Source organism: Cicer arietinum, chromosome 7 (genome assembly GCF_000331145.2).
Source record: "Cicer arietinum cultivar CDC Frontier isolate Library 1 chromosome 7, Cicar.CDCFrontier_v2.0, whole genome shotgun sequence".
NCBI classification, from domain to species: domain Eukaryota; kingdom Viridiplantae; phylum Streptophyta; class Magnoliopsida; order Fabales; family Fabaceae; genus Cicer; species Cicer arietinum.
This window is the reverse complement of record NC_021166.2, coordinates 23,185,286-23,257,374: the sequence shown is the minus strand read 5'-3', so window position 1 is coordinate 23,257,374 and position 72,089 is coordinate 23,185,286. Positions and strand designations below refer to the sequence as shown.

Below are 72,089 nucleotides of genomic sequence, written 5' to 3'. Positions count from 1 at the left end.
TGTGAATGATTAATTGTGACCTGTGAAATGTGAATTGTGATATACCATGTTTATATATGAGTGATTATTATTTGATGAATGAAGCTAAGATGTTATTTAAGTATTGAATTAGTGAATTGATGAATAAGAATCAATTGTTGAGCATACATTTCCTTGATGAATTAATGAAATGTGTTAAAATTGATAATTTGATGAGTATGTACGCTAAATTGATTATGCGATCAAAATGATATTATGATGATTTGTGATGATGTGAATAAAAGTATCAATGTCAATTATAAGAAATATGAGTTTGAATATTGATCTTTTTAAAATTTTAATTTACGTGTTTAATTTAAATTAACTCAAGATTAATCTTGGTTGAAATAGAATGTTCTGGATATGTTAGAAATAAATAAAATAAATTTGTTTATAGTAAAGTGTAATATGGGTGTGAAAATAATAAAATATAAAGGATAGAAAGATCACACACAAAAAGTATACTAGATTACCTAACTTGGGCTAGTCTAGTCCTCACATCCGTGATATTTTCACTGTGTGCTTCAGAATCAGAATGTTCTCCTTCACAATTTTCTATTAATCACATCTCGATCAATTACGATCGTCACCTTTCAACCTACAAAAGATTTTTACAATCTCCTTGAAAGGATTTTTACAATCGCCTTGAAATGATTTTTACAACCACACTCAATCTAACATAAAAGGTAGACTTGAGTTACAAATGATATGTATGATAAAAATGTCTGGGATTATGAAACTTCTCAACACTTGTTTGAAATAAATAAAGATAAACTTCTCTTGACTTCATGCCATAATCTTTTTGGATTTGTTTTGAATTTTAAAGCAACAAGAAACATAAATCATTTTCATGAAGACCAAACATATATTCTCTTGTTGAAATCCTTCATAAATAAATCATAAACAAGGATATATATTTAAAATATGTTGAAGAAGGATCTTTTTTCATAAGTCACATTATAATCTCAATATATGCAAAATAATTGGAGAACATGATAGAGAATGCTTTTAAGACATAAAGAGGTGAATTTGCACAAAATGATGTTAATTTATTTAACATGATAATTTAAAAGATATTATTGTGCAAAGTGTGACAAAATTATTCGATAAATTATACTTGACAAAACAACCATTTGTTTAATCATTAAATAAATTTATTTTAACTGTCTTTAAAACAAGGATAATAATTTTGAACATCAAACTAGATTTGTACACTTGTTTACACCATCATAAAAAGTGTAACAACAAAGAGTGTAAACATGTTGAATTTAAGATAGAAATTAGGCATATGCATGTACAAGTAATGACAGAGTGATGTAATCACTTTAAACTTTATAGTCATACTTGCATCAAAAATAGTATATATTCTTTATTTTAAGAGCATCCAATCATTCGCATGATATTATTGCAAAAAAAAGATATTCATACTTATCATGATGCAAATATCATAAGAATTGAGATTGAGTGTACCTCTTTTAGTGATCTTTCTCATTTGAGGTTCAAAATTGAGAAATCTTTGTATATTTTGAAGCTTCTCTTCATGCTCATTCATTTATCTTGATTGATGGTCGAAATGAGAAAATTTAGCTTTTGTTATTGAGAGAGTTCCTTCATTAGAATGATAATTTAAGATTGTTTTATTACGATGATATGTTTGAGAAATCGTGGCCATATTATTGTCATATTTTTGGAATATCAATCAAGTTCTTATTCCACCATTGTGTCTTCCAATAATTTGATCTTGATGAGATATTTTGGAGGAAAGGTAAGCAGTGAGGTAGGTGTAGGAGCAAATGGTTCAAGCTCACTTAGGAACTGGTTTTGTTCTTCCACCATATCATCGTGGTAGGTGATATTAGTTTTGATCGGATGAAGCATATCTACTATCAAGAACATTATGCTCTTGTGGAGAACGTTCTAGTTTTGCTTCTAGAATAAAGGCATGAACCTTTTTGCTTAAATTGATCATTCTCTCAATTTTATTTTGTTTTGTCAATCCATGATCAGACTTTGGAATTTTTTAGGATGATATTTAAACATTATCAACTTTGTAATTTATCCAAATTTAATATTGTAGCTATTTTTCTTCATCATCCTATGCTTCATCATGAAAATCAACATATTCATCAAACATAACGTGTATAATTTCAATTACGGTTTAGGTCTTGAGATTTTATAATCTATAATAATTATAGAATGCAGAGTATTCAGAAAACATGCTTTGATGATATTTTAAAACAATTTGAAAGTGTGATATGTTTTGCTTTCTATTTTTCAAAAATTCTTATGAAGATATGTTCAAGATATTTTCTAATAAAACCAAGATTAAAAACATGACTAACAATTTTTATGGCTTCTTCCCAAAATTATTTTTCAACACTTGACTCATTTAAAATTGTTCTAACCATTTCTTGTAATTAATTTATAGATTTTATAATCTATAATAATTATAGAATGCAGAGTATTCAGAAAACATGCTTTGATGATATTTTAAAACAATTTGAAAGTGTGATATGTTTTGCTTTCTATTTTTCAAAAATTCTTATGAAGATATGTTCAAGATATTTTCTAATAAAACCAAGATTAAAAACATGACTAACAATTTTTATGGCTTCTTCCCAAAATTATTTTTCAACACTTGACTCATTTAAAATTGTTCTAACCATTTCTTGTAATTAATTTATAGATTTTATAATCTATAATAATTATAGAATGCAGAGTATTCAGAAAACATGCTTTGATGATATTTTAAAACAATTTGAAAGTGTGATATGTTTTGCTTTCTATTTTTCAAAAATTCTTATGAAGATATGTTCAAGATATTTTCTAATAAAACCAAGATTAAAAACATGACTAACAATTTTTATGGCTTCTTCCCAAAATTATTTTTCAACACTTGACTCATTTAAAATTGTTCTAACCATTTCTTGTAATTAATTTTTTAAAAACAACTTCATATTGTTGGAAAGTTATTTGACAAGAAAATTATGTGAAATATTTATTAAAGAACTATTTAAAGAATGATGTTTCAAATTTCCCTTGATCATTTCTTTTAGAAATGACAATTCTTTTCCAAAAGACTTAAAAATATGATTTGGTTGAGAATTCATCTAAGTATAAAACATAAAAAAATTTCTTTAAAATGAAACATAAGGATGTTTGTTTTACCTCAACCATGTGGAGTTTAAAAAATAACTTTATAACCAATTTTACAAAGTTATCTTTCATATATCAAACATTCTTAATCTATGCAAAATTATTTTAACTAATGATACATGAACCTTTGATTTGTTAACATTTCCAAATGTCATAAACTCTCCAAATTTTTGTAATGAGAAGAGGCACCATACTTTTCCATTCATGTGTATTTAACATGCCTTGTCCATGTATCAATGTTCTTTCTTGATTGTTGGATGATGTTCCTGCATCATAAGTTAGTAATGGTTTTAGTACCCATATTTATTTGGGTCCTTGATGGTTAGTGTATCTTCTTCTAGAAATTTTTTTCTTGTGATAACAATTTGTTTCAGCATGACCAATCTTTGAACAGTAAGAACACTTCTTTTTTGTTGTTAGAGAATGTTCTGATATGAGACCATAACGTTATTCCTTTTTTGGAAATCGTTTTGTTTTGAATTTTTTATCCTTTTTTTTTTGTAAAAACATATAGAATCAAGATGTCTAATTTTGTTACAGTAAGAGCATCTTTTATTACCTTTCTCATCCTTCTTTTTTGACACACAAAATTTTTCATAAAGCTTTTCTTTTTGAGAAGTTTTGAAACGTAAATCATCTTTGTCAAATATCCCTTCTTCAGATATCATGTTCTTTTGAAAAGTTTCAATGGTTTTTACCAAGTTGGTTAAATCATTTTTCAATTCATGAACTTCTATGTTTAAAGAGGTATTTTCTTCCTTAGTTTCATAACATTCTGGAAGATTATTTATTATGGTTATCTCATTGAGAATCTTTAGTTGCTCAAATTTTTTTAAATGAGATTGTTGTAGGCTTTGGATGACCTTTCTGAGTTCGCCATTCATAACATGGGCTTTCTATTTTTCTTCTTATTATTTACAAAGTTGTTCTTTTAATAAACCACATTTTTGAGAAAGAAAGTATGAATCACATAAAAGATTATCAAATTTTTTTTCCATTTGTTCACATAAAGGACAAATTTCATAGATGGTTACCTCATTATTTTCAAAGTTTTTCATTAAGCACATATTGAATTCTAACATTACTTTTTCTTTCTTAATCTTTTCCTCTTACACTATTAAGTGCTCAAATCTGAGAGGTAGAGCTCTGATACCAATTGAAGTAACAATGTCAATTACAAGAAAATGAGATTTGAATTGTGATCTTTTTAAAATTTTGATTTTTGTGCTTAATTTAAATTAACAACAGATCAATCTTGATTGATATAGAATATTATGGATATGTTAGAAGTAAATAAAACATATTAGTTTATAGTGAAGTGTGATTTATGTGTGCAAATAATTAAAGATAATGAATAGAAAGATCACACACAAAAAGTATATTGGTTCGCCCAAGTCGGGCTAGTCCAGTCCTCACAACCATGGGATTTTCACTATATGCTTCAGAACCAAAATGTTTTCCTTCACATCTTTTCTCCTGATCACACCTCGAACAATTACAATCTTCACATTTCAACCTAGAAAAGATTTTTACAACCGCCTTCAAAGGATTTTTACAAACACACTCAATATAATATAAAAGATAGACTTGATTACAAATGATGTGTATGATAAAAGTGTTTGGGATCTTGAAACTTCTCAACACTTGTTTGAAACAATTAAAGACAAACTCAGTAAATGATGATCCATAAATAGAGTGAAGAGAACTGGAGTTTGCTTGAAGAGTTTTTAACTTGTTATTACTTGAACAAGTTTTAGTAGATTTGTAAATTGAACTTTTGCCTTCATCTTCCAATTGATCTTCAATTTATACATTATAAAAGGCTTTGAATATTCAGTTTAAACTGAGTACAACTATTGGACACACTTCTCAAATGTCACATATGTTTTAAAATAATTAAATGTGTGTTTGTATTGTTGTCCATAACGTTCTTAGCAAATGAAGAACGTTCTTACTTTTGAGTCTGATGAAAAACATGAATGAGTGAGTGAATGGACTGTGAAATGTCAGTTGGTACTATTTCAAATTAGAATTATGCAGAGCACTCTGCAGAATAATGTAAGTACAATGTACTTATTCCCTTGTTGACGACTTATTGCTTGTTCACTTATGCAATTCATGTTTCTTAAATAAAACTCAAGTGCAATCATTAGTAGATCACTATTCATAAAATTTAATTATTTATTTCATAAGTGAAGATTTATAATGATGTGATGATAGGATCACCATTCATAAGTGAAAATTTATAATAATGTGATGATAGGACCACCATTCATAATTTTTACCTCAACAGTGAAGATTTATAATGATGTGATGATAAGATGTTTTTTATGATATATGATGTTTTAATGACATGATATTTGTCATAACATGATGCGTTAGATAATTTAATGATATGATGACTAAAATGATTTTGATCATATGATGCTTCTAATGATATGATGATTGTATCGATATGATGACTATGTTGATGAGATGATACATGACCAATGTTGATATAGCCCTCTTGGAGGCATTCAGGTGGAGAATGTCTAATTGGATTAGATAACACTCTAGTATAAAACACACTAGATGTCAATAGTGACATAAGAATATGATGTAGAGCGAGCCTACGAACAACTTGGAAGGACTTGCATGACGATGTAGTGATACGTTTTTCTCAAGTGTTTCAAAAGTTAGTTTCATAAATAAAATATATGAAAGATGATGTGTTAGATTATAGCATTAGAGAGCATAAGTAACGTATTCAAAGTGACACTAAATTTGCATTAGCACATCATGAGACTTGCATTGTGTGGTTTATGTGAATATTGATGATTATGTTGGGATGTTAATTTAATTATTTTGATGAAATGATATCAACGATAATATATGTTCTTTGATGAAAATGCAGTACTTGTTAAATTGATTAGCTGTGAAATTATGATTTGATGTTGGTGAGTATAATTTGTTATCTTGGAGTAAGAAGTGAGAGATGATTAATTGAAATATTTTCATGAGTAGACTTAGGTGACAAATGTGAATAACTATTGGGAAGTAATTCATCTAACCAATCGTTGATTAATTAGTGGACTTAATAATAGTTTTGGCTTGTGTGGACTTAATAATTCATCTAACCAAGTAATAAGGCATGACTTGAGATTATTAGTCTTGTGGTACAGGCTTGTGGATAATGAGTCTTACTTCATGAAGATAAAATCAACTAGTTAATTGGTTACATGAATCTATGACCTTATTATCAATTCAATATTTCTTAATTTAGAGGCCTGTGGATAATGATTAATGAGTCTTAATTTAGTAGTTAATTGTTAATTTTTACTAGAGATTTGAATCCATGACCTTATTTTCAATTCAATATTGACATTCTTCCCTCAAATCACCAAACCACCTTAAATAAATTGATGGATTTAGTAATTGAAATTGATTAATTCATAGAATAATTTTTTTGGATTAGACGTGAATATATTAATTCTTTTTAATGTGTGCCTCAAGTTTGAAAAACCTCCGACTAAAATTTATTATGTTTTTGAAACAACTACAGAGAGAAGGGCACCCTATTGTGGGCGTAAAGCGCCTAATATTATTGGAATAAGAAGCAAAGTGAGAAAATGATATGGTTGTATTTTTATTTTTATTTTTATTTTTTGTATAATAAATCGAAAACAAACTACAAAATTACACGAGGTAGACCGACACCTCTAACATTATCAAAAAGGCAAATATTAAGAGCAGAAAAAAATATGATATAAGATAACTCTTTCAAAGGAAGTGAAATTATCCTTATTAGTAAGCAATTCAACACACTGATTTGCTTCTCCATAGATATGATAGATATGATTAATTGAAACTCGCCAACGACGGAGCTTAAGAAGATAGAAGTTTTACACAAAAGAATTTGAATAAAGACATTAAAAGAATAATTTTTATGAATTAAATCCGCAACAACTTTGGAATCAACCTAAAAATAACCTAAGTCAACGAAAGATTAAAGATTAACTTGATACCCAATCGGAAGGTCTAAAGTTCCGTCCAAATCAAAGCATTTAACTTGATACCCAAATCGGAAGGTCTAGTTATTATAAAAGCCTTTAATAAAACGACCATCTGAATCTCTAAAAATATCTCCACAATCACTTTTATTAAAAGAATGAATATGTGATTCATTCAGATTCACTTTAAAACAACCTGAAGGAGGGGTTCGAACAACATTAATACTAGTCCATATATTCATAATTAGAAAAAAGGTTTTGAACATTGTAATTGTAAATAATGGAAGTTTGTTGCTTGACATTGAAGAAAATATTTTTCCATACAACAGTTTGCTAGGAAAAAATTAAGGCACCCCTAGCTATATAGTGTGTATTTCAATTAATTAAAAATAAAGTGATATATATATATATATATATATATATATATATTTTAACTTTCATTTTTTGATAGGATCATTTCTCAACTTGAGACACTCTAGAATCTGTTAACCACATTAAGGTAGCTAGAGTAGAATGGATTGAAATGAATATCTGTATTAGGAAATGATGGACATAGATTTGGTGACGAATGTAAGCAAACAACACACGAGCTTACATTCCTAACTTGACACCCTATCTAGCTGTACCACTTTAAACTTTACATTATTTTGGTGTATCATTTAATTTATGTATGCTTGCATCTTCGACTTCTCAACCAATCTTTAGTGCTAGGTTCTTTTCCATGCTCTTCCACAAAGGAGTACTCTAGCTATAATTAGTTCATTTCTCAAATTAAATAATTAATACATCATTAAATCCAGGACATAAGAGTTTGTTTCAATTCTTTTTGACAACTGTCATCATGCACAAAAGTTTCTAGAATTTAACTGAAAATTTTGACATGTAAGCTTTTGGTGTTGTATTTTTTACGGAAAAACAAGCTTCCATAAGCCAATACTTAATGATTAAAAAAACAAAAAATACGTTAATGATAAAAATTAAATTAAAATTTTAATCTTAATAATTAAACTAATATTTTTTATAGGCCAATAGTCAAGAATAATGTGAGGTTTACAGTCAGTGGCGGAGCTTCCTTGGGACAGGGGGTGGCCATGGCCACCCTAAAAAAAAAGTTAAATTACGAAAATGTCCTTGTTAAAACTAAAAAATTACAAGAATACCTAAACCTAATTCAGTTTTCTCTTTCTTTCTCTCTCTTTCAGCCTTCCTCTCCCTCTCCCTTTTGCTTGCAAGTTACCGCTTTCCTCTCTCCTTCCTCCAGAATCAAATTCACGGATCACGAAAAACGTGCGGCCGCCTCACTCTGCCTCCAGTCCAGATCGCTCCTCTGCTCGCTGCGGGCCTGCGACCGCCTTTGTGGCTGTTCGTCGCTCTCTGTTCGCCGCAACCTCATCTGTCTCCAGATCACATTGCTGCTTTGTTCAAAAAGTTCAGATTTCTATTTTGTTAGTGCTGATTTTTGTTAGTTAGTTTTGATTTGGAATTCTGATAGTTTGAATGTCGCTCATCTGTTAGTTAGTTTTGATAGTTCGTCACTCCTCTGACTCTGTTAGTTTTGATTTCAATTTTTTTTAGTTCGTCGTTGTGTCAGTTTTGAGTTCTCAATTTTGTTGAGTTTTACCTATCCTAAGAATTTAACTTATATGGCAATACCCGATATTTTTGTAGAATTTTACTTTGTTATATTTTTGTGTAGAGCTTTTGTGTTGCACGTAAGGTGTTTGATTTTATGTCTATAAAGTGTTTGAGTTTTTTTGTTGCACATAAGCTGTTTGATTTTATGTCTGTATTTGAGTTTTTTTTTGTTGCACATAAGCTGTTTGATTTTATGTCCATATAAAGTTTTGAGTTTTTTTATTGCACACAAGGTGTTTGATTTTATATCGTATAAAATGTTTGAGTTTTTTTATTGCATGTAACGTGTTTAAGTTTTGTTGTATTTTTTTAAAATATTTGTTGTTTCATTTTTAGTCGGCCACCCCAAGCTTTTTATTTTTAACCAAGCTCCGCCACTGTTTACAGTTTTCAATATTATGTATCTTCGAGAAAAAAATATTCTCTCAATATTATCTATAATTTAATTACTTTTAAAACTTCTTAATATAAGCAATTCCAATAATAAAATTTCTTTTCGTAATAACAATATTTAAATAAACTTTTGTAAAGTGCAAAATATTAGAATTATTATAATAGATTTAATGATAATTATAGATAGATAGATAACATTTTTTTAGTCAAAAACTCTCTAGTTATAGTTATGAGGGCAAGTATAAAAGTGTTTCCATATGTAGAAAGAGTGTTGCTTATTCTATGTATGAGAACACTTTTTTTAACTGTTGCAAAGAAAAAAGTCCACATTTCTATAAATGTTGCCTATTCTTAGCTTATCAACGGTTTTCAAATTATTGGGAAAAGGAACGGAGCAACAGGTGAAAATTATTGAGGACAGTTTACGAACCATTGCTAGACATAAGGTTGACAAATGTAAAAATGTTGCTTATTCATAATTCTTGGGAAGGTTCTATAACTGTTGGAAAGAGAACTGCCCACAAGGTGAAAAATGTGGCTATACTATGTTCTAACTTCTAAGAACACTTTCGCAGATGTTGCTAATCTCATTGGACACATACTAATAATCCTTGACTATACTATGTTATGGGCGCAATTATTAAATGTTAGCTATAAAAAGTGTTGTCTAAAATCGTAAATGTTGTAAGACTATTTATTTAAATAAAAAGAAAGAATAAAGCAATTTGAATAAAGGTTTTTTGTGTGTAGAGGTAGTGGATGAACTAGATGCGGTATCAAATTTTTGTTGTTGTTGGAATATTGATAGGAGTGGAGTGATAAGTAAGTCTTGAGTTCAATTTCTACCTCTAGCATTTTATAATAAATTAACAACTAATATATTATCATTGTTTAAAAAAAATTAAAATTATATAATTTAGATACCTTCTCCCTCTAGTAATTTGGTTGATGTTATTGAAGAAATTGCTTCTTACAATTCACATGTACTTTTTTTAATATAAAAAAATCTTATATTTTTTTTGAAAATAAATTATTTTTGATAAATTTTTGTAAATACAAAATAAACAAATTCAATTTTGTATTTGATAAACGCTTATGATTTGGACTTGTATTGTTTTTTATGTTAGTTGGACTTATATTGTTAAAGCTTAGGTAATTTGTTGTGATATTCGAGCTAATAAAGTAAGGTGCATCATGATTTGTACTTTTCAATTCTTTTTATTCCAAGCCTTGATAGTGTTAAAATAATGTGTGAAAATTGATTTGAACTCTAATTTTTTGAGTTTTATTGGATCCTAGTTTTTTATAGTGTATTTGAAAAGTAAGGTAAAATAAGGAGAAAGTTGAAAATTTACTAAATAATGTTGCCTATTTGTATTGCACTTTTTTTTACTCATCTATTATATATATTTAAAACAAACTCTGATGCCACTTCATCATATTTCCTCAACGTATGCAAATATTTTTCACATCAGCCAAAAAGTTGAGGTGTACGTCTTAAGAGTTTGCTATACTCTTCCTTCCACAATTTTATTTTCTCCATTCTAAGTTTTTTAATCATATCTTCTGCTTCTCCCCCTCCTTCGACATATTCTTTAATCTCTTTAATCGCTGCTTCTGCTTCTCCTCTTCCTTCGACAATTTCTTTAATCTCTTTAAAACTTAATTTTGTTTTGTCTTCGTTCCACAATTTCTTTTTCTGTATTCTAATTTTTTTTAATAATCTTCTGCTTCTGCTCACAATCCTCATCCCCCTCTCTCCCTGGACCAAATCGGATCTTCCCTCGAAAGTCTCTCTGCATTTTGGGACTAGAGCATGCAAAATCGCGCGACGAATCTTAGAAACATTTCCTCGGGTCTCTAAAAATCTATACAAATGAAAATCTCGACAATTATACTAAATTGTACTGTTATTAATCCAGGTTTGCTTTGGGAATCTAATTCGAAGCTACTTTCTGAAGATATTTTATATAGGCAACGCCGATTACTAAACTTCCCGACCTCCATTTGTCAGATGACCAATTAAAAAACTATGCGCTTTCATAGATACAAAAATATCTTAGAAAGGTCGGCAAGTCTTTGGAAGATTACAAAGGAATGGCCATTCCCAATAGCAATGTAATTTAGGAAGCGAACAACCGACTTATTACAGAGGAGCTAAATTATGATATGTTAAAAATGCATGAAGAATACTCTCAGTTGCTACACGGTCTTAATTCAGATCCAAATGCAATTGATGAGTATGTGCTTCAATCAATTACCTTGAACTTTGGAAAGTTATTATTTGTGTATAATTTTGGTGGAACGGGAAAAACTTACCTATAGCGAACACTACTTGCAAAATTAAGATCAGAAGCTAAGATTGCTCTAGTTGTTGCAACTTCTAGCATTGCTGCTCTATTACTACCAGGTGGCCGAACTGCACATTCTAGATTTCAATTACCTTTGAATCGAAATGAGGCTTCAACTTGTTCAATCAATAAAGGAACACATCTTGCTGAATTAATTATTCAAACGTCTTTAATTATTTGAGATGAGGCACTCATTGCCAACAAATATTGCTTTGAGGCAGTAGATCGATCACTTTGTGATATTATGAAAGGAATCAAAGAAGACTACGGTTTGAAACCATTTGGTGGAATAACTACTGTATTGGGTGGTGACTTTTGTCAGGTTTTACCTGTAGTTCGAAAAGGTGATAGACATCATATGATCCAAGCTTGCATAAAAAATTCATACCTCTGGAAATCATGTGAGGTTCATTTGCTATGTAAAAATATGCGTCTACAATCAAATGAGTTGTATTCAATCTCAAAAGATGCAATGCAAAACTTCACAGATTGGATACTTGATTTAGGTGATAGGAAACAATGCTCGGATATCGGAGAATAATGGATATCAATAGAACAAAATTTGATGCTCCCAAAATCACATGATGGTGTTCAATCTATAGTTGACACTATTTATCCAAATTTAAATAGCCACATTGAGGACACATGTTACCTTGTGTCACGGGCTATCTTGACACCTACAACCAAAATAGTTGACGATTTAAATAACCGCATTTTGAATAATTTCATAGGCGAATAAATGATATATTTATCATCAGACTCAATTTGTAAGGCAAATTTCAATGTTCAAGATCAAGATTTTCTTTACCTTACTGAGTTTTTGAATACACTCAAATTTCCGGGTTTTCCATCACATATTTTAAGGATTAAAAAAGGAGCAGTAGTTATGTTAATGAGAAATTTGAATCAGGGAGCTGAACTATGTAATAGTACAAGAATGAAAATTACACAACTTGGAAAATGGTTTGTGGAAGGAGAAGTGTTGAGTGGATCTATCATTGGAGATAAAGTTATCATTCCAAGAATATCTTTGTCGCCTTCAAAATCAAATTGGCCTTTTATTCTTAATCGAAGACAATATCCTATGTCATTATGTTTTGTCATGATAATAAATAAAAGTCAAGGACAATCGTTGCAATGCGTTGGATTATATTTTCCTAAACAAGTATTTACTCACGGACAATTGTATGTCACCATCTCGAGAGTAACCAATCGAAATGGATTACATATTCTTAGTAACGAAGATGAACATCCTAGTGAAAACAAGGTCTTAAATATTGCGTACAAAGATATTCTTTAGTTGTTTGTTTACATAATTGTGCAGGTAACACAACAACATTTGTATATAATCTTTGTTACCGACTGTTTACTGAACATTTATATATTTTACAAATATTTTAAAAACCAATAATTTTTTTATTATTATAGTTATTTTGATCTTTACATGTCATTTGGTTGTTGGCAGCTACACTTGGATTTCAATTGTACTCAACTCTCTGTCAATATATCATTCAATTTTCATGGATAATTTTCTTTCTTTAATTTATTTGAATTCTATGAGAAAATGGAAATGTTAGGTAGACTGCAGAAACAAGACTTTCCTTAGATGTCAACATGGAGGCATGCTTGCAACCTCCTTCGTTCTTGGTTAGTTTCACTCATGTTTTTCACCGAGTTAATTAAAAATAAAGTTATTCATATAGAAAATTTCAACACACACCTTATGCCTATTAGCGAACATGTAGAGGGTTATTTGAGTGGTCCAATAGAGGATGCATAATTTTATCTTTAACAAATTTGCATATCATTTTAAGTTTTTCTATTTGTCCAACACATTACAAAACAATATTGTAAAATGAATTATCTAATCGATGAATCATGCATTTGAGTATACTTGAATTTGAATCTTAGTTATAATAACTTCTTATACAAATATTTTTAAATGCAGATTGAAGCAAAACAAATCAACAATAACAACATAAACTGACAGAAGGTGAAGGTGTTGGATGTTTGATCCTGTGTTTTTGTTTATTGAATTGAGAAGATGTCGTCAACCCCATTAGAGAGGTACAAAAAACTTGCCCTAGCTGAGTCTTTACCAAAAATCTACAGATACCCAATTCTCTGCAAACAACTAAGCTTTAGTTCTTAGAGAAGCTTTCAATCAATTACCAATGATTTTGCAATCCCTCTTATTCCAAGAGTCTCTCTTCGTCTTCCTTCTCCTCCCACAGTACCTTTATCTTCTCCAATATTTCTTCTTATTCATTTCTTTCGTTAATCAAATTAAGATATCATTTCTTATGTATGTATTTTGTTATCTTCATTTTGTATATTTTGTGTAAATTCTTTTATTTTTGTTTATAATTATGTGATCATTGGATTACAAATGAAACTTGTAAAATTTACTTAATTTTCATGTGCCAATAGAATACTTATGCTTTTATTTAGTATGCTATAGTGTATATAAAACCATGAAATGTGTTTTATCTGTTTTCTTTGGGGAACAAATTTATATCACTATTTTTAATCAATGTTAATTTGATACTAATTGAACATTTTTTGGGGATCAGATTGCCTCATTATTTTTGATGATCCTCTCTAATTCTAGAATGCAGACTCATAGTATTGTTTCAAAACTCCATTTACTCCTTCAAACTGTAGAAGCAACACTGTTGAAACATAAAAGGAATATTGTTGTAACACAATTTAAACAAGCAATGATCGCTCATAAGAGGTGCTCTAAAGCTAACCATGTACAGAAAGGTCAGATTAAAGTTAATAAATATAGCTTTGTATACATGTTTAACAAGTTTATTTTTTTTATGTATATCATGTTCACTCCAACTGCCACAATATATTCTTGTACACATTTTTAGTTTTCTAGACATGCAATCATTGGTCTTAGTGGGGATAGTCTGGTAGTAATACAGTCTTTCTTTTCACCAATAAATTTTTGTATCACTTTCTTTTTTATTTTTTTATTTTTGTATTAATTTTTTACAAATAAATTTAAAACAATTCAAACTTATTTTTTCAGGCTATAACTTACAATAAAACTTATTCATCTCATCACTTTCGTCATGAGTTCAGACTCACTACTACATATTCATTAATGGCTTCCACAATTACTCACAAGGTAACAACTTCTTTGTACCATTTAAAGTGTCCCTAAAATTATATATATATATATAATAAAAAATTATTGAAACATTTATGTTTTGTATTGATACATAACCACATTTTTAATCAAATTAATATTATGTAAATTGGAGCTAATATAAGGTGAAAACAAATTGACAACTCTCATTAGTTGCCTTTGTTCACTTATTTTAGACATAATCCACCAAAATGTAAAATTTTGTATGTCTTCTCTTCCTTGTATGTTCTTCACTTATGCCTTTTGTTTTCTTATTTATGTTCTTTACTTGATTAACTATATATTAAATTAATTAGTACCATAATTATTGACTCATATTAATATCATCAAGCCTAAATAAATTAAAATTATTGTTAATAATTAAATAAAAGTATAACTTTAAGACTAAATATGTGATATTTATAGTGTCCGGTCGTGTTTAATATTTTACATTTTATAATTAAGTAATTAAGATGCATATTATTTTGTCAATTATTTTTATAAACTACATGTATCGTGGAAAATTTTCAAATTTAAAATTAATGACTTTGATCATTTTAATCATCAATTTATAATTTTTTTTAGTTTAAATTGGATATATTACAAGTTTAATTACAAACATTCAAACTATTATTATTATTATTATTAATAGAGTAATCATCATCATAATCATTAATCTTTAACTATTTCATTATTTAATAAAAAAATTCAAAATTTAAATTTTTAGTTTCAAAACCGAAATTCAAAATTTATAACAATTTAGTTACAAAAAGTTAATTGTCAATCAATTATAAATATACATTAAATACAATTAATTACAAATGCCTTTTGTTTTCTTATTTATGTTTTTTTACTTGATTAACTATATATTAAATTATTTTTTAGCATTATTGACTCATTAATACTATCAAGCCTAAATAAATTAAATTATTATTAATAATTAAATAAAAATTTAACTATATTGTCTTATCGTGTTTAATATTTTACATTTTATAATTAACTAAATAAGATAATTTTATGTATCGTGGAAATTTTTTTGTAATTCTGATTTTTTTTTAAATCAAGTATATTACAATTTTAATTTACAAACATTCAAACTATTATTAATATCAATAGAATAATTATAATTATCATCTTTAACTATTTATTTAATTTGTGTCACTTTTAACAAAATAAATGCATCAATACGTGTTGAGTTCCAGTTTCTTTAACAAAAAAATTTAAAATTTTTATTTTTATTTTCAAAACTGAAATAAAAAATTTATAATAATTCGGTTACAACATATTAATTGTCAAACAATTATAACTATACATCAAATACAAATAATTCAAAATGAAAAACTTTAATTTCATGTCATTAACACAATACAACAACAAATTAAATTTAATAAATTTCATAAGAAAAAAAAATTTACCAAAATTCATATACAAATATTTTTATACTATATATATTCACCAATATCCAAATTAGAAAATCAAAAACAAAAAACCTCACATTTCTGAAATACATACTTTGCAAAACAATTTCAGATGGACTATACTTTTCTTGAACATCTTAATGATCAACGAGATAATTGGAGTATCAGTGTTCAAATTGTTCGCATGTGTATTGTCTACACTACACAGAGTGAAGATAAATCAATCTCCTTGGACATGATTTTGCTAAATGAACCTCACATGAAGAGCAAGTTTATCTTGTTGACAAGCCTACAAAAATACTTAGACTAGAAATCAAAATGCATGTGTAATAATTTTTAATATAAAATACAAAACAATTTAATTTCAAAACCTACTAACATTATTATAATTTCATTGCTAAATAACATTTAACACATTCTTTATTTATTTTTTGCTTTAATTTTTAGGGGTGAAATTATGAAAGTCACTTTATGGAGGAATATAGTTGCTGATTTTTTAAAATTATTTGTCCATCACAAGCTTTTAAAAATTATTTGTCCATCACAAGCTATATGATGGTCCTAAGACTTTTGCGGTAACATCAACAACAGTTAAAAAATTCAGAGGTCTCAATATTAATATTAATTTCATTTTTTACAACAAAATTCTAATAAATTTCCTTTTTTTTTATACCGTAATTATTAGTGCACATTCACTTCTTTATTATAATTACAGATGACTACTCAATCAACTCAACTTCAACAACAAGGGTTTATATTAACTTAGAAATACCAGAATTCAATATACTTTCACAAAGGTCTACCATTTATATCTTTATGTCTTCTTTCTTTTCTCTTATTCTCTATTTTCAATATCATTCTATAAGACCACATTAACATCAATAAAAAAAATTACAAAAACAATTTGAAAAACATATTTTGTTTGGTGTGATTTCAGTCAAAGTCAAGAAGATGAAGTTAGAGATATACCACCTCAAGATTTTTCCCACAATGCACCAGAGAAAAGAATGGTCAGGAATCGAACAACATTAAAACATATAATGACCATGAAATGAGAATCTAATGTTCAGGTGCATTTAATTACCTAGCACCACATATATACATGCAATCACGTTATTTTAATCAAATATACTTTTTAGACCAAATTGAGAGATTATATACATAAAAATTTACATTTCTATTGGATTTTCATATAATTTATATAATATCAACAATTTACATAAAAATTTATATTTCTATTGCATTTTCATATAATTTATATAATATTAACAATTTATATATAATTTTTTAAAAATACAGGAAAAGGGTATTCACAATCTGTGCAACTATCAATGACATTGATTACAAATTTGGATGGAATTACATTGGATGTGAAAATTGTCTCACAAAATTAACTCAACAAGGCCAACAATACAATTGGGAAGTGTAATGAAATTGGTCAAACAAAACAAAACCAAAAAAAGTGGAAAAAATTAAAATCGTTAATACTACATGAATGTATTTTCAAATATTTCACTTTAATAGTTTTTAGTTTCAGCAATAAAGTAGTAATTTTTGTAACTCAATTTCAATTATCAAATATATTACTTCTGTTCTACAAATTACATTGGTACAATCTATTATAATATATTCAAAAAAAACTCCAACACCATATGTTGACATGTCATGGATCGAATGCCGCGAAATAGAATTTAGGCCAAGATAGATGATAGACGCTTGGGGAAAAGATGGTCAAAAAAAGGCAAAGTTTCAATATTATGCTCTCTTTTCCAAGTACATTTTGTTTGTTGTTTGTTTAAATCAAAAAAAAAAATTAAAAATAAAATTCAATTAAACATGCAAATGTATAATTAGTAATTAAGTAAATTAATTTAATCACTTACTTTAAAACAATGCAAAAATTGATCAACTTCACTAAATTGTGGTGTCTTATCCTCTTTTATCTCACCCCAAGACAACCATGATTTTTTTTATTTTTTATATTTCTCTTATATGACTTCAGCAATTGCCTTTGCAGATGATTTAAAAGGAAGATATCTTCAAAGTTTACATGCAAATTAAATATAAAAATTAATTAATAAAATAATCAAAAATGCAATAATTAACAAAAATGAAATAATTAACAGGCATAATTTAAAATAGTTTAGATACTTATCTCCTTCTGGAATAATAACTATGTAGTTGTAGCAATCAACACATTCGGGTTCTATTATTTCGTATGTGGTATAAAGCTCTATATGGATTTCAGGATGTAGGGGAATAGCTCTGCCGCTAGTATCAGTCGTCAGCATAGGCATGTAGATGGGTCGTTAACAACAGATCTTGCTGCATTGTCCATAGTTGGTGGTCTTGTCGTCATCAAAAACATGTAGTTTACAATTAATTTAATCACTTATTTTGAAACAATGCAAAAATTGATCAACTTTACAAAATTGTTGTGTCTTATCCTCTTTTATCTCACACCAAGGCAAACATGGTTTTATATTTTGCTTATATGACTTCAGCAATTGCCTTTGTACATGATTTAAAACGAAGATATCTTTAAAGTTTACATGCAAATTAAATATAAAATAATTGAAAATGCAATAATTAACAAAAATGAAATAATTAACAGGCATAATTTTAAATAGTTTACACACTTATCTCCTTCTGGAATAATTATTATGCGGTTGTAACAATCAACACGTCCGAGTTCCATTATTTCGCATGTGCTATAAAGCTCTATATGGACGTCAGGATGTAGGGGAATAGCTCTGCCACTAGTACCAGTCGTCGGGATAGACATGAGAGATGGACCATTAACAACACGTGGTTTAACAATTTTTTTCTTACCACGTGATGTGTTAGATACTTCTCATATTTCTAGCCGTTCTCGATCCCCTTACTCTCGACACAGAGCCCATGTCTATATATATATATATATATGTATGTACAATTCACATAAATTAATAAAGAAATATACATAAATAAATTATAAATATACAAAAATAAAGAAATATATATACACACATTTCACATAATTAATTAATTGTCGTCATCATTCTCTAATTCTTCTATTTCTTATTCATCAACTTCTTCTCCAATGTTTGACTCATGACAAAGTCGATTAATAGTCACATCTCCTATCACATGATCCAAATTTGACATTTCATCCATTTGATATGCAACTTCTTCATCATGATCTGCTTCATCTACTTTGATTCCACTCGTTGGCCTTGTTTTGATTGGAGGACACCAACCTTGCTTGTTTCTGATTGTTGACGGACAAGGAAAATAATACACTTGTCTTACATTATAGGCCATGGCAAATGGATCAAACAGTGGATATCCTTTGCTCAAATGAATGTTGTGTGATTAATCATGTCTATCTTGAGACTAATCGATGTGCAGATAAGCTAGCTAACCTTAATCTCAGTTGAGATTTTAATATTGTTGACCCACATACTCATTTTCCTAGTGTATTACTTCTTATTGATGATGATTATAGAGGGATGTATTTCTGTCGTTTCTTTCGCGTAAGTTTTCTTTGTAATTTTCCCTTTTATCATGGAGAAAAAGGAATGCTACTCAAAGATTAAGATCTTATCAAAACACAACAGGTCTCATTGATTGTGGATGGCTTATTAGAGATCATAAAGGAGTTCATATTCGTGGTTTCTTTTGCAATCTCGGTCAAGCTACATATGTGTTAGCTGAACTTTGGGGCCTGTTTTTTTGTCTTATAATGACATGTAGTTTGGTTTTGACAACTATTTTGGTGGAAATGAACTCTCATATTGTAGTCAGCATGATTCGGTCAAGGAAAATTGATAATATCTATTTTACACCACTTCGTCAAGAAGTCATCTCTATTGTACACCAGGAATGAAGTTGTGTGGTTAATCATGTCTATCTTGAGACTAATCGATGTGCAGATAAGTTAGCTAACCTTAATCTCAGTTGAGATTTTAATATTATTGACCCACTTACTTCTCTTCCTAGTGTGTTACTTCTTATTGATGATGATTATAGATGTATGTATTTCTCTTGTTTCTTTCTTATAAGTTTTCTTTGTAATTTTCCCTTTCATCATGGAAAAAAGAAATGCTACTCAAAGAATAAGACACGGAGTTTCAAATTCTATTCAAACCCCAAAATCAGTGTCCTAAAATTATATCCTTGATAATTGCGCTTCCGGCCCTTTTAATAACTAAAAAATAAAAACAATTTTTTTTAACAACGGTTTTGGAGCTTTTATAGTACATTCATTAATCGAAGAGCTTTGGTACATTTTTTCTCTAAATCAATAAATTAAGGATAATTTTAATGAATCAAATAGTTATTGTTGACTTCTGTATTTTATAAAAGATCATTTCATATGAAAAAATATTCAATATTCACAATTATGATTTATTTCACTTACACTTTTGGTAAATAATATTTAGCTATTATAATTATATAAATAATAGGAATTAATTTTTTCCTAAAAAATTCAATTATCTGTTAATTTAAACATCAAATGTATCGATACATGTCGAATTGATTAATTTACTGAAGAAATGCTCTTTCAAAATACTGTCGTCGCTGAATTAATCCACTTACAATAAAAATATAGATGGGGTACAAGAGAAGATTTCAATAATTAATCCTAAGCTAAATTAGTCTTTTAGTCCCTCAAATTATATTTTGGTTTCACTTTAATCTCCTAATTATTTTCATTATGTTTTAGTCTCTTAAATATACTTTTGTTAGTCAAGTTGGTCATTTCTATTAATTTTTGACAAAAAATAAAAGTTAAGTTTTGTCATGTGAGTCATGTTCAAACTCATAAACCTGGATTTTTATGATATTTTTCAACCTAAAAGTAGTGGTTTTGTTCCTCTTTTCATCTGTACTCTGCAAAACTTGTGACTAATTTTGTTTACAGTGAGAACACTAATAAATACATATGAAGAACAAAATGGATGAATTGAAGTGACATCATTCAAAAAAAATGTCAAGTTAAATTCTCTAAAAAGATCTAGAAAATGTCTATTTATCAGCATGACATTATGGTACACATAAACCATTTAAACATACCGATTGTGTAGTATCAAAGTAGTATCAGAAGATTACAACAATAGTAAGTAATAGTATCATAAGATTCGTTAGAAGAATACCATCTTCCACTACATTTAATTCCTTAAATTGTCCAATTCAAAAAAAATAAATAAATAAACTACCAAAGATCTTTAACCATTTTCAAATGTTGAAATAAGGGTTCCTACAACAAAGAGATGAAAACCTAAAACCCAAACATGGATACAACCAAGACATATATCGCAAATCCTAATAAATTAAACATGAATATTTGTTATAATACTTGTTGGAGATTCTAAGGGTGATAGTTACTCTGCATACCAAAAACCTTAAGGCATATCTCCACCCACCTAAATCCCAATAAAGTTGATGTTGCAATCACTTCCAACTTCGAAGACATACTTGATGTGGAAGATTTTACCACATCCTTGGTCATGTGAGAAGATTGAAAGCAAATAAATAAGGTGTGTACAAATGCTTTTTATGTTGTACGAACCATGTGCTAACACATGCATACTCAATTTTAAAATATATCTATAGTTTTACTCACTTGATTTTCTAGGTAATTCAACTTCAAAATTTGTGCTAAATGATATGGTTTAAAGGTGTGCTATAACAAATTCAATAACAAAACTTGTAGGTACAATGATATAACCATCCATCATCCATTAGTTACATGACTAAAGTAAATTTAACTATTGAATAAAGACCTCTTATATTTTGCCTTTGTTCAGCTATCAGTTTGTTCTCTCATCCATCATCCAAAACTATTTTTACAACACCTCATAAATGGTCCCTAAAATCTAAATGGGAACAACAAAAATGTTGTACTGCATGTAAAACCAAAACAAAGAGCAAAATAAAATTTCATCAAAACAAGACATGATTTTTCTCATATACTTCATAATAAATCTAATATGGGTTTGTTTTTCATTATAGACACAATTTATGTTTCTTCAGGTTTTGTTATTTACTAGTCCATATAAGAAGATGCCTCTTTGTAATTTCTCCTTTTCTATTAGAAGTTAAGTTGATTCTTTTAATTTGTTTTAAAGAAAAAAATAGAAGTAGATTATGATGTACAATGAGTTTTTCTTTAAGCCATATGTGTTTTAACTTGAAGGAAATGCTTCCTAATAAAGGACTTTGCAGCTCCTTTAACATATGCTAAAATGCCCTATTAAACAACTATTTATTTCACAAAATTTTTTTGATAGAATAATTTGTCCAAAGAATAAAAGATGTGGAATCAAAAACATAACGTGTGAAAAGAGTAAAGAACATTGAAACTATATCAATAGAATACCATATATTGAAAAAACATAACCTATCTTGCACACATTATAAAAAATAATTACAGCTTCAAAAATATGAAATCAAATAATAGTGAGCAACAACTGAATGAAGCAGCTGAAGAAGGTAACATAGATCTCCTCTACAAAGTAATTAAGGATGATCCATCCATTTTGGAGAGTATCGATTCGAAACAATTTGTCGAAACTCCTTTACATATCGCTGCATCTATGGGTCGTATCCAGTTCGCCAATGAAATTATGAGGTTGAAACCTTCATTTGCTCGTAAGCTAAATGAACAAGGATTCAACCCTATCCACCTTGCTATGCTAAACAGCCGAAAGTGGATGGTGTTTAATTTTGTTGACATGAAGAAGGAGCTTGTTACAGATCAAGGAAGAGAAGGCTTAACTCCTCTTCATTTAGCAAGTGAAATTGGTGATATTGAATTTTTAGCTAAGTTTATTTCTGCTTGTCCAGAATCAATTGAATGCTTGACTGCGAGGAATGAGACTGCACTACATATTGCTATTAAGAATCAACAGTCTGAGGCTCTTCAATTTCTTGTTGGGTGGCTCGTAAGAAATGAGGAGAGAGGTGCTACAGAGTTGGAAAATAAAATACTTAACCAAAAGGATGTGGATGGAAACACTATTTTGCACATTTCAGCTCAAAGTAGTGATCCACGGGTAACTTTCGTTTGTATATTTATTTTGTTCTCCCCTCAAATTTAAAAGTATATGTAAATGATTGTCATATTTCTTATTATTTTACTTTGTAGCACAGACAGTTGGATTGTTGGTAAAGACTGGGATAAATTTGAAGGCAAAGAACTTGGACAACAAAACAACATTAGACATGGCAACCAATGAAGAGATTAAGAGTATATTGTTAAGAGCTGGAGCAAAAAGGGGGTCACAGGTCACTGACATACGTTCACAAGAACTAATAATACCAATGACGACACTATATGATAAAATATTTATTTTATTTCGTCGCCTTAGTAACGATATATCAGATAATCAACGCGAAACTTGGTTGATAGTTGCGACACTTGTTGCGACTGCCACTTATGAATCAGCAATGAGTCCCCCTGGTGGAATTTATCAGGCTGATGCTGGTGACAATAATGTGAAAATCACTTCCTCCGATTCTACTATTTCTAACCCAGGAAATGTTGGGAAATCGGTTTTGTCAAGACATGATTTCTTAGTGTTTTCATTGATGAATATGTTTTCTTTTTACGATTCAATTAAAGTAATATTGATTTTGATGCCAGGTGGGATAGTTGGTGCTCTACTGTTATCCTTATACGTATGACAAGGGATTTCTGTAAAACAATAGTTGCTACCCATCAGCCTGACAAATCTGCTTTATGAAGCTCTTGAACATAAAATCATAAGGCAAATTGGTAGAGCACAAACATTTATGTAAACAAGGGAAAATTACCTTTCCATGCTGGCTGTTAGTAACGCTTAAATTTTGTGTGATGGATCCCTTTCCATTAGAAGGGAGAGTATTGCCGCTAGCTGGATCTAAAAGCAACTGAAGGAACTGAAAATTAAAATACCAGCATATGTAAGAAATAGATGATGAATAAAACCAGTAAAGATGCCCATGATTCTCAAAATGTACATATTTAGCACCCAATAGTAAAGTAAATACACCAATACAAAGGAAATAATTTCTGCTTTAAGAGAAATAACAGTCTCAAGCTGTGGTTTACTGGTTTCTTTGTGTTCTGAAGTTTACACAATTTAACAATTACATATCAAACAAAGGAATGGGAAGATATTTTCAAATAGCAATTGGAAACCATGGAACTTAAGATAAAAAATATCATGGTAATTTTAAAAGCAGTAGATCAGAATTATATGTTAAATTCTCCTATGGTGATGATCTTAACAGTATATGTACAAAGCACACAGCATACAGGCTGGCATACCTTTGGAACTGCTGCCTGGAAAACAAAATCTGTAAATGCATTGGAGGATAAATTCGTAAAGGTGGCTTGGATATTTGTTGTATGTGGGCTTCCTGGCTGTTTTGAGAGATTAAATGTCAACCTCAAGGAGCTACTCTCAAATGCAGTTATAGATGGATAAACCAGTCCATTGTTTTCTATTAAAGACAAAAAAATAATGGGTAATTAGTAATTAGACTTAATATAAGTCAATTTTCTTTTGTAGTTAAACAAATTTTACCACTTGCTGGTGAGCCAGAGGCAAAACCATCCAAGAAATCTGTCATAGAAGCAGCTCCAGCATTTGTAGATGCTTTTGACGAAAGTGAAACTGATGACAGATCATCTAATGATGAAAGTGGTTCCCTTTTACTTGTACTGGGTGATAATATATATCAATTGTAGATGAGTTGCTTTGTGCAGGAGGTGATTCAATAGGTGAGGAAGGTGATCCAATCGACAAAAGATCCAAAAGAACATCTCTGCCATTTTTTGAAGTATGAGTAGCACCTAAATATAATACATTATAATAAAGGTTAGATTGAGTTGCTAACCATAAATAAGATTACATGTATCTTCGTCAAGAAACTCTTGCCTTCACAAAAATTAAAGATGCATGCATCTTTATGTTCCTTTATTTTGTTGACAGTAAAGCACTTCTTAGATTAGAGAAAAGGAACAACAGGGTACAATGAAGGTTTGACAGGTTTGGGACAGAACTATTGCATTTTTCAAGTTGCACTTCATAATTACTTCTAATTGCATTGTAACTAAACCCACGAAACACAGTAAATTTCATTGAAACATTTGTATAACTGATAGAGCAACCCTATATCTTCTACAGCCATTAATAACAATTGCATTGTATACTTTGTCAAATCTACAACCAATAGTTCCTTTAGATTTTTCTGAAGTGGCAGTGCTCTGTCTTTGATGTTCTTTTAGTGCTTTGAACTGGAAAGGAAAGGAATGCCAGAACTTTCAAGGGAACGTTTTCAGTTTTGGACAACATTTGGGATAGTTTTATGTTTTTTCAAATTTTCCTTCTCTATGGTGCTCTGCCCATCATCCCTATAGAGATGTTTCTCTGTTAGACATGCGAATTGGCATGCCCTATTACATGATTCAGTCATTAAGATTCTACGTGTTTAGGATGTCTTGTTCTCTTTCTTTGTATTCTTCTATTCCTCCATAAATTTTCTTTTTACACACTTGAAAGAAAACTGACACTTCTATATTGATTTAGCCATTGACCAAGTGATTCAAAATATAAACAGGCTACTTCCTAATCTGTTGAATAAACTACGATAGCAATTCTTAGATAAAAGATATTTTTAAACCGCAAACACTAACCTGACTGTTGTGACACCAATGTCGAATCACCACCAAGAAGATCCTGAAAAAGACCACCACCAGAAGAGCTTGGTGCAGGAGTATCATCTGCACTTAGATCAAGCAGATCTACAAGAGGAGCCACAGCTTTGGCTATTCCATTCGGAAGACTAACTGAAGGTCCAGTTGGAATTGAAGCTGCATCTTGCAAAGACCCAGCCCTCCTCCTAGCAATGAAAGTTGCCTCATCCAAAACTGGCATCCTTTCTACAAGTGAAGAACTGCATGTCGATAAAAATCTTCTGATTATGGGATTCCTCTTAAGAGATGGTGGTAGAAATCCATGTTCTCGACAAATGATAAGCAATTTGATTAGCCTCACCTAATATTTTGATGCTTTGCAATAATCGAATTGAACTCTATAGATCTTTGCTGCAATTCTAACACTAGGTTCCCTCGGTACTGAATGATTACTTCCCTGATTCTCCTATACATATAGAATTTTATTTATGTCAAATCTCAAATGTATAAATACAAGATGATATGAGATTATTATAGGTATACATGTATTTGATTTATAAAAGGAATTATGAACATGGATGAAAAAAGATCCATTATTTGTTATAAAGATGAATATATATGCATGGGATTAATCAGGTTGTGTTTTACAGAATTTGAGCAAGATCATCTTGGCTTATACTTCAATATTACATTCCTAGAAAGCAAAGGCAGTAAAGATGAAACATATCCATTTGAAAAAGCATAGCATACTCTGAACAAGAAGGAAACCGTGAAGAGAGCTTCAACAAGGCAACCAAAGCCATTTCTTTTGCGGTAAGATCTGATGCATGGCGTTTCAAAGCAAGCTCTACGACATCCACAGCATCTGACTCAGTCACCTGCTCATATGAAATAGATGAAGAATAAAAGACAATTTTAGAAGACTTAAATTACAGAAAACAAAATGCAATGAAAGATTATTGACTTTGTAGATTTTCCTACATGCTACTATATGGAAACAGACTATGACAAGCATCAGGACAGTAGTCAACAGTCCAACCATTGTTAAGGTGGGCTAGTAATCTGAATCGTTTTTATAAAGGACAAAACACATGAGGAAATTTGGGATTGGCTCATTACTCCTATAAAATTATAAAATTTAGCAGAAAAGTTAAAAAGAAAGGCAGTGACAATTAAATTTTATCATTTTAGTTCCAAGTACTTATCATGACCAAAATTCTGCAAATGAGCAAAACAAATGATAAGCATAACAATAACATGCAAAACACATGTTAGTACTTTCCCATTTCCTTCCTAACAATATATAGAAAAATAACAAAAGAAATAGGAAAAGAACCAATTAATTTATTTTAAAAGTAAGCATGCGGTACTGTGACTGATGGATTTTATTTGTTTTAGGACATCAGTACAGCAAGGTAAAACTGCCTACTATAGTATATAGACCTTGGTACCCGCACATTAGCAACAGAATTGTAGAACTAGTCTGGAATGTGTGTATATGGGTGCATTTGATTCACATTACAGCATAAGACAAGCAGAACAGCACAGGACTCTTAAAATTCAGTTTTAATTATTTTTTGATTGTCCAACATCCTAAGCTAATTGTTAGTAGTCCTAGTCAATCCAACTTCCTAGGCATTGAATGTAATTATTGCAGCATCATTATAAATAGGAAGGTATGTGATCTCATTAGTCACACAAGAAACACATAAATCACTACTGCTGCCGACAAATGCCGCCGGCAGCACCACCTTATTTTTCAGTCTTTCAATTTTGTCACCGTCAACTCCGGCTGTCTTTCTAGCAACCAGCCACAACGCTACAGCTGCCTTAAAAGCGCTGCCTTCACTATGCGTTTTTCAAGTGACTTTTTTTCTTTCAGACACAACTGTGCTTTACACCAGCTGTCACTATTCTGTCTTTTTTTTTTTTTTACTGTTACAGCTGTGTCAACAACAGCTGCCCCCTTTCTAGTGCGCATCCAAAACCAACAAACACCGGCGCGCAGTCCTCCGGCGAACTCAACAGTGCTTTTTCCGTCACCAACCGATGCGCGTCCGTCTTCTCTATGCGTGGGTCCCACACGCCTCCACCAAATCCGCGCATGAGAGCACATGCACATGTCTCCCACCACCTTCTGCGGGTCTTTTCATGATTTGGTGATTTTCAGCAACCTCTCATCTTTCAACTCCCCCTTACACATTGTATTTGCTGCTGTGAGAACTTAATTTCATGGACAAGGTACCATTTGTTCAGACAATCATTTTATTTCCACCGACAGTGGTGATTATTCCCACATACGAATCAAATTAGTGGCGCATTTTATTTCCATCGACGATAAATCCGGTGGTGACTCTATTCCCACATATGAATCATATTAGTGGCGCGTTTTATTTCCACTGATAATCAATCGGACGGTGATTCTTTAATCACACATGAATCATTAATTGCGCCTTCTCTTCTCAAACTAGTCCAACAATTGTCAACTTTAGTTTCATTTGTTTTTTGTGATAAAATATTTTGATGTAACAAGCTTAAAGCATAGTACGCTTTAGCCTGAGGGGGAGTGTTAAAATTCAGTGTATGTTTTAATTATTCCTTGATTGTCCAACATCCTAGGCTAATTGTTAGTAGTCCTAGTCAATACCATTTCCTAGGCATTGAATATAATTATTGCAGCATCATTATAAATAGGAAGGTATGTGATCTCATTAGTCACACAAGAAACACATAAATCACATATTTTTACAAGGACAAACATACAAGTCACTGAAGAACTATTTGTCATATTTATTTTTTGATGAGTAATGGACGAAACAGACAAAATAATATAAATTTACTAATATGTTCTTCATATTATACAATATCATATAGTAATATATACATATATGTATTATATAGCAAACATAACAATAATGTAAAATATATTTCAAAATATAGTGAGTATAACTAGTTATATTGTATTATATTATACTCTATATATTTTGAAATTTGAAGAGAATAATTATACCATAGATATAACAATATGTAAATCTAATCTAACATAATATTGATATGTATATATACAAATGAAATTTTATTATATATGTGAAAGAGAGTATTTATTAAATAGAGGATAAGTCATTCATGGGACAACTTTTTGTTCCTTAGTTTTCCTAGGTACAAGAAAAGGAGTTTATCATATATATATATATATATATATATCATCCAAATAAGATGAGCTATACAAAAAGAGGACTCATTAGGAAGGGTCCTGCTAGAACATTTATTTTATTTTTTAAAAAAACTATTAGAACTCTATACATCGTTGATCTATGTCATGAATATTCAACAAAATGTAACGTTTGGGGTAGCACCTATTGTGAGAAAGGTAGAGTCTTGCTTAGGTGGAGTTGTAGGAGCCACGGGTAGAAAGGTAAATCAGATAGAGGGTAGCCTTGTAGTTAACTGTAGTAGAGAAGAGCTAAGACAATTTTTAGGTCAAACAGCTAATAAAAAATCATATTTAAATGGTCTATCATTAGACATGGTTTACAACAAGACATTATGATGTTGTTTGATCCTTGAGTCGCCTTCACCTCGAGAAAAGGCTTTTGCTGCTATTTAAAAAACAGTTAGAGCATATTTTGCGAGTAGCTTCCAGTACCAATATGAATATCAACTTATTAAATTATTACTTGTGATCAAGTGACTTTATCATTTTCATGGAACCTGAGCAACAGTAGAAGCATCACGAATAAACTATCAATAATCCATTCACTTACAGTTATCGGATCTTCTATGTCAAGCATTTCAACATTATCGATTAATAAGTCACCATACTCTCCAATGCACCACATTGCAACATGAACAAAAGTTTCCTGAAGAAAATATTCATCTATGTTATTACATAAATGACAGCAAGAGGAAATCAACAGTATCGATAGATTTGGTTAAAGAGCACCTGTTCTGTTGATGTCTGAAATATCTTGTATAATGCTCTTACGGTGTATCCGTGAAGCTTTGAAGCGTTACTTATGACAACAATTAACGCATGCCATACTTCATCTTTTAGGAAATTACCAGCCTACTAGCATAGCATAGAGATCAATACTTGCACTTAATTTCTAAATTTATAGAAGGGCTCAATATGGACACCATAAGCATCAAATTAGCGAGAAAAATGAAAAATAGAGTAGCAAATTTGTGTGGTAATGATTAGTGACCAATACATAGAAGCAGCAGTGCAGCTTGGTACTTATGCAAATAAAGTGATAAAGAGACATAAGAACATGAACTGAAATAAAAATTTTTACATGGGAGTTTGGAAAAAATGTAACAAGCTGTCATGGCAATCAATTTTCAATTTACATGAGATGTAGCATGTCAGTGGAAGAGATGAGATACAATTAACTATCTATCATACACGAAAACACATCACTGGTACCCAAAAAACTAACATGGATCAGGATTTTTCATCATGAAGATTTTAGTTCACTACAAAAGCATGTTTCTTAGATTCATACCTTCGACAGAATCTTTAGCATCTGATCAATGTACCAGAGCTTATCAGAGGAACCTGAAGCACAAATAATTAAATGCTAATTAACCAAAACATTTAATAGGGTCAACTGTTGAAGAAACCCCTCAAATTAATAACTCTAAACTGATAAAGGGGAACGTGCTCAGAACATAGTGCTGCCTATATAAAAGTGAGAATAGTCAATTTGATATGATGAAAAGCTATAAATTTGGCATTTTGTACACTGGATGTAGGCAAGTTGTACAAGAACAAGTATGTTTCATGGAATTTTGTTTCTTTGCTGGTGTCAGATCCATACAAGATACAGCAAAGAATCTTTTAAATCCACAAAATAAACACCATAAAATAAATTAAGAAACAGGAGCAAGTAATAAGCCATTATCTTGCAGAATAAAAGCAGTAAAATTTCAAAACTAATTACTTTAAGTGAAGAATAAGTTGTTGTCATAATATGTAGGAGGCATTGTGAAGCTATAAAATAAAATCACACGTGGCCTGTTTTCCTCTCCTAAGCATTCATCAATATATGACTTCAAATATCTAACTTATGCTTCAAGTTTTCTTCCTAAAATGATAACAATGTTACGAAAGTCACCTTTTTCCGAATATTTGGATCCCGAAACTGCAGCAACCTCTCAACCTCTGGTGCAAGATCACGAGCCATTTCTGCCGAACAAATGTTCCCTAAAGCACAAAGAGCAAGTCCCACTATATACTGATTTGTGTGATTAAGATCTCTGAGATTTAATTAAGGTATCTATAACCCACCTTTGATATTTCTCTCTAGACTATTTGGAAAATGGAATCTAAAAAATGCGGAATATAAAACAAGTGAAATATCAACTTGAAACTGGATACTGTTTCAAAGAATTGGTGACCAACATTAGAACTTCTTGTCTTTCGTCAACAAGCAACATAAGTCCAAGGTAACCTATTCTCTTCTCTGGGAATCCTGGAGACGATATCAACTTGAGACATTCCATTTGACCAAAATGTGTGGGGTAGCCAAGCATGTGGATGAACATCAGCTTAGACATATTCCGTTGCCTATAATCTTGATCATTTCCATCAATTGCAGCACGAATGGCAGCACATTCTTTTCTTACAACAGCACGCTCCTCTGCCGCAGTTTTGCAAGCACGTATTGCCCGAATCATGTCCCTAAAAGAGGGGATATGAACAAGGTGGTTAAAAGATACTGATAACAATTAATCTATTGTGCACAAATTATAAATAAACATTAATCATCTTTGCAAAACAAAAAGAAATTAGAAATATGTTAACTGCATTTGACATTGTACACAAAAAGTACTATGAAAAATTCAATCACAATCACAAGATATGTAGAAAGGAAAAAAGAGCTCAATTCAGTGACTATATAGGAGGATAGTAATTTCATATCATGCAAAGTTATCCCAGAAGGGATGGACAAGAGAATCTTATTTTCTGTACAAATAAAACAGCAAACCAGTACAAGAGAGCTTCCTAATCTCTATATATCATCAAGGACAAGCTAATGAAACAAATCACGAGTGGAACACCATAATGACGTCAATGATAAATCCCTATTCTAAAAACTCTGTAGATGCATAGCCTACTGGTTATTACATTTCAACTACAACGAGCCAAAGACAGCATATGCTCTAGCTCTAGCTCCGCATGTCGTCATTCCCCCGCTGGGGATATGCCATTCAGTTCCACCCCGAGGTAGCGCCTCTTAAGGTCACCACTCTGCATTCATTCGGTTCCATAACTCCCTATTTATACAAACAGCTCTATAACAACCTCAACTAACTAACTATAACAACCTCAACTAACTAACTATAACAACCTCAACTAACTAACTATAACAACCTCAACTAACTAACTATAACAACCTCAACTAACTAACTATAACAACCTCAACTAACTAACTATAACAACCTCAACTAACTAACTATAACAACCTCAACTAACTAACTATAACAACCTCAACTAACTAACTATAACAACTCTTAACTACTTGAACTACTCTAATTAAGCATTATTCTATATTCTGACATACACATTATAGGGAGCAAATAAAACCTTATTCTTTTATAATTTGTACTTGAATCCTGAACCTCGTGGCCACTGCTTCACTTACTATTCCACACATTTTATAAGACTCCCAAAAATTAACAAGTTCACCTAAATCCTAACACACCTTACCCATTTACTTTCCATGTTTTCTGTTTCCATTCACTTCAACAGTTCAACTAATAAACATTAGAGAATATAGATCAAATATTTCCCTCACGGTTTTCTATCACAATTTTTGAAAACAGATCTAACATTATCATAAATTTTGAAAACGTCAAAACACAGTTTTGATTGTTTCTAAAAACATATTTTTACTAGCTTGCCTTCCATGTTCTCTCTATCACAAATATTTACTACATGATTCTTTGGATATCCTTGTTAGCAATTTAAAATGAAAACTAAAAATATGTTTAGATAATAAGCATGTCCGAATTTCCTAGAGTAGCAATGAATTCCCTCTGAAGCAACAACCAACATTGCATCAAAATATCATATGAGTAGGATCAACATGATTATCTTTTCAACAAGAAGCTAAAAGTGTTGTAAGTAAGTAAAAACGTGACACGTGTAACAATTTTCAAGTAATAGTGATAGAGGATCTGGCAATTAATAATGCCAGAAAAATTACTAATTAATCAGCTTAATCATTTGCAAGTAGAATTGGTGAAAAAGAATTAAACAAATTTAGAGCTTATTATTATTATCAGTAAGTAATGGTTATTGTTCTTGAATTTTGAGGAATGATAATGAAAGAGCGGGATTTTGATTGCTAACCTGAGACGCGTGCCTGAAGAGAAAGGATTCATGATTGGAAGTTGAATTGGATCCAATTGGATTGAAGGTGAGATCCGAATAGGTGACGACGACGGAGAATTGGATCTGAGAGTGATTTCTATGAATTATTTTAAATTATTCAAAATATTTTAAATTAAAAGATAATTAAATATATTTTCATTTTACAATGAACAGAAACTATTTTCTACATAATTATTTTGTAGAAATTTAAAATTAATTTTATTTAACAAAGATTAAAATTAAAATATTAATATTTAAGGGATTAAAAATATACAGCACTTGGATATCGGAAAAACCAATAGATACTACTACTCATGGTTAACGTAACCTAAAAAGTGGGCCGATACCAACATGGCAAAAAATTGAAAATATATACTCACTACCACACATGATTAATATAACCTAACATATCTTCTCTCACGGCCACTCGCATATCTTCTCTCACGGCCGCCGCATATCTTCTCTCAAGGCCGCCGCATATCTTCTCACCACTCTCTATTCCTCCAAGTCTGCTACAAGTCTTTGTTTTCTTTTCGGCTCCTCTCACAACAGCAGCCAGCAGCAGTAATGGTGAAGCACTACAGACCCCCGGTGAGTAGTTCATATCTCTTTTCTCCCTTTCGAAAAATCCCTTCTAATTATCTTCATTAATGCCTACAGCATCTAATCTTCGAAGCTTTGGGAATTTGTTGGAAAATCTCATTCTGCTTTCACGTTTTTTATACTAGGTTTCTTTTTTGTGCTGCTGTATTCGTTTGTTTCGGTATTTTAATTGGAACCCTAGTTTTTTTTTTTGTTAGGGGTTTCAATGTTTTTAATGATGTGGTTTTTTGTTGTGTGTGAAAATTCGGAATTTCTGACGCTTCAGTGCTTATTCGTGTAACAATACGGAATTTAGATATGATGTGATTTTCTGTTGGGATTGTGAGAATTTGGAATCTTTAATGTTTCAGTGCTTATTGCTTATTCGTTTAACAGTAAGGAACTTAGATATGATGTGATTGTTTATAGGAGTGTGAAAATTTGTAGTTATAATGTTTAAGTGCACAATCGTTTTACAGTAAGGAATTATAATAGAAAAAAAAATTCTACCTGAAAGTTCATGATTTTTTCTAATAATATATGCCTGTGAAGAGTTTTTATTTCCTTTCATTTAACATGTTTTTTTGTTGTACGACAGGGGAAGAAAAAGGAAGGAAATGCTGCTAAATTTGTCACTAGAAATCATGCTCTCAAGCAGCTTCAAATCAGTCTACCCCTTTTCAGGTTCCATATGCTCATATATATATAAACCAACATTAATGCTATATATGATAATTTTCTTGTTCCCGAAATGTCATGAAGCACATTCTGCTTTAAAGAAAATTGCAAAAACTGTCCTACACCTGAATTGGGCGAAAAACATGGCAATGAAAGTGAAATAGCAAATCATAATGATTTGTGCTGTAATTGTGATGGTTACTTTCGAGACATGAAGCATTATCCATAAACCAATTTATGGGGCTTTTGTAGGAGAAGAAGGGTTTCTTTGGGTTAAATTTCTCTTAGCTTGATTACATATACATATTTTTTGTTATCATTATTGATCTAATCTGTTATCATTTTGAATATGCATATATTTAGCGTTACTCTTAAATATTTTGAAAAGTTAATATGGTTAAATGTGAAGTTGACTTTTTGTAAATTTTAGGAAGCTGTGCATTTTGAAAGGTGTAACTCCCCGGGAGCCTAAGAAAAAGTTAGGACGTCAGACTTGCTACCATGTGAAGGATATAAGCTTTCTACATCACGAGCCTTTGCTGGAAATACATAGAGCAATAAGAGTACATGAAAGAAAAATTAAGAAAGCAGAGGCAAAGAAAAACATTGAACGTGCAAAGAGGTTACGTGAGGAAACACCCAAACCCAAGATAGATAGGATTATTCGACAAAGGTTTGTTTGTTTTGGTTTTTTCCTTTCTAAATTTCAATTTATGCCCTGTAGCCGGCGACATATTTCCAATCTTTTTCTTATCATTCTTTGAATTATAGGTACCCAAGATTTGTGGATGCACTTGGAGAATTGGATGACTGCCTTACAATGGTACATCTTTTTGCAGCATTACCTGCAACTGAGAGCAAAAAAATTGATGTGGAGCGTGTCCATAAATGTCGAAGGTATGTACATGGAATTATAATAACTTTAGATTGATTTGTCATAAAGAATTTAGGCCTTTGTGTCTTAATCTTTACTTTGAAAATAACAATTAGGGGATTAGATTTTTATATTAAAATCTTGTCATTTACATTAATTTTCTTTTACCTTATGCTGTAATAATATTTATATTCTTTTGTTTATTGCATGCACGTATTCATGCTGTAATAATTTTTATATTTATCTTCTTTTGTTTATTGCATGCCCGTATTCTAGATTGGCGCATGAATGGCAAGCATACATATCTCGTACTCACAGGTTAAGAAAAACATTTGTATCTGTTAAAGGCATATACTACCAGGTACTGATTGTGGCATTTGTTATGTTAATCAATCATAATTGTACATTTTATTGATTTATTATGTTCTTTGTGCAGGCTGAAGTCGAGGGTCAGACAATAACATGGTTAACTCCTCATTCACTGCAGCAGGTTGTGTCTGATGATGTTGACATCCCCACCATGCTTAACTTTCTGCAATTATATGAGGTCAGTTTAGTTTTATGTTTTTATTAAGTGTCTTCATTTTTTGATAAATAATCAATGTCCATATCATCCGAAGTAATAGGATAATAGATCTAAATATTTTAATCTTGTAAACATTTAATTTCTATATGTTCTGCTGTGTTATGATTATCATGTGGTTCATGTATAAAACAAATTTAGTTAGTCAACTTAAGTTCATGTACTAATTGGTATGGTAAACTTCTACTTTCTAATGAATTGCTGCAGCCTCTTCTTGCTTTTGTCAACTTCCACCTCTATCATTCTATAAATTTGAAGTATCCTCCCATGCTCGATCCTCGCTTGGAGGCGTTGGCAGCAGGTACCAATTTCTCAACTTTTATGGAATTTGGTGAACTTGAATTGCTGCAGAGATTTGATGTATCTGCCGATCAATTTTCTTTTTAAACTTTGTAGATCTATATGCATTGTCAAGATATGCCAATGCCGACAACAGACCCGCAATACTGAGTTCTGAAGCTTCTCAATTAGTTGAATCTGAACAAGTGGGGAACAAGAAAACTGAGGCAGAGACTGAAAATGAAAAATCTGAACTTAGACTTGCTCAACTTCAGAATCAACTTCCTTCTAATGAACCCGGTGCACTAATGCACCTTGTTGAGAAAGCTGCAGGTGATGATGAAGAGGAATATGATCAAGAGACACGAGAATGCAAAAATCTCTTTCGAAATGTCAAAATCTTCTTGAGCAGGGAGGTAGGACCTTAAAGCATTTGCATTTAATTTTGCAATATTAATTATTAGAAAATATAAAAAAGTTGATGTTTGGAATAGTGAAGTTAAAAAAGGGTTAAGTCTCAAAGTATTATACTTGGAAGTATTGACATATATAAAAATCCCAAGATTATTAGTAAGTGAATGGAATCTCCAACACTGTAATTGAAAGGAACACAGTTCCAGGTGACACTCTCACATACCAACCTCGGTTCTACTTTTTTTTTCTCTTTACTCTTTCAAGTTTTCCATCTAAATAAAGTATCCTTGAAAAGGAAGTAAGAGAATGATGAGTGAGTATTTGATATATCTTCAAATATTTAATCCATCATATACCCATACCATATAACTTTCTCTCTCTGACTTTTAATTATTTAATTTTCCTTTAAGGCCTACTTCACTTTTTCTCTGTTGCAGCTTTGAGTCTATAAATAAATAAATAAATAAATAAAATTTGTCCTATTTCTGTTTGATAAGTAATATATTAATTTGCCAATTTAGTGCTGGATCACTCACTGTCTCCAACTTTATGGCCGATTAGAGTGTGAATACGCTATGATTAAACCTTAGATCCCAAGGCTTCAACAAACCAAAGCTCTCTGCTATTTTGAAATCATAGCAACCACGCTATTATACTTTGAAGTATTAACATATATAAAAATCACTTCACGATAAGACAGTTGAGTGGTTTACACATTTTCTATTGGAATGTCCCATAGAGATGCCAATCAGGGTTGGGACAAACACTTCAACTATTATGACTAAACATGGTCACTGCAAGGTCTTGTTTTCATTTTGTATTTGTGGAGTTTCATTGGTCAGCTATATGTAGGTACCAAAAGTAAGCCTTTTCTGAGGCTTATGACATGCTCGTATATTAAAAAGTTGATGAAGCTAACAATGCAACGCCCATTAAAAACTTAGCCTTTATTGTGTATATTTTGACATTGCTTGCATCTGTTGTGGTTTAATTGTTCAGGTACCAAGGGAATCATTGCTTCTTGTTATTCCTGCTTTTGGTGGTAAAGTTTCATGGGAGGGAGAGGGGGCTCCTTTTGGGGAATCAGACCAGAGCATTACTCACCAGGTTTGTGATTTAGGTGACATAACTTTTTTGAACTTTGTTTTAGGTTCACTTAGCTAATTCTTTCATTTCTTTAGATCGTTGATCGGGAATCACAAGGACATAGGTTCCTCTCAAGAGAATATGTTCAACCACAGTGGGTATTTGATTGTGTGAATGCACGCATAATTTTGCCAACAGAAAGTTATATGGTTGGAAGGTAACTTCTAATTCATCTGCGTTATAGTATACTGACTTCTCACCTCTGTTGTACAGTTTATAACCCCATTTAGCGTTGATTGTGGTGGTTTACAATTCCTTTATTTTACAATGTAGACATTGTTAATATATTGCTTCTCACCTAAATTAGTACGTGTGCCTCTGTTCTTTGGTAATTGATGTTGTATTATCTGTGACTATTTTTTAGGTTCATTTTATTTGTGATTATTTGGTCGGCATGTGCTAATTTTGGTCTGAGGAAAATAATTTGTTCTACAAGGGATCATGATATCTTAATTTTTTGAAAAATGGATAATATTTTGCTAATTAAAAATATAATATTTTAAATCTCGAAAAAAATCCACATGTATAATAATATTTTAAGAAATGAAAATAGGAAAGGCTTTCCCAAACTAAACAGGCCCTTAGTTGTCGTTGCCAATTCCAAGTCACCATCAATCATTCATTAACTTGAGAGTCAAGATCAGAAAAAATCTTACATATATTTGTTTGTATTTCCGCGAGAGTACATTTTTATTATATTCAAAGAAAAGTGTCTATATTAAAGAAAAAGCCTATTATATCCGACTTTAACGAAATTTTTCTTGTGAAAATGCTTCTTTTATTAACAGAATTCCTCCACCGCACTTGTCCCCGTTCGTTAACTATGACGAAGAAGGGGCATATGTTCCGGAGTATGCAAAGACCATTAAACACTTGCAAGCTGCTGCCAGAAAGGAAGTCCTTCCACTTCCAGGTGTTGAAAAAGATCTCGAAGATCCTCAAAATCTTCTGGCTGACGGTATCATTGATCGAGCAGAGGCTAACGAAGCGGCTAAGAGAAAGCAGAAGGTATGCATACTGACACACGAACATTGCATATTGATTGGAGGCTATCATTCTATGTTTTACTTTGTTGATAATAATATGTAAGTAATTCCATTTCAATTGTTGTCTTGCAGATGATGATTCTAGAGAAGCAATACCATGAGGATTTGAAGAAAGAACTTCAGGGTGCTACATATACTTCAGCAGGTTCTACTGCTGAAAAAGAAACATCTACTGGAGTGATTCAGACAGCTGAATCAACGAACAATGGTCAAGAAAATGTTGATGATTTGACTAAACTTATGATGTCTCGTAAAAAGAGGAAGCTATTAGAAGCCATGCAGGTACACCTATTTGTATCCTCTTTATACAGATTTGAATTTCTTATCCATATTAGTTCTATTGTTTGTGTACTTCTTTTACTTTTCAAATTATCTATCTGAACTTGCCATTTGACCATTACTATTTATTTAATCCATATTCCTATTTAACCGGTGGGAAAGTGGCAGGTTGTCTTGTAGTTACAATAATGTTGCCTTTTTTAAATTTGTTTTGATGTTCATAACTTTTGTTGTTGAAATGTGTCACTCAGATATCGAATGAGCGCAAGCAAGCTAAAAATGATCTTATCAAACACCGGAAAAAGAAAATCGATGAAGCTCAGAATCAAAGGAGTTGAAAGGAATCTACGTTCTCAAAGGGTTTCAGCTATATGCCATTTCATTTTGTTATATAGGTGCTAGCTGATTTATAAGGCTAGTTTTCTTTTGTTGTTTTCCAGTATAACTTATTTTATTTAGTATCTCTTCTTTCTGTTTTGTAACATGTTTTGGAAGGGCCAAAGAACATTTTGATTTTTTTTATCCGGCAAAATTTAAGTTATACCTTGATCTACTAGGGTGTGTAAGAAACTGAATAAATCCAGTGAACAATGCTAACTAGTTTGGTTTGGAATGCAGACGAAAGGCTTTTATATCTAAGGATGTTAAATGCAGACGAAAGGCTTTTATATTTAGCACTTGCGTAATCAGGTGATTTTCAAATTAGAGCATAAATGGTACACTGCGGAACTAACAAACAGTGCAAAATTTCAAAAAGTATTGTCCGTGATTTGGAATGCTTTATATACTTTGTTCATGTCAGTGCAAATGATTGAATACATGTGTCATTTAAAATTACAATGGCAACCCCTAAATACTTCAGTTAAAAAGTAGACATAATCAAGAATATGAGAGGAAAACTTACTATCAATTGAGAACAAACACAAGCTTACAGACAGAAGGTTCACTGGTTCACATGAGCAGCTTATATTCAAGTAATTTTCATCTATATTTTCCTATTTTTGGCACCTCTAACTTTAATCTGGGATATCTATTAAAATATTGATCAATAGGTAATGCTACTAAACAATATCAACTTGTTTCAATTGGATATGATCTTGATTTCTAAGTCACCCTCCATTCCTAAATTTCCTAACAGCTGCATCCTCAACCAATTATGATGATTTCAAATACATAAATAAGTAATCAACTAGTTCACAACATGAATTTCAAAGTGTGTACCTCATTTGTTCAGCTATCATAATTTCAATCTCTGCCAATTGAGGATTATCCGTGTCATTCATGAAAATATTAACATCACCAACCATAGCTGCAAATAGCATATATATATAAGTCTCCAATGTTAATAAATTGAACAATAATGAATTAAAAGTCACCATGAATTAAAAGTCTCTAAAGTTGATAAATTATGTGATCATGCAATGGCCATCCGCTCATTTTCTATGAACTTTCATATAAGTGATTATATTGTTGAGAATCATTGAAACTAGTCTGATCAACCAGGTCCTTCTTAAGTTTTTCATTATATTCTTATATTGTTGAGAATCATTGAAAAATTAAGTTTTTCAGTCAAAAAATACACTTTCAAAAAGTCTAGACATAGTACCAAAAATGGGGTGTCAAAAATAGAACTCAAGAACTTTTTCTATTAAGTCTATCAACTTTAAATTGGGCTTTAAGAAAATAATAGGAAAAGCCCATAGTCGATTGTTGTTGAGAGAAAAAGCCCACAATCTATTGTTTCAAACAAAAGAAGCTACTATGGTATGGTATGAGATAAAGAGATCCAAAACCAAAAACAAAGACATTGGATTTTGGATTTTGGAATTGAGTGTGACTCCGTTTTCCGTTCCTCTTGTTACCTGTAAAAAGGCTGTAACACTGAAACAACTCAACAGATACCTCACAATCATTCCAACAATTAAGGTTAATCAACTACAACCTTAAATTTTCTCTCACCCATGTTTTCTTCCTCGTAAGTTGTTATTACTGTTACACTGTACTTGTCTTGAATGAGCTACACAAATTTGATTAAGATTTGTTTTTAATTGTTTTTCACAATGCATGATTTGGGTTTATTCCAAAAGATTGTAAAGTTAACCTCTTTGTTCAAAGCAAGACACCATCATTGAAACAAATGTATTGGATTGTTGACACTCAAATTTGCTATAGTAGTGATGACCCATTTTCTGATTCTTGTTGTTGTTGTTCTTCTAATTGCAAAAAGCAATTAGCTTTAGCTCCAATTTCTTCATTTTGCAACAGAAAATGACCCCTGCAATTGTTTTCATCATAGTTATTTTAGCTATTGTGTTTTTCATCACTGGTATCCTTCAATTACTTGTTAGATTTATCATAAGAAAAAGGTCATCTTCAACAGTTTCTCAATCCAATAACTACCCTCAAATATCTGAATCTGATCCTTACCAAAGACAGTTACAACAACTCTTCAATCTCCATGATTCAGGCTTAGATCAAGCTTTCATTGATGCTCTACCACTTTTCCTTTACAAAGAGATAATAGGTTTGAAAGAGCCATTTGATTGTGCTGTTTGTCTTTGCCAATTCACAGAACAAGACATGTTGAGATTGTTGCCACTTTGTAACCATGCTTTTCATGTTGATTGTATAGACACATGGCTACTTTCTAATTCAACTTGTCCTCTTTGTAGAGGAAGTCTTTATGAACATGGATTTGCCTTTGAAAATCCTGTTTTTTATGACTTTGAGAGTTTAAGGGAAGAAACTGGTGTTTCTTGTAGTGTTGTTGGTGATGCTGGTTCTGTTAATAAGCATGCAGAAAATCATATAATGAGTGGTAAAAGGGTTTTTTCTGTTAGGCTTGGAAAGTTTAGAAGCTCAAATAATGCTGAAGGAGAGAGTAGTAATAGTAATAGTACAACTTGTACAAGTGTTGTTGATGTTAGAAGATGCTATTCAATGGGGTCATACAAATATGTTGTTGATGATTCTGATTTGGTTGTGGCTTTGTGTCCTAATAGAGGTGAGGAAGTAGGCACAAGTGTTAGTATGAGACAACAATTGAAAGGAGGGTTTGTTCCAAATGAGAATTCTTCTATTGATGGTGGTGATGTTGAAGGGAAAAGAATCAATATTGCTAGGAAAGGTGAAAGCTTTTCTATTTCTAAGATATGGTTATGGTCTAGGAAGGATAAGGTATCAAGTTCATCATCACAATCACATTTGGTTAATTCTAATGTCAATTCAACTTTGCCATGGATGAATAGAGAACTCAAGGAAGCAACTTAGCGCCTGTTTGGTTCTGCGGTAGGAAAGTTAATCTCGCATCCGAATGAGTATTGGCCGGGATTTTTAAGAAGTTCTGAATTGTAGATTTGGCTGAATGTGTGGTAACGAAGCATTTCACTGTGAAAGCAAACATTAATTTACAAAATACTAAATGTGAGTTTAGATAACTTCCAAATTTTCAATGAGTTCATTCTTTGAACTTTTTTTTTTTCATACTACGATTTTACTCTTTTATTGGTTATACTTGTAAATTAAGCCATATACATTTAGTTAAGCTATATCCTTTGAATGAGAATTGTTCTTGAGTGTGTGTGTATGGAAAGTATATTCTTTTTATACAAAATCCAATTTCTGGCCTGTAATGTAATATGTACCCTTAACTTGTAATAACTTCCTGTGAAGATTATCAAAATCAAGCATATTTTTGCTCTTATGATGTTCTTGGAAACCATATTTGGAAGAGGCTATTTGAAAAATGAAAAGAAGAGTAATAATTAGCAAAAACACCAATTAGACCATATGATTTCAAATTCAAACAGTTTATGAAGGTGGACCCTTGATGCCACTATGATGTTTTGTTTGTGAGACAAAAAGTGATGTTTTTTTTAGCAATGAGTAGGGAGATTAAAGTGAAGTCAAATTTGAGAGTTGCTTTTTGGATGCTTTGGTTTCCTCTAGAGGCTTGCTTTAATTATACCTATAATATGAGTTAAAAAGAAGTAAAAGAAACAACAAAATTAGGATTTCATTACTTCTCTTTCTTTTTATTTAAGCCGTCCCTTTTTGGTGTTGGTTTAGCATTTGATTACCAAGATGATAAGATTGGTGAAAAGTGAGGTGGAGATTTTTTCTCTCCCATCAAGATAAGACTTGACTTAAGAGTAAACACTCTAGACAAGAAAGCAGTTTTTTTGTCAGTATAATTAATTTGAACACTAATATATGGTTGGTTTGAGTGTTAAGAGATTTAAACATCAATCGATTAGAGATTTGATCTGTAGTTTTTGTTCATAAAGATAAATCTAGTTAAGAGGAGAAGAGTTAACTATTTCAAACATTAAATTTTAAAATACGTATCTCATAAATCGATGACACATGTCTAAAGGACTCGGACAGCTTCACACTCAAAACACACTAATTTGATTGATCAATATACACTATTACAATCAATGTTAGTTAGGTAATAAACAAATTAACAATTTAAAATGAACACAAATAATAAGTTTTGTAATAATATTATAGAAAAAGGGCAAATATAATATAGTAATTAAAAAAAATGCTGAAGTGTACGAATATAATATACACACACACATATTACCAACATATAAGGATGGTGATAATGCAATCAGATATTAACACCTTAGTGTTATGGCATGTTTGTGAAAGAGAAGCTGTGCTTGATTTCTAACTGTTTCTAATTTATCAGCACTCCCAAATATTTATTTTTCTCAGGAAAATAATAAATGTGAAGAGAAAGTTGCTTTGTTTTCCAGAAAAAAGCACATCATTTTTTTTTAAATAAAAAATACATCATATGTGTATACTGAAGATCATATCTTATATTGTTTCCTTGCATTTGGGTCAACTCTTTCCACCAAGTAAAGACAAAAAAACAAGTGGGCCTTGATGCTGGGCCCAAGAGACAAATTTGGAAGTTGTCCACTACATCATTATTTGACCTATAATTATTGACCACATAAAAAAGGTAGTCTCCCAATTCGCTTTTATAATTAGAGGTTACAACGTCACATGTTAAATGAACATATGAACTTTTCACTTTAACATTACATCATCATAGACTTATGTATGATGTTAAATTCATATATTTTATATCAACTCTATGGTTACCACCTTCGAAATCTAAACATGCTAAATAATTTTGCATCGTAAGCTTCGAAAATCACATCTTCATTTAATGTATCTGTTTATAGTCTTTAATGGAAAAAATTAACAGAATAATAATTTTAAATGACGAATTTCAATTGCAGAAACATTTTTTTTATTAGCAAAATTTTACAACTATTGATTGATGTTTAGAAATTAAAAGATCAATTTATTATTATTATTATTATTATTATTATTATTATTATTATTATTATTATTATTATTATTATTATTATTATTATTATTATTATTATTATTATTAAAAAAAATAAAGTAATATTTGTTTAATATGGGGTGGTTGGATCTGAGTCTCATATAGAGAACATACCTGCAAGATAGAGACTAAATAATTTCGTTTTCGATTTCTTTTTCTTAATTAGTTAAGAATGTGACTCAACCAAGTCGTCACTATAAGCCAATGTAGGTCACTCATTATCACTGTCAACTCAATAAAATGACAAGGAATCTGTTAAAAAATAAAATAAAACGAAAAAGAATAACATTGGCACATTTGGAGAGGTGGGTGTAAGGTAGGACAAATAAAAGCAAAGAGTGGTTGAGTGGTTTAGCCTTGGATGACAGCACAAAATTTGTTAAACTTTATCATGCGTTCCACTGAATGTTGAAGAAAAGTTTCAGCATGTACACATGGTCGTGGTAGTTTACTTATTTAGTTTAATTGTAGTTTTGGTCCCCTAATATAACCAAATCACGAAAACAGTCCATCTATTTTTTTTATCTCTAGTTATGGTCTCCCAAATAGAATTTTGATCCAAAATTTGATGATTTTTTTTTCCACTTATTTAAGGCACACTATGCCTCAAAATCTAGTGGGGCAACAATTGTACATGATATCTATGATGATAAATAGTGCGATCTGGCCTAAAAAAATGACACCTCATCAAATTTTGGACTAAAATTCTGTTTTGGGATCAAAACTAGAGAGAAATAAAATGAATGGACTATTTTCGTGATTCAGCTAAAATAGGAGGACAAAAACTGCAATTAAGCCTATTTATTTTATAGAAAGGAATTCAAATTAACTAACTAAACAAAGTAAAGAAACACAACTTACATCATTCAAAAAAATCAAATTAAGTAAATGGCAAGGAGCATCTAAGGAGTCTCTCTCCCAATAGAATGAGTGACCCTTATTAGTTAAGTGCACATAAGGATTAGCCTCTCAGAAAACATGATTAATTGATGTTCTCCAATCAATCTTGTTGTTGGAGAATAGAAACGACTTATTGAAAGAGAGGTCTATGGAAGACATTATGGGTGGGAGCTGACATGCATCATGTCAACAATAACTTTAAAATCCATCTCAAAATGAACCCACTATATCTTGAAGTTAGGGGTCATTTTAATGGTAATATAAGGAACCCAACACTCTGCCTAAATTGCATTATTGCTGGTAATGCGAATAATCCCTTAACAAATTGACCTTGGTAGTCTCTAATATTGAGAAAGAGCCTAATGATCTGGAAAATTCTTGGAGAAAAAGACTTGAGACGTCTGCAGATTCACCTTTTGTCCCAAAGCCTCACAAAATTCTTGGAAAATATCTCTAATACAATTTACTTGAGAGAGGAAGTTTCAGCTACCAGGATCAAATCATCGGCAAAGCACATATGAGAAAGTTTGGGAGTATGTCCCTACCAAAACTATAGAGAATCCAACCCCCCTAGAGCAACATCATAATCCTGTGGACAAGTATCTCCAAATAAAGTACAAAAGGTAAGAAGATATTAGATCACCTTGCCTTAAAAGTAGAATCTGTGAGAACTTATCAGACCCATTATAATTTGGCAGGGATTTATATGCAAAATTTCTAGCAAAATATTAAATCAACACATTGTGGCATCAGAGTTAAGAGAACAAAAAACGTCGTCAATCATGGGTTTAAAAGATAAATCAGACTTCGTAATGGAAAATCTTTACTTTCAATATAACAGCCAGAAATCAAGCAAGAAAGCATAACACAGAGAGAGAGAATCAAATAAGAAATACCTTATTTAATTTTGGGATTACATCTTGATGGGAAAATGTTACACAATAAAATATAATGTAGCAGTTTTCTAAATTCTGTATGAGACATCAAACTGCTTTCAACACTATGACCTGAAACAGCCAAACCGGGAACTACCTATAGGCAAATAAAAACAAGCACCTAATATATTCTCAACATGACTCTCTATACTCGGTGCCTTGAAAGGAAAAAATCGATTGACATTTCCATACAGGAATATTTTGTTCTACTGTACATAAACAATGTAAGGAAGAAAAAGAAACATTGTGAAGTAAAATGTGAAGCCACCAAACAGATCTCAACTTTGATCTAGGGAGTGGTTCCAATTGCTTGAACCATACTGGCCCCTCATTTGAAAGAATGAAACACGAAAACAGCACAAGTAATATGAAATGTGTAAAAAGCATGGGGTTTCATGCATCATTAGAAAGACAACCGACACTGACCATTTGGCCTCATAAATCACGAGGAAAATTACTGATTTGTCCTTCTTCCAGTGTATCCTTGCCATTTATCTTGTATGTTATCCTTATACGCATGACAAGGGATTTCTGTAAAACAATAGTTGCTAGCCATCAGCCTGACAAAACTGCTTTATGAAGCTCTTAAACATAAAATCATAAGGCACATTGGTAAAGCACAAACATTTATGTGAACAAGGGAAAATTACCTTTCCATGCTGGCTGTTAGTAACGCTTAAATTTTGCGTGATGGACCCCTTTCCATTAGAAGGGAGAGTATTGCCGCTAGCTGGATCTAAGAGCAACTGAAGAAACTGAAAATTAAAATACCAACATACATAAGAAATAGATGATGAATAAAACCAGTAAAGATGCCCATGATTCTCAAAATGTACATATTTAGCACCCAATAGTAAACTAAATACACCAATACAAAGGAAATAATTTCTGATTTAAGAGAAATAACAGTCTCAAGCTGTGGTTTACTGGTTTCTTTGTGTTGTGAAGTTTACACAATTTAACAATTACATATCAAACAAAGGAATGGGAAGATATTTTCAAATAGCAATTGGAAACCATGGAACTTAACATAAAAAATATCATGATAATTTTAAAAGCAGTAGATCAGAATTATATGTTAAATTCTCCTATGGTGATGATCTTAACAGTATATGTACAAAACATACAGCATATAGGCTGGCATACCTTTGGAACTGCTGCCTGGAAAACAAAATCTGTAAATGCATTGGAGGATAAATTCGTAAAGGTGGCTTGGATATTTGTTGTATGTGGGCTTCCTGGCTGTTTTGAGAGATTAAATGTCAACCTCAAGGAGCTACTCTCAAATGCAGTTATAGATGGATAAACCAGTCCATTGTTTTCTATTAAAGACAAAAATAATGGGTAATTAGTAATTAGACTTAATATAAGTCAATTTTCTTTTGTAGTTAAACAAATTTTACCACTCGCTGGTGAGCCAGAGGCAAAACCATCCAAGAAATCTGTCATAGAAGCAGCTCCAGCATTTGTAGATGCTCTTGAAGAAAGTGAAACTGATGACAGATCATCTAATGATGAAAGTGGTTCCCTTTTACTTGTACTGGGTGATAATATATCAATTGTAGATGAGTTGTTTTGTGCAGGAGGTGATTCAATAGGCGAGGAAGGTGATCCAATCGACAAAAGATCCAAAAGAACATCTGTGCCATTTTTTGAAGTATGAGTAGCACCTAAATATAATACATTATAATAAAGGTTAGATTGAGCTACTAACCATAAATAAGATTACATGTATCTTCGTCAAGAAACTCTTGCCTTCACAAAAATTAAAGATGCATGCATCTTTATGTTCCTTTATTTTGTTGACAGTAAAGCACTTCTTAGATTAGAGAAAAGGAACAACAGGGTACAATGAAGGTTTGACAGGTTTGGGACAGAACTATTGCATTTTTCAAGTTGCACTTCATAATTACCTCTAATTGCATTGTAACTAAACCCACGAAACACAGTAAATTTCATTGAAACATTTGTATAACTGATAGAGCAGCCCTATATCTTCTACAGCCATTAATAACAACTGCATTGTATACTTTGTCAAATCTACAACCAATAGTTCCTTTAGATTTTTCTGAAGTGGCAGTGCTCTGTCTTTGATGTTCTTTTAGTGCTTTGAACTGGAAAGGAAAGGAATGCCAGAACTTTCAAGGGATCTTTTTCATTTTTGGACAACATTTGGGATAGTTTTACGTTTTTTCAAATTTTCCTTCTCTATGGTGCTCTGCCCATCATCCCTATAGATATGTTTCTCTGTTAGACATGCGAATTGGCATGCCCTATTACATGATTCAGTCATTAAGATTCTACGTGTTATAATTTGTAGTTTCCTCGGGAGGATGTCTTGTTCTCTTTCTTTGTATTCTTCTGTTCCTCCATAAATTTTCTTTTTACACACTTGAAAAAAAGCTGACACTTCTATATTGATTTAGCCATTGACCAAGTGGTTCAAAATATAAATAGGCTACTTCCTAATCTGTTGAATAAACTACGATAGCAATTCTTAGATAAAAGATATTTTTAAACCGCAAACACTAACCTGACTGTTGTGACACCAATGACGAATCACCACCAAGAAGATCCTGAAAAAGACCACCACCAGAAGAGCTTGGTGCAGGAGTATCATCTGCACTTAGATCAAGCAGATCTACAAGAGGAGCCACAGCTTTGGCTATTCCATTAGGAAGACTAACTGAAGGTCCAGTTGGAATTGAAGCTGCATCTTGCAAAGACCCAGCCCTCCTCCTAGCAATGAAAGTTGCCTCATCCAAAACTGGCATCCTTTCTACAAGTGTAGAACTGCATGTTGATAAAAATCTTCTGATTATGGGATTCCTCTTAAGAGATGGTGGTATAAATCCATGTTCCCGACAAATGATAAGCAATTTGATTAGCCTCACCTAATATTTTGATGCTTTGCAATAATCGAATTGAACTCTATAGATCTTTGCTGCAATTCTAACACTAGGTTCCCTCGGTACTGAATGATTACTTCCCTGATTCTCCTATACATATAGAATTTTATTTATGTCAAATCTCAAATGTATAAATACAAGATGATATGAGATTATTATAGGTATACATGTATTTGATTTATAAAAGGAATTATGAACATGGATGAAAAAAGATCCATTATTTGTTATAAAGATGAATATACATGCATGGGATTAATCAGGTTGTGTTTTGCAGAATTTGAGCAAGATCATCTTGGCTTATACTTCAATATTACATTCCTAGAAAGCAAAGGCAGTAAAGATGAAATATATCCATTTGAAAAAGTATAGCATACTCTGAACAAGAAGGAAACCGTGAAGAGAGCTTCAATAAGGCAACCAAAGCCATTTCTTTTGTGGTAAGATCTGATGCATGGCGTTTCAAAGCAAGCTCTACGACATCCACAGCATCTGACTCAGTCACCTGCTCATATGAAATAGATGAAGAATAAAAGACAATTAAAAGACTTAAATTACAGAAAACAAAATGCAATGAAAGATTATTGACTTTGTAGATTTTCCTACATGCTACTATATGGAAACAGACTATGACAAGCATCAGGACAGTAGTCAACAGTCCAACCATTGTTAAGGTGGCCTAGTAATCTGAATCGTTTTTATAAAGGACAAAACACATGAGGAAATTTGGGATTGGCTCATTACTCATATAAAATAATCAAATTTAGCAGAAAAGTTAAAAGAAAGGCGGCAACAATTAAATTTTATCGTTTTAGTGCCAAGTACTTACTTATCATGACCAAAATTCTGCACATAAGCAAAACAAATGTTAAGCATAACAATAACATGCAAAACACATGTTAGTACTTTCCCATTTCCTTCATAACAATATATAGAAAAATAACAAAAGAAACAAGAAAAGAACCGGTTAATTTACTTTAAAAGCAAGCAAGCGGTACTGCGACTGATGGATTTTATTTGTTTTAGGACATCAGTACAGCAAGGTAAAACTGCCTACTATAGTATATAGACCTTGGTACCCGCACATTAGCAACAGAATTGTAGAACTAGTCTGGAATGTGTGTATATGGGTGCATTTGATTCACATTACACCATAAGACAAGCAGAACAGCACAGGACTGTTAAAATTTAGTGTATATTTTAATTATTTCTTGATTGTCCAACATCCTAGGCTAATTGTTAGTAGTCCTAGTCAATACAACTTCCTAGGCATTGAATGTAATTATTGCAGCATCATTATAAATAGGAAGGTATGTGATCTCATTAGTCAAACAAGAAACACATAAATCACATATTTTTACATGGTATCAGAACAGGTTCTGATTCTGTGACCCGTTTCTGTGCATCACTACCGCTGCCGACAAACGCCACCGACAACACCACCTTCTTTTTCAGTCTTTCAATTTTTCTGTCTTCATACAATCATCTGTCACTGTCAACTCCGCCTGCCTTTCTAGCAACCAGCCACAACGCTACAGCTGCCTTAAAAGCGCTGCCTTCCTTATGCGTTTTTCCAGTGACTTTTTTTTTCTTACAAACACAACTGTGCTTTACATCAGCTGTCACTATTCTGTCTATTTTTTTTTTACTCTGTTACAGATGTGTCAACACCAGCTGCCTCCTCTCTAGTGCGCATCCAAAACCAACAAACACCGGCGCGCAGTCCTCCGGCGAACTCGACGGTGCTTTTTCCGTCACCAACCGATCATGCGCATCCGTCTTCTCTATGTGTGGGTCCCACACGCCTCCACCAAATCCACGCATGAGAGCACATGCACATGTCTCCCACCACCTTCTGCGGGTCTTTTCATGATTTGGTGATTTTCAGCAACCTCTCATCTTTCAACTCCCCCTTACACATTGTATTTGTTTTTGTGAGAACTTAATTTCATGGACAAGGTACCATTTGTTCAAATAATCATTTTATTTCCACCGACGATCAACCCAGTGGTGATTATTCCCACATACGAATCAAATTAGTGGCGCCTTTTATTCCCATCGACGATAAATCCGATGGTGACACTATTCCCACATATGAATCATATTAGTGGCGCGTTTTATTCCCACTGATAATCAACCCGATGGTGAGTCTCTTCTCAAACTAGTCCAACAGCCGTCAACCTTAGTTTCATTTGTTTTTTGTGATAAAATGTTTTGATGTAACAAGCTTAAAGCATAGTACACTTTAGCTTGAGGGGAGTGTTAAAATTTAGTGTATGTTTTAGTTATTCCTCGATTGTCCAACATCCTAGGCTAATTGTTAGTAGTTCTAGTCAATACAACTTCCTAGACATTGAATGTAATTATTGCAGCATCATTATAAATAGGAAGGTGTGTGATCTCATTAGTCACACAAGAAACAGATAAATCACATATTTTTACAACGACAAACATACAAGTCACTAAAGAACTATTTGTCATATTTATTTTTTGATGAGTAATGGACAAAACAGACAAAATAATATAAATTTACTAATATATTCTTCATATTATATAATATCAAAAATGTAAAATATATTTCAAAATATAGTGAGTATAACTAATTATATTGTATTATATTATACTCTATAAATTTTGAAATTTGAAGAGAATAATTATACCATAGATATAACAATACGGAAATCTAATCTAACATAATATTGATATGTATATATACAAATGAAATTATTATATATGAGAAAGAGAGTATTTATTAAATAGAGGATATTTTTATCTTTTAGATAAGTCATTCATGGGACAACTTTTCTTTTTGTTCCTTAGTTTTCCTAGGTACAAGAAAAGGAGTTTATCTCCACTCCCTCGTTCCATTTTTTGCCATGATCACTTTTTAAATCAAACAATGAACAATTACTTTTGTTATGTCAAGTTCATTACTCTTTTGCAAATCAAATAGACCATTTATATATATATATATATATATATCATCCAAATAAGATGAACTATACAAAAAGAGGACTCATTAGGAAGGGTCCTGCTAGAACATTTATTTTATGTTTTAAAAAAACTATTAGAACTCAATACCATCATTGATCTATGTCGTGAATATTCAACAAAATGTAACGTTTGGGGTAGCACCTATTGTGAAAAAGGTAGAGTCTTGCTTAGGTAGAGCTGTAGGAGCCATGGGTAGAAAGGTAAATCAGATAAAGGGTAGCCTTGTAGTTTAACTGTAGTAGAGAAGAGCTAAGAAATTTTTTAGGTCAAACAACTAAGAAAAAATCATATTTAAATGGTCTATCATTAGACATGGTTTACAATAGGACATTATGATGTTGTTTGATCCTTGAGTCGCTTTCACCTTGAGAAAAAGAAAAGGCTTTTGCTGCTATTTAAAAAACAGTTAGAGCATATTTTGCGAGTAGCTTCCAGTACCAATATGAATATCAACTAATTAAATTATTACTTGTGATCAAGTGACTTTATCATTTTCATGGAACCTGAGCAACAGTAGAAGTCTCACGAATAAACTATCAATAATCCATTCACTTACAGTTATCGGATCTTCTATGTCAAGCATTTCAACATTATCGATTAATAAGTCGCCATACTCTCCAATGCACCACATTGCAACACGAACAAAAGTTTCCTGATGAAAATATTCATCTATGTTATTACATAAATGACAGCAAGAGGAAATCAACAGTATCGATAGATTTGGTTAAAGAGCACCTGTTCTGTTGATGTCTGAAATATCTTGTATAATGCTCTTACGGTGTATCCGTGAAGCTTTGAAGCGTTACTTATGACAACAATTAACGCATGCCATACTTCATCTTTTAGGAAATTACCAGCCTACTAGCACAGCATAGAGATCAATACTTGCACTTAATTTCTAAATTAATAGAAGAGCTCAATATGGACACCATAAGCATCAAATTAGCGATAAAAATATAAATGACAGTACCAAATTTATGTAGTAATGATTTGTGACCAACACATAGAAGCAGCGGTGCAGCTTGGTACTTATGCAAATAAAGTGATAAAGAGACATAAGAACATGAACTGAAATAAAATGTTTTACATGGGCGTTCGGAAAAAATGTAACGAGCTGTTATGGCAATCAATTTTCAATTTACATGAGATGTAGCATGTCAATTGAAGAGATGAGATACAATTAACTATCTATCATACACGAAAACACATCACTGGTACCCAAAAAACTAACATGGATCAGGATTTTTCATCATGAAGATTTTAGTTCACTACAAAAGCATGTTTCTTAGATTCATACCTTCGACAGAATCTTTAGCATCTGATCAATGTACCAGAGCTTATCAGAGGAAAACCTGAAGCACAAATAATTAAATGCTAATTAACCAAAACATTTAATAGGGTCAACTGTTGAAGAAACCCCTCAAATTAATAACTCTAAACTGATAAAGGGGAACGTGCTCATGCAAAATGGACAAAATTGCTTCTTTTTTATTTACTGGAGAAAAGAAACAAGGTGAAGAAAGCACAGATCCAGGACTCAGATTCTGGGATCAAATACAGACATGCTTTGCATTGTTAACCCAAAAATAAATAAAAAATCCAGTTCATAAAGTTTCTAAGAATTAATCATCAATAATAGTGAAAACTGTTAAACAAATCAAACCATCTTGTATTAACGGAAAGTCATGAATGAATGACCCTTGAAATTGTGGAAGTGAAGAAAATACACATTTAAATTCTAATTGTAATATTAATCATCAACTCTAGCTTGGTTTCCCCTGCCACCAAGAAATATGATACAAATGATAAAAATGTCCCATGTGTGCTGAAAAAGGAATATCATTGAGAACCTCCAAGACTCACTTTGAAACTATTGAGCAAATTTTTGTCGTCAGTTCCTCCCTGAAATCTTGATCACTGACTTCAAGATAATCAACTAGCTCTTTTGTTAAGGGCTGCACATTGGTTTCATTAACCAGAACATAAACAAGTTCAAGGGCTCTTTTCCGAATTGAAGCATCAGAATCCTAAACAAGAAGTCAAGTCACTATCTTCTCAAGGTGTAAAAGAAAACTCAACTTCATCATCAAATAATGAAAAAACAAAGATTAATGAATTAATACTTTTACACATTCCAGAATTGTTGCACGATGTCTCTGCACTGCCTGAGCATCAGCAGTTACAGCCTTCATCAGCATGTTCAATGCCACATATCTGAAGAGAGATTGGAAAATTTCAATTCACTTCAATAATGAAGTATAGCAATGACACAGCAAAACATTAAAATTTAAAAAGTAACAAAAAAGGACCAATTGAATATAGGTCATGCCGTCATGAAGAACACAATATAGGAACTAGTCTGTCCGGTTTTAAAAAGTACTAACTGTAAAAGATATTGTGAGGGTTTCACTTACCTGTGTGACTATGTCAAGCTATTGTGAATGATATCGATGATAGTCATGCCATTTAACACAGAAGAGAAAGTGTAGATATACAAGCTTCAAAATTACCATAGTAATTCAATATGTATAAATGATCGGAGAAGGAAAAAGTGGTTTCAAATAATTCATTTATAGGTTTGGATCCAAAATTAGAAGTCCTCATGACCGAACTTAAACAGAAAGTGTTTGTAAGACTGTAAGTAGTTTTTGCATCTCCATTAAGATTTGCTTTCTGTTTTTAAAGTAAAATAAAGCCTCTTTTGTCAAAGGACCCTTTAAAAACTGAACTCAAACAAAATGTGTTCCTTTATTCCCTCATTCACCCAAATGTTTTCCTTTTTAGTAATCTGGTAGCTATATAGATATGCCTTTGCTTGCAAACAGCCAGAGGTGCAAGTGAAATCACTAAGACATTTCTCAAGAAAAGCTAAATGTGAATTGCTTCTGACAAACATGATTTTAACAAAAAGAAATTTATACAACAATACATACAAAGTTCATAATAGAGCCAAGCACACTTCATGCCTGTATCAGCTAATTAACTAACCTTCAGACCTGCTGTATGTCATAACCATGCATAAGCCATGGTCTTTCTTTTGATTCCCAACAATTCTTCCTCTTTTTTATTCCTTTATTTTCATAATATATATCAGACCAACGAAAATTGGTAAGGCAACAATTCACTCAATCATATGATAAACTGTTCAGTTCAGTCTCATTTGGATTTTCTCAGGAAGCCTTCAATCATTGTAAATATGCAACTTTCAAAATAAATAATGCCTTTTATTTCTATGATTTAACTATCTTAATTTACTTTTGTTTATCTCATTCACCTACCACCTTTTACAATCCTTTTCTTTTTTGGGATTTAGCTTTTAGAAGTTCCATTTTGCTAATTGGACTCTCGATAACATCAATAGTTTCTATAAAGTATCTCAGTTATTAATGAAGAAAGGAACCTATAGCACTAAATTTAACTGATTTAGAAATAACCCAGATGTTTTATTTCTAGAAAAATACCTGATATTGTTATCCCGATTTGACAAAAATCTTCCTAGGATATTGATTGCCAGCACACGTAATCCACCATTATCTTCAATGCTCATTATTGTTTGAACACACTCATACAAAATGGCATTCCCTGCAACTTTGTTTGACTCGGTCTTCGTAGCCACCTAAAAGATGAGCAAGTTGAAAACTTTAACCATAAATTTAATAAAGAAAAACAGTAAATAAAATTTATCAATTCACTTACCAGTGTATGGATTTGATAAATAAAAAGCAGAACTAAAAAAATGCAGCAACAGCTAATTAACTTATTTGATTATTTCACCACGTGATTAAATTAATTATGAAAAGATAAGGCTTAGTACGTGAAAATATTGAAGAGTTTAACATGACCAAATTCATAACTACAGCAGAATATTGAATTGGTGCAGGCCCAAACATTTGAGCATGCATAGACACCAAGAGGCCCTATATTCCTTCCCCTTGTAACCCTCTCTGACATAAATAATTGATTAGTCGAATACAAACCTCATTTATTAAAGTAGTATACATAGAAAGTAAATGAAAAAGGGGGGAAAAACTATCGCAATAGCAGCATAAGCAGCATAAGAAGTTTTCCCTAATAGTATTGTTATATCCATCATCGCCATTTGTTAATCTCCCGACTTTCTCAAGTCTCAATCACAATCACTAATTTAATTGAAGAAAATACATTTTTTGCATTGTTTCCTTAATTAAAAAAGAATGACATCTATCATGATTTTTGTTTAGCATTCCCCATCCTTAGTACAAAATCAACCCAATCAACCATAGTATCATATATTCATCCATTCCATATACACTTAATGTGCTGATCTACAGGCTAGTATCTCCGAAGCACACCAACGTCCAGAATCATGTGTTTTTTGTCATATGAATCGTAGTACTCCTTTGTTGGATCTGATTGAAGAATTCTTTCATCTTTAAGAATATCGCTTTGACCCTAAAGTTCTTGTTGGGTAGAATTATGTTTATGGTACATCTCTTGGTGTTCTCCTCATGTAGACAAACTGACAATCCCTGCTGTAGTCCTTGACTGTTTTTGTTCATTGTTGCATCTAGATTTTGCAAAATTAGCAGATATCTTACCCTCCTAATTGTACTTGTTTTTCCTCTGATAAAATTTTGATTTCATATTTTTTTCAAAACTAAATAACAAAGGAACAAAATTCTCCTTCACTATAATCTTTCAATCTGTTGGGAAACCAGTAATTAGGTATGGATTAGAAACTAAGATTTTATTCAATTGACGATAAATAAATCCACTTTATCCCACTGTTATTGGGTGAACAATGGAAGAAGATGATAAATACTAGGAAATGATGAACAAAATAGAAAAGAAATTGAAAAGACTGAATAAGCAGCACTTTTAGGGGTTGCAACCTCCCTACCAATTGAATTACTTCCTTCCCGCTCTTCCCTTAGCCTTCCCTACATTTAACCAACTCCCCATAACAAATTTCCTTATCTTCTTCATCTCATGTTTTGTTATAACAATAATCCCTATACATTCTGTTATATCAAATTAACGATGATCCTTTTCCTGCTTATTGCTGTTCCAATTCTGATGCTTGCTCGCGTGCTTTTTCTTCCTATTGTAATTGTACACTTGGGTGACCGGTGGTGTAACACAACCCTTTATCAAGACACCTTCATATGTTTCTCTTGGCATGCAATGGGAAATAATATGCTTTTTGTGAAATTGCATACAAGTGGAAAAGAATATTCAAAAGGTGTGTAGTGTTTTCAACAAATGAGGTCATTAATAAAACAATGCATAAGTGACAAGTAATTCAGCCATCGCAACAGGAGAAATATATCAGTAAAAAATAATAATTGCCAATGTGCACTGACCTGGGCAAGTATGTCATTCATAGAGTCGCTAGCATCTGCATCACCTTCACCCAATGCCCGCAACAGTCTTAGCAATTTTATATGGAGAAAGGGGTCTGTAATGCCAGCAATGTCATACTCTGGTGAATAAGGACTGTTTGCTAGATCCTTTAGAGTTCTCACCAAACCTTCTGTGCATTTCTACAACAATTGTTCAGTTTTTAATTACAACAAAAGCTGACCACAGTCAAATCCATTTCCACAGTCAAGAACATAGTATTTATAGGAAGCAGACTTGCTTGCAAAGAGTATGTAGAAAATTGCAAGATAGTTATTTGAAACAAGACTTTACAAACATCATAATGTTAACTCAAACACGGGTTAGACTCAGTAACATCAACAAGACTTGCATGTGTGTTTTTAGATATTGCAGCAATAATGATTTTGTCGTGCAGAGTCTTTAGTAGATAAACTTACTTCAGCTCATATCATGATTCCAAGAAATACACTATGTCAGAGACAAAATAATGAAAAAATGAGGGAAAGCACCTTTCGAGTATGTTCAAGAGCTTCTGAATTAACTTTACACAGCTCTGTACAAAGCTGAACCCCGGTGATCAAAACTCCATGATGCTTCTCCCTCAGTAAGGCAGTAGCGGGATTGACAAAATTTTCTGCCAAGTCCGGGACTTTCTTTATGATTCTTATAGAACATAGTGCTGCCTATATAAAAGTGAGAATAGTCAATTTGATATGATGAAAAGCTATAAATTTGGCATTTTGTACACTGGATGTAGGCAAGTTGTACAAGAACAAGTATGTTTCATGGAATTTTGTTTCTTTGCTGGTATCAGATCCATACAAGATACAGCAAAGAATCTTTTAAATCCACAAAATAAACACCATAAAATAAATTAAGAAACAGGAGCAAGTAATAAGCCATTATCTTGCAGAATAAAAGCAGTAAAATTTCAAAACTAATTACTTTAAGTGAAGAGTAAGTTGTTGTCATAATATGTAGGAGGCATTGTGAAGCTATAAAATAAAATCACACGTGGCCTGTTTTCCTCTCCTAAGCATTCATCAATGTATGACTTCAAATATCTAACTTATGCTTCAAGTTTTCTTCCTAAAATGATAACAATGTTACGAAAGTCACCTTTTTCCGAATATTTGGATCCCGAAACTGCAGCAACCTCTCAACCTCTGGTGCAAGATCACGAGCCATTTCTGCCGAACAAATGTTCCCTAAAGCACAAAGAGCAAGTCCCACTATATACTGATTTGTGTGATTAAGATCTCTGAGATTTAATTAAGGTATCTATAACCCACCTTTGATATTTCTCTCTAGACTATTTGGAAAATGGAATCTAAAAAATGCGGAATATAAAACAAGTGAAATATCAACTTGAAACTGGATACTGTTTCAAAGAATTGGTGACCAACATTAGAACTTCTTGTCTTTCGTCAACAAGCAACATAAGTCCAAGGTAACCTATTCTCTTCTCTGGGAATCCTGGAGACGATATCAACTTGAGACATTCCATTTGACCAAAATGTGTGGGGTAGCCAAGCATGTGGATGAACATCAGCTTAGACATATTCCGTTGCCTATAATCTTGATCATTTCCATCAATTGCAGCACGAATGGCAGCACATTCTTTTCTTACAACAGCACGCTCCTCTGCCGCAGTTTTGCAAGCACGTATTGCCCGAATCATGTCCCTAAAAGAGGGGATATGAACAAGGTGGTTAAAAGATACTGATAACAATTAATCTATTGTGCACAAATTATAAATAAACATTAATCATCTTTGCAAAACAAAAAGAAATTAGAAATATGTTAACTGCATTTGACATTGTACACAAAAAGTACTATGAAAAATTCAATCACAATCACAAGATATGTAGAAAGGAAAAAAGAGCTCAATTCAGTGACTATATAGGAGGATAGTAATTTCATATCATGCAAAGTTATCCCAGAAGGGATGGACAAGAGAATCTTATTTTCTGTACAAATAAAACAGCAAACCAGTACAAGAGAGCTTCCTAATCTCTATATATCATCAAGGACAAGCTAATGAAACAAATCACGAGTGGAACACCATAATGACGTCAATGATAAATCCCTATTCTAAAAACTCTGTAGATGCATAGCCTACTGGTTATTACATTTCAACTACAACGAGCCAAAGACAGCATATGCTCTAGCTCTAGCTCCGCATGTCGTCATTCCCCCGCTGGGGATATGCCATTCAGTTCCACCCCGAGGTAGCGCCTCTTAAGGTCACCACTCTGCATTCATTCGGTTCCATAACTCCCTATTTATACAAACAGCTCTATAACAACCTCAACTAACTAACTATAACAACCTCAACTAACTAACTATAACAACCTCAACTAACTAACTATAACAACCTCAACTAACTAACTATAACAACCTCAACTAACTAACTATAACAACCTCAACTAACTAACTATAACAACCTCAACTAACTAACTATAACAACCTCAACTAACTAACTATAACAACCTCAACTAACTAACTATAACAACTCTTAACTACTTGAACTACTCTAATTAAGCATTATTCTATATTCTGACATACACATTATAGGGAGCAAATAAAACCTTATTCTTTTATAATTTGTACTTGAATCCTGAACCTCGTGGCCACTGCTTCACTTACTATTCCACACATTTTATAAGACTCCCAAAAATTAACAAGTTCACCTAAATCCTAACACACCTTACCCATTTACTTTCCATGTTTTCTGTTTCCATTCACTTCAACAGTTCAACTAATAAACATTAGAGAATATAGATCAAATATTTCCCTCACGGTTTTCTATCACAATTTTTGAAAACAGATCTAACATTATCATAAATTTTGAAAACGTCAAAACACAGTTTTGATTGTTTCTAAAAACATATTTTTACTAGCTTGCCTTCCATGTTCTCTCTATCACAAATATTTACTACATGATTCTTTGGATATCCTTGTTAGCAATTTAAAATGAAAACTAAAAATATGTTTAGATAATAAGCATGTCCGAATTTCCTAGAGTAGCAATGAATTCCCTCTGAAGCAACAACCAACATTGCATCAAAATATCATATGAGTAGGATCAACATGATTATCTTTTCAACAAGAAGCTAAAAGTGTTGTAAGTAAGTAAAAACGTGACACGTGTAACAATTTTCAAGTAATAGTGATAGAGGATCTGGCAATTAATAATGCCAGAAAAATTACTAATTAATCAGCTTAATCATTTGCAAGTAGAATTGGTGAAAAAGAATTAAACAAATTTAGAGCTTATTATTATTATCAGTAAGTAATGGTTATTGTTCTTGAATTTTGAGGAATGATAATGAAAGAGCGGGATTTTGATTGCTAACCTGAGACGCGTGCCTGAAGAGAAAGGATTCATGATTGGAAGTTGAATTGGATCCAATTGGATTGAAGGTGAGATCCGAATAGGTGATGACGACGGAGAATTGGATCTGAGAGTGATTTCTATGAATTATTTTCTCTCTGTTTCTTTTTGCTGCTTCTTCCACTTGCAACCATTGTTATTATGCAATGCGTTTTCGTTTTCTTCTATTTCTGTCTGCGAATTTTTATTTTTATTTTTGTTTTTATTTTTATTTTCTGAAATGAAAGAGAAAAAAGCAAATGTCTAACTACACCTATCTGTCACTAGTGTCCTAACATTAGGGTCCTAGCAATTGAAGAACATCCTTACTAGTATCGGTTAAGGGGTCACTTATCTCCTAACAAATGCAATTTAAGAACAAATAAAATATGTTATATGTGTTCCATCAAGTTGGGATATTTCATTTGTTATGAATCAAGTTTATTGTTATATTTCATTTTAATTTATAATTTATTTTATTTGTTACTTTAAGGGTGTTTGTGGTTTGATTATGATTTATTTTTTAAAAAATAAAAATTATTTGATTTAAAGATCAAAATAACTGCAATGAAATTCAATTTAAATTGATTCGGTAAAAAAAAGTCTGATTTTTGATCCAATTTTATGTGGTTTTGGATTGGATCTATTAAAGAGTATATAATTGCATCTCAAACATGATTACTTCAAATGAAACTTGTGAAAAAAAAATACAATACTTATAAAACCACCATAGAAGTTGCAGGGGAAAAAGTATTTTTTTCCTTTTGGTCGTTCTACATGAGGCCCGACCTAAAACCTTGTACCTTTTCTATAGTAAATTTTAAGGGTCCAAAACAAAAAAAATTTGATTAAGTAAATATTACGTATAAAAGAGTTAAATAAATTTTTTATTTATATAAAATTTCAACATTTTGTTTTTAGTTTTTATAAAAATTTCTTAATTTTTTAGTCATTAAAAATTTTTAGTTTTCATTTTTTGTCACTTCTTTTAAGTCAACTCACGTATATTTTTATAATTTTTAAATAATTTTTTGCATATATATTTATATGCAATAGGGTAACCATCATTTTAGTCCATTAAAATATAGGACGTTATCATTTTAGTTCCTAATTCAGCAAAAAACTCAAATTAATCATTGATTCATCAAAATGTCTGACAGTTTAGTCTCTCACGTTATAACGGTTATGAATCATTTTGATAGTAAATTATATCTTTTAATGACTATTTTGATAATTCGATGATTAATTTGAATTTTTAACTAAGTTAAGGATTAAAATGACATGTTCTATACTAAAATGGTGGTTTACCCAATATTATAAGAATCTCCAAAACAAAAGTTTTAAAAAAAAAATTAACAAAATATAAATTTTTAAGCTCCAAATGATTAAAATTTCATATTCAATTCATCTTTTTTGAAAATCTCTATATTTTTGTAAAGAACGTATCTATAATGTCCTAAAGATTAATGCAAAAAAAATTAAAAAATTAGAGTTATACACATGAGTTGACTAAAAATCATAAATCAAAAGTAAAAATGATAATGTTATATGGACTAAAAAATTAAAATTATAAAGACTAAAGTCAAAATGTTTAAATTTTATAGGAAGTAAAAACTTATTTAACATTACATAAAATTAACTAAGTTGGCATTCAATATATTTAACAATAAAATTAACTAAGTTTGCATTCAACATATTTAACAAAGTGTTGTATTTTTAGTAAAATAAAAAACGAAGTATTGTATTATGAAAGCATAGAGACCTGGTTTGAACCCTGCATTGCGTAATATAAATAAATCCTATTCAACTCAACTAAAATGCAAGAAAATAAAATTCTAGTTCGATTGACAAATGTCGATATTGTTAAGTTGAACGTCTTGTTCCGAGTTCGAAGTCGGAGTCTGGTAGTTGTGTGAGTTAATTATAATGAAATTTATCATTTCTTCTAAGAAAAAAAAAATAAGCAAGAAATAAGCATCACGTAAAAGTTTGTTTTAGTGTGTAAGATCCAATCTAACTCATAGACTAATCCTTACCTGATGGTTTCAGGTTGGACTCAATCCTATCTCTTGCACAAACTAGACAAATGGGTTATTCCAAATTAAAATTCTAATTCGGATCAAGACAGATTCAAGTTGACTCTTGGGTTACCTTGACTCGTCCCTAATATGCATATACTTAAAAAAATAGCAAATGTTTTGAGAAGAAGCGTTGACAATTTTGTAAATAGTTAGACTTTCTTCCACGGTTCATGTTTAATATGTCGATTTCTTTACAATAGCCAAACTCAGTTTCATGTTTCATCGATTGAAATCGATTTCTTTACCATCGTCAAACTCAGTTTCATAGCCGTCGTCAAACTCAGTTTCATCGCCATCTGTGTTTCATCGCATCGTCACCTTTTTACAGTGGTGTTTCGTCGCCACCATTCCAGGTATAGTCGTTCAAGTTATTGAATAATAAATTTATATGAGTAATTCATTTAGATAAAATGATTAGTATATGTGCTCATAATTTCATTTAGATAATAATATCGAAGGGAAAAAAATATGTCAAATTCATTTTTTTTTTTCTAACGATTTTTTATTTTACTTTAATAGTTACTTATTGTAACAAATAATTATGTATCATAATTATTTGAATAAGTGTACAAGTGTGGATAAATTTTTACAACTTACTTAAAAAAAACTTCATAAAAAGGAAAATTTTATTGTTGTTTTTTTAAATAGAACCTGTTATATTTTGAAGAAATAAGAAATTATTATAGAATTTGTCATAGTTATACAAAACGGATATGGTATGATGATTTGTTAAACATGACAAATCTATAAGCGTGACTACTATGTCATGTTACATATGTTGAACATCTTAACATAGTTGTTTCATGGATGCAAGTAGTAATTTTTTATATGTTGTTATTGATTGTATTTTGTTATATTTGTCTGATAAAAAATTATAATTTGTTATTGATTGTATTTTTTAATGTTCATATGATAAAAAAAAATTAGGATTCAGCCGATATTGATTGTGTGTTTTTTTTTTCTTTACAGATATTTGATGACTCAAGATCAGATCACCTGGATCACAGTAAATAAGTTCGAAAACGTCGTGTGCATTTTATTTTGAAATTAATTGAAGAAAATGACGATGCTAATATATGTCTATTGAATATTGCTACATTGTGGTTTTGTAATTTTGTTAATGGATATCTAATTATTAGTCGGAAATGAGATACATCTTATTTGTACTCTATATTTTTTGTATAAACATGAGATATTGTGATATTGTATATTTTGATTATTAGATGTTTATATAAGATTGTGATTGTAAGTACAAAACTCTTATTTGAAATTTAATACGAAATATTGCATGGATTAGGAGCGTGAAAAAAAAAAGAGAAATTTATATAAAAAAAATAAAAATAAAAAATAATTATTTTAACTATACCTATTAAGTTAGTTGGTCAAAATATCCGACTTAAAAAGATGATGTGTTGTACTGAATTTATGATGTTTAAGTCGGTTAAGGTGAATCGACTTAATATGATGAAGCTCTGTTAAGTCGGTTCATGGAACGAGTTAAAAAACAACATATTTTTTAAGTCGTTTGCTGTTAACTCGAGCACGGAACCGACTTAAAAAGACAAAATTCTACTAGTGATGATATGAAAATATGTTCTCTTGATGTGTTTGAGATTAAAGATCTTAAATTTCACTATTCTGACAAATTATGTTGAGTGAATTAACATTGTAAAGTTATTTTGATGTATTATTTACTTGATGTATTCATAATTTGTACGATATGTGTTTGAGAAAAAAAAAACAAATCATTAGAAAATTAGTGCTACCATTTGTTTTGAATGAGTGCTACCAGCTTAGAATTATCAAGACATATGTATATGATGTGTTAGTAACAACTTTTTCTCTAGATCTTATTTTCGAATGATTGTTAGTTTTCTGGAAACTTGACTCAATTAACTTTAATTTGAGTACAAACTTTGTCACATTTGATTGAGTAATGATGCTTAAAAATGAATTACAAGTTAGACCAAAGTTGTTGTCTGTTTTTATGACCTTGTGTATTGTTTTGATAAATTGCAAAAATTGGGGGCTTAATTTGAAAAATAAATAAATAAAACTTTATCTATAAATTAGACATCATAAGTTTTCCAGAGTTTTCGTTTACTTAATTATGATATTTATAAGTTCATGTCAGTTGACATTGCAGTTAGACTCAATTTTGCGTTGTATTAACATAAATTTGGAGTTGTTTTAAAAAAATCTATCCTAATCAGTTTACTTGATTTTTCTTTTACATTATATGATTAGTATGATATAATTGACTTAATAATGTTTGTTATCATATGAATGAGTAATATTTTATGATATAAGAATTTGCAAAGTTAAGTGTGTGATAGTTTTTAATGTATTTATTAATAGATGACATTGTAACTAATAGGTGGCGTTGTGTGTGTGTGAATTCTCTGTGTGTGAATTCTCTGTTTATGTGTGACAGAAGTCATGGTAATGTTGGGTATTGAGCTCCCTTCTTATGTGAAGAAATGTTCAAATATTGTAGTCCATATGTCTCACTTATTTAAGTGAAGAGTGGTCTAATTAGGGTTATAAGAGAGACTATTTTGATAGAAAAGGTAACCACCAAAAGAGAAAAGAGAAGAGTAACCCTATTTTCGATTTTATTAAATCAGTTTCAAAAAAACATCGATTGCGCATTCGTTAACTGTTGGATCGAGCTGATTTTTGGACAGAAGTTTCGTAACATTCAGGTCTTCAGTCTCAACGGTCGGATCAACGAAAAGACATCTGGAGGGGGAGAAATCATGCTCGCTCAACAGCGGGTTTTTTGGATTTTGTTTTTCTTCTTGCTTTTCATTTGTAGGATTTAATGATTTGTTATTTTTGCTGGTAGTAGGTACAATTTGTGCATCCTTTTGAGACTATCTTGTACCCTTATGTAACCAATTTTAGATTTGATAAAGTATTATATCTCCTTATCATTTTTTGTTGTTTAATTAAATAGTTAATTCGATAAGTCTTTGATTAAAATTATAGACTTGTTATCATGATAGAAATTATGATAATGAGAAACAAGTTTTAATATTTTAATTTAAATTGTTCTTGATCGTAGGATTATTATGAGTAAGACATCAATAATCTTGATAGATCAATATATATGTAATGATCTTCATTTGATAAAATAGATCTCATTTATTAAATTATACATATAGATGATGCATATGTGTTAATATGATTATTGAAACGTCTCAATTGAGATTTTCTAATGGTTAATACCTTAATTTATCAATAGAAAACTCTCAAGAAGAAATATGATAAATTTTCTTTTAACATGAGATTATCATAGTAATTAACAAGTTATTTATTATATTTTAATTTCGAGTACCTAATATCGTAGGGTGTTAGTTGAAAGGATATTGGGGTGCAATTAAATACTTATACAATTGATGATTAATCGATATAAGATTTGTCAACTACTAGTAATGAGTTTGATCTCTATGATATAACGAAAAACTCTAACTAGAGAAATTGAACGAAAGAAAAAATGAATTTCTTAAGTCATAGATGTTATCTTATTAGAGTTTGACAATAATACAATGCTCTAGAGTTAATCATAGTTGTAAAGACAGAGAAAAATATTATATTATTTTCTAGTTGTTCTTAAAAGTAAAAAAGTACTCCATGTTATCCAGACATTAAAGAATGCTACTAGATCCTACCTTAATTAATATATTAATTTGATCAATTTATTACCAATTTTGTATTGAGCCTACATAGTCACACACAAGCGAGTGTTCTAGTTTTTACTAAAGAAATATTTTATTACTTGATAATTAAATTGGATAATTTAATTAGTCAAATATAAATTTCCTAAGTGGAATGTTATTGTATAATTTTCTAACACTTAGAATACAAATAATATGTATATAAATTGAGCATATATATTCAAGATTTCATTGATTTTGAACATAGCATATTTTTGAATGAATGCATATATTCAAAAGAAATGTATATGGAATATAAATCTAATTTCATGTTTAGAAGAGGAAGCATTTTTTTTTTCAATACTTAACAAGTTTAATTTATCTTCATGAAGAGTGGTTATATGAAGGAAAAGAAAAAGATTTTCAATTAAATATTTACATTAACATTTAACACATGTAAATTACTCTTCATAAACTGTGGTATATGAAAGAATTCCAATAATTAAGATATGTTAATATGACTCTTAGAACTGTTCCATATTAGAATTATGCAAAATTTTATGCAGAATAATGTAAGTACAATATACTTGCATTCGTGTTCACAACTCATCAATCTAGTCATCAATTTAGCGGTCGGACTGTGAAAAATGATTTATTTTAGTTTTGTCTTTAAAAGAGAATAACTATAATGTTCTTTTATAAAATTATAAACATTCTTAGTTCTGTGTTGTTTGAAACACGTGAATGAATGATTGAATGGTTGTGAAGTGTCAGTCATTTATCTCAAAAGCATGCTGAGTTTTCTGCAAAAAGTGCAACAATAGTGTCCTTTCGTTCTTGTTGTTCTTGCTCACAGTTCATCAATCTAGAAATCGATCTGGTCATTGATTTGAAAATTGTTTTACTTATTTGGGCTTTCAGTTTGAATTCTAGACTTAATTATAGTTTTGAGTAGTCTTGATATTCTTTTATCTTGAGGTTTGGACTATGGAAAATGATACATTTTATTTATCTCCTTAAAACGAAATAATCAGAATGATATTGATAAACCAGAATGATCCTTTGATAAATCAGAATAATCTTTTGATAAACTAAAATGATCTTGAAAAACCATAATGATCCTTTGATAAACTAGAATGATCATTTGATAAACCAGAATAATCCTTTGATAAACCAGAATGATCTTGATAAACCAAAATGTTCTTTTATAAACTAGAATGCTCTTTTGTAAAAACCAGAATGTTCTTCTGATCAATCTGTTATCAATCTTGGTATCATTCAGCAGAACATTCTACATGTTTGTTTTTGCAAGTAAGTCTTTAAATCTTGACTTTTAATTGTTCATTAAATGTTGGAAAACCCCATGTGTGAAATGCTAACTAATATATATATATATATAAACTTTTAGAAAGTTGTGTATTAAATTTTGTATATCATACAGATTTTTAATTGTTAATCATAAAAAAACAACTAACCTACGAAGAGACTTATTAATAAGAACTTATAATATATAGTTAATGAATAATAATAAGAAACGACCTGATAATAAGGAGATTTGTGGTAAATAATTAATTATATCATGTGATGCGAACCATGAAATTAGTTATATACTTAACATCTTGACTGTCCGAAGAAGTACTAAAATTAATTTATCAAAATATATATACCAATATGATTCACTTGACAACCATGAACTTATGTTTGAAATTTTTTATTTTTATGTGTGAAAGTTCTCAAAGGTTCCTTGAAAGATGTTTGCAATGAAATTTTTGATTTAAACTCTAGCAAACGTGATCCTTTTACTACTTCAATGAATTATAAATTTATCATTTCATTGATTATTTTACAATATTGCTAATGTAAGTGACCGCATTTGTACACTTCAATAATTTGAACGGTGAATTTTGGTTTTAGATCATTAATGTTAGTAATAACTCTTCCAACCTAGTCCTGAGTGATTAAATTAAGCTAGTTAGTTAATAGTTGAGAAGTTAGTTAAAAGATGAAAAATTAGTTAATAACATATAGCTGAAAAACTAGTTAATAGTTGAAATTAGTTAATTGAAATTTATTTGACAAAATGACTCCAAAAACTATAAAAAGAGATGAATAGAATTCTTATTTTATAGATATTTTTGCAACAACCAATATTTTGTAAAATCGTATTGGAAAAGTTATTTATATTGGAAACTTTGCATAGAAAACTATAAAAAATTGTAATTATTATTCATTTAAAATTTGAACACTCTAAATAAGAAGATTTTTATTGATTGGTTCGCAAGTGATTCAATCAACCAACTAACATATATAATTATTCTCCAATTAGAGTAGATGCTACTTATTAACAAAAAAAATTTAATCATTAAAAATGTTTGATGTAAATATGATCATTGAACTTTTTCTAAAATAAATTTTTAAAGTACTTTCAATATCATGAATAGATTAAACAAACACATAATTGTACGAATATAAATTTCTCAATTCGTCTTTCTTATGTAAAATGTATTTAGTTTAATTCAATATAAACAAAAATTTATTCCTTTATTATAATACAAACATTTACAATATAATAGTTTATCTATGAAACAATCACCCCAACAAATGATATTATAAAAAACTTTTCTAATTCAAAATATTGAAAATCATAGAATCAACAAAAATACACAAATTCATTTGAATATAACATAGTTTTAACATACATCAAAACATTAAATCTATCTTTCAAAAACCTACATTCACATAATTAAATGTTTATAAATATAAAATAACATAAGAAGGGGTTCTAAGTCCTAACACATCGATGAAAGTGTGAAACATTGCACACATCAAAGTGACGAAGAACAAACCATGACTTCTTCTTCTTTCACCTTCATCACACTCCATCTTTTCCTCCTTCTCACCTTATTCTCTCACCATGGTAACTAACTCTTCCTAATCAAGTTTCCTTTCTCACATTTTTCATTTTCACCTCACAATTTATTATTCATTTTTCAGTTCTAGCGAAACTCGTCATTTCCGAAGACGGTTACACCATCACCACCGTACTCGACGGTCACAAGCTTCACATAAACCCTTTTTCAGTTCTCCAACGACTCACTTCTTACGATCTCATCGTCCTTGATTCTACAAACAGTACTTTCTACACCGTTCAGTTACCCGTTTCTCAAGGTTAGTTCTTTTTCCTTTTTGTTTTATTGGGTGTGCTAAAGTTTTGATCTTTTTGTTGCTTTTGTGGTTATTGTTTTTTATTTTTGTTGCAGAAAGTGTTTTCAAGAGGTTTTCTGGAAATGGGTCACCTGGGTATGATGATGGTGATGTGGGTTCTGCTCGGTTTGATAAACCTAGAAGCTTTGCTGTTGATATCAGAGGGAATGTGTATGTTGCTGATAGGGTTAACAAGGTCATAAGGAAAATCAGCACCAATGGTATGTTTTAAGATAAACTCCTTAGGTTTCTACTACTTAGCACCTATCATATTGAAGGCTTGTCCGAGTGTTTGACATTTGTTAGGGTGTGATACCTAGTGATACTTCTGATTTCATACAATATCTATTTTTTCTAATTATTATCTGTGTCTAAGTGTAAGTGTCTGATGTCATAGCGGTGTATGTGTTAGTGCTTCATAGCTGCGATGGCCGATTCCATCTTGTTTTTGTTGCTTGGTTTTTCATCTATAGTTTTAGTCTTTAGGTTTATGAAATTGGTTTGCAATGGATGGAAATTGGGTTAGTTCTATTTTGGATACATAGTTGCATGGGAAGAGAGAGACGAGTTGTAGTGATTAGAAAACTCAAATTCCTCTTCAATGAATCGGAGTTAGTCTCATAAGCTCAAAATTGATAATTGATATTTGTTACTAAATGCGTGGTTGGGATTTTATTTTTTGGAGGATTCCATGAATAGGAGTACTAGTCAAGAGCTAGAGTCTAATCTCGAGGTATGTATCCCACCAGGTGATGTTTTATACACACAAGTTTGATATCAAACTCCTAACCACATGCTTAGATACCTGGTTAACTTGGGGTGGTGAATCTTCTTTTTTTTGGGTGAATCCAATTATCTACGGAGTCCTAGCCGAGAGCTAGAGACTAATCCCTTTAAGTTTGTCGCTTAATATGTTCTGTACAGACGAGTTTGATATCAAATTCCTGACCACATGCTTGAGAGGCCCCGGCTAACTTGGGGGGGTGAATCTTGTAAAACATAAGATGTCTCTAGTTTATATAGCAAATAATGAGCATCCATTTTGTCTTCTTTGGTCTCTTGACTAGGTGTCACCACAATTGCTGGAGGGTCTTCAGAAAAGTTAAGCATCAAAGATGGACCAGCACAAAATGCATCATTTTCAAATGATTTTGAGCTAACTTTCATTCCTGGCCTTTGTGCTTTACTGGTGTCAGATCATATGCACCAATTGGTCCATCAGATTAATTTGAAGGAGGAGGATTGCACCCTTGGATCTAAATCTGGTCAGATTTTAGTTGTATTATGATAAACATTTTTCCTTTTCATATTTTATGATATACATCTACCTAGAAACTATGATTCAGTTATAATGAAAAAGCTATCTCTCTTAAACAGGGCTTGGTGCAGTTATGGTTTGGACTCTAGGATTAGGACTATCGTGTTTACTAGGCTTAGTAATCGGCATTGTGGTCCGCCCTTATATCATCCCTCATGTAAGTTCCTCCCAACTTCTTGTAAAGATTTTATGTGGCAAATGGTTTTACTCACACCAAATCTAACCGAACTATGTAGACAGGAACGCACCAGCCGCTGCCATTTCAACGGGACATGGAAGCATTGCCGAACCAGTCTGGGGAAGCTAGTACCGACACTCTACTCCGTCATCAAAAGCGCAGTTGCTAGCTGCAGTTGCTCCTACATTTTCACGGTCCCGACAAAACTTTGGAGTCTCAGTCTTTCTCTTATTCTTCTCATGTTTAATATCAACTTTGTTTCTCCAAGGCCACATTTGGAGTCTGTGTCTTTGCTAGATTTAGATGCTTACAATAGTGGTGAGATAACAAAGTCAAGTAAGTATTTTGACCAATTGAAGGATTTGATGAGTTTTGATGAAAACCTTTTGGATTCAACCAAGGAATCCTTAAACCAAGGAAAGGTTACTAGAGGAAGGATGGCACTTAAAGATAGTAACATTCCTCATCAAGAATCATCTGTATCTAATTTCGGTATTGCAAAGAGGAGATGAAGTTTGTATATGATGGTACTGTTTTCTGTAAATAATATGCAAATATTTTGTCATCTAATCATATTTTTCATTACATTAATGCTTCTTGAGTACTCCCATTTGTATCGCTGACACTTCCGATTGAAGGCGTGTCTCAGTGTCCAACACAATCACGACGCCGACACATTATATTCAATTAATTCATTTTTCAAATATTATCAGTGGTGTCTAGTGTCTGTGTTAATATCCGTGTTTCATAGGTACTACCAAAGTGAACAAAATCCTGAATTATA

General features: G+C 31.2%; 5 protein-coding genes, 1 long non-coding RNA gene and 1 pseudogene across 8 annotated transcripts; 4 read left to right on the top strand and 3 right to left on the bottom strand.

Annotated features, from left to right (window-relative positions):
• Positions 1 to 16,105: 16,105 nt before the first annotated feature.
• LOC140921094 (uncharacterized) lies at positions 16,106 to 18,411 on the bottom strand. The gene is made up of 2 exons (XR_012163969.1): positions 17,983 to 18,411; positions 16,106 to 16,388 (listed from the first exon to the last, which is right to left on the bottom strand). It is a non-coding gene; the product is annotated as an uncharacterized lncRNA (long non-coding RNA).
• A 4,004-nt stretch (positions 18,412 to 22,415) lies between these two features.
• LOC101489358 (AP-1 complex subunit gamma-1-like) lies at positions 22,416 to 33,432 on the bottom strand (annotated as a pseudogene).
• On the top strand, positions 22,528 to 23,372 carry LOC101497802 (ankyrin repeat-containing protein BDA1-like). Its single transcript, XM_027336983.2, has 2 exons — positions 22,528 to 23,139; positions 23,232 to 23,372. Exons 1-2 carry the CDS (start codon positions 22,528 to 22,530, stop codon positions 23,253 to 23,255), a joined length of 636 nt encoding a protein of 211 aa, XP_027192784.1. The 3' UTR covers positions 23,256 to 23,372.
• A 111-nt stretch (positions 33,433 to 33,543) lies between the features above and the next one.
• Positions 33,544 to 39,659, top strand: LOC101497243 (pescadillo homolog). The gene is made up of 13 exons (XM_004509792.3): positions 33,544 to 33,735; positions 34,325 to 34,410; positions 34,835 to 35,077; positions 35,176 to 35,301; positions 35,555 to 35,639; positions 35,715 to 35,825; positions 36,069 to 36,162; positions 36,258 to 36,556; positions 37,554 to 37,661; positions 37,736 to 37,857; positions 38,489 to 38,708; positions 38,819 to 39,028; positions 39,277 to 39,659. Exons 1-13 carry the CDS (start codon positions 33,712 to 33,714, stop codon positions 39,361 to 39,363), a joined length of 1,815 nt encoding a protein of 604 aa, XP_004509849.1. The 5' UTR covers positions 33,544 to 33,711; the 3' UTR covers positions 39,364 to 39,659.
• Positions 39,660 to 40,790: 1,131 nt separating this feature from the next.
• Positions 40,791 to 42,726, top strand: LOC101496698 (RING-H2 finger protein ATL46-like). Its single transcript, XM_004509789.4, has one exon. It carries the CDS (start codon positions 41,294 to 41,296, stop codon positions 42,293 to 42,295), a length of 1,002 nt encoding a protein of 333 aa, XP_004509846.1. The 5' UTR covers positions 40,791 to 41,293; the 3' UTR covers positions 42,296 to 42,726.
• A 2,529-nt stretch (positions 42,727 to 45,255) lies between these two features.
• Positions 45,256 to 61,170, bottom strand: LOC101495931 (AP-1 complex subunit gamma-2-like). Of its 3 annotated transcripts, none has more exons than XM_012718429.3 (19): positions 60,849 to 61,170; positions 58,872 to 59,174; positions 58,609 to 58,750; positions 57,999 to 58,172; positions 57,471 to 57,650; positions 55,590 to 55,744; positions 54,252 to 54,342; positions 53,992 to 54,155; positions 53,426 to 53,480; positions 52,864 to 52,986; positions 52,685 to 52,780; positions 49,512 to 49,639; positions 49,123 to 49,227; positions 48,762 to 49,021; positions 47,632 to 47,898; positions 47,375 to 47,550; positions 46,879 to 46,983; positions 46,655 to 46,759; positions 45,256 to 45,896 (listed from the first exon to the last, which is right to left on the bottom strand). In XM_012718429.3, exons 1-18 carry the CDS (start codon positions 60,878 to 60,880, stop codon positions 46,664 to 46,666), a joined length of 2,652 nt encoding a protein of 883 aa, XP_012573883.1. In that variant the 5' UTR covers positions 60,881 to 61,170; the 3' UTR covers positions 45,256 to 45,896; positions 46,655 to 46,663. The 3 variants fall into 3 exon arrangements, with proteins under 3 accessions (XP_012573883.1, XP_004509844.1, XP_004509843.1); XM_004509787.4 differs by having other exon boundaries at positions 45,256 to 45,882; positions 60,849 to 61,169; XM_004509786.4 differs by lacking the exon at positions 45,256 to 45,896 and having other exon boundaries at positions 46,170 to 46,759; positions 60,849 to 61,169.
• An 8,191-nt stretch (positions 61,171 to 69,361) lies between these two features.
• LOC101495603 (uncharacterized) lies at positions 69,362 to 71,896 on the top strand. The gene is made up of 6 exons (XM_004509785.4): positions 69,362 to 69,522; positions 69,600 to 69,773; positions 69,866 to 70,030; positions 70,877 to 71,074; positions 71,187 to 71,284; positions 71,368 to 71,896. Exons 1-6 carry the CDS (start codon positions 69,453 to 69,455, stop codon positions 71,815 to 71,817), a joined length of 1,155 nt encoding a protein of 384 aa, XP_004509842.1. The 5' UTR covers positions 69,362 to 69,452; the 3' UTR covers positions 71,818 to 71,896.
• Positions 71,897 to 72,089: the final 193 nt, after the last annotated feature.

What these genes read in the sequence shown, in the direction of transcription:
- LOC101497802 (XM_027336983.2), top strand. Translation starts at nt 22,528, where the DNA reads ATGAAATCAAATAATAGTGAGCAACAACTGAATGAAGCAGCTGAAGAA. An exon ending in CTCAAAGTAGTGATCCACGG is followed by an intron (nt 23,140 to 23,231) that starts GTAACTTTCGTT and finishes TTTACTTTGTAG; the next exon opens with CACAGACAGTTGGATTGTTG.
- LOC101497243 (XM_004509792.3), top strand. Translation starts at nt 33,712, where the DNA reads ATGGTGAAGCACTACAGACCCCCG. An exon ending in GATAGGATTATTCGACAAAG is followed by an intron (nt 35,078 to 35,175) that starts GTTTGTTTGTTT and finishes TTTGAATTATAG; the next exon opens with GTACCCAAGATTTGTGGATG. An exon ending in CGTGTCCATAAATGTCGAAG is followed by an intron (nt 35,302 to 35,554) that starts GTATGTACATGG and finishes CCCGTATTCTAG; the next exon opens with ATTGGCGCATGAATGGCAAG.
- LOC101496698 (XM_004509789.4), top strand. Translation starts at nt 41,294, where the DNA reads ATGACCCCTGCAATTGTTTTCATCATAGTTATTTTAGCTATTGTGTTT.
- LOC101495931 (XM_012718429.3), bottom strand. Translation starts at nt 60,880, where the DNA reads ATGAATCCTTTCTCTTCAGGCACGCGTCTCAG. An exon ending in TCTTCAGGCACGCGTCTCAG is followed by an intron (nt 59,175 to 60,848) that starts GTTAGCAATCAA and finishes CCCCTCTTTTAG; the next exon opens with GGACATGATTCGGGCAATAC. An exon ending in CTCTGGCTCACCAGCGAGTG is followed by an intron (nt 47,551 to 47,631) that starts GTAAAATTTGTT and finishes TGTCTTTAATAG; the next exon opens with AAAACAATGGACTGGTTTAT.
- LOC101495603 (XM_004509785.4), top strand. Translation starts at nt 69,453, where the DNA reads ATGACTTCTTCTTCTTTCACCTTCATCACACTCCATCTTTTCCTCCTT. An exon ending in AAGGAAAATCAGCACCAATG is followed by an intron (nt 70,031 to 70,876) that starts GTATGTTTTAAG and finishes TCTCTTGACTAG; the next exon opens with GTGTCACCACAATTGCTGGA. An exon ending in GCCCTTATATCATCCCTCAT is followed by an intron (nt 71,285 to 71,367) that starts GTAAGTTCCTCC and finishes CTATGTAGACAG; the next exon opens with GAACGCACCAGCCGCTGCCA.